Source organism: Coffea eugenioides, chromosome 3 (genome assembly GCF_003713205.1).
Source record: "Coffea eugenioides isolate CCC68of chromosome 3, Ceug_1.0, whole genome shotgun sequence".
Classification (NCBI taxonomy): Eukaryota; Viridiplantae; Streptophyta; class Magnoliopsida; order Gentianales; family Rubiaceae; genus Coffea; species Coffea eugenioides.
The window spans coordinates 4,167,281-4,236,276 of record NC_040037.1 but is presented as its reverse complement, the minus strand read 5'-3'; the positions used below and the strand labels follow the sequence as shown (position 1 = coordinate 4,236,276).

At 35.4% G+C, this 68,996-nt stretch overlaps 7 protein-coding genes and 1 pseudogene across 8 annotated transcripts in view; 1 reads left to right on the top strand and 7 right to left on the bottom strand.

The window, feature by feature from the left end:
• Positions 1-1,462, bottom strand: LOC113765034 (annotated as a pseudogene).
• Positions 1,463-8,872: 7,410 nt separating this feature from the next.
• LOC113765160 (3-ketoacyl-CoA synthase 20-like) lies at positions 8,873-12,072 on the bottom strand. Of its 2 annotated transcripts, XM_027309243.1 has the most exons (3): positions 11,175-12,072; positions 9,925-10,677; positions 8,873-9,028 (listed from the first exon to the last, which is right to left on the bottom strand). In XM_027309243.1, exons 1-3 carry the CDS (start codon positions 11,949-11,951, stop codon positions 9,008-9,010), a joined length of 1,551 nt encoding a protein of 516 aa, XP_027165044.1. In that variant the 5' UTR covers positions 11,952-12,072; the 3' UTR covers positions 8,873-9,007. The 2 variants fall into 2 exon arrangements, with proteins under 2 accessions (XP_027165044.1, XP_027165043.1); XM_027309242.1 differs by lacking the exon at positions 8,873-9,028 and having other exon boundaries at positions 9,628-10,677; positions 11,175-12,071.
• Positions 12,073-17,388: 5,316 nt separating this feature from the next.
• LOC113765033 (3-ketoacyl-CoA synthase 20-like) lies at positions 17,389-24,536 on the bottom strand. Its single transcript, XM_027309084.1, has 4 exons — positions 24,505-24,536; positions 23,762-23,821; positions 18,245-18,932; positions 17,389-18,141 (listed from the first exon to the last, which is right to left on the bottom strand). The coding sequence occupies exons 1-4, from the start codon at positions 24,534-24,536 to the stop codon at positions 17,389-17,391; spliced, it is 1,533 nt and encodes a 510-aa protein (XP_027164885.1).
• Positions 20,181-23,305, bottom strand: LOC113765538 (armadillo repeat-containing protein LFR-like). Its single transcript, XM_027309756.1, has 8 exons — positions 23,065-23,305; positions 22,127-22,296; positions 21,914-22,050; positions 21,557-21,813; positions 21,297-21,402; positions 21,083-21,221; positions 20,872-20,999; positions 20,181-20,763 (listed from the first exon to the last, which is right to left on the bottom strand). The coding sequence occupies exons 1-8, from the start codon at positions 23,255-23,257 to the stop codon at positions 20,508-20,510; spliced, it is 1,386 nt and encodes a 461-aa protein (XP_027165557.1). The 5' UTR covers positions 23,258-23,305; the 3' UTR covers positions 20,181-20,507.
• A 1,650-nt stretch (positions 24,537-26,186) lies between the features above and the next one.
• On the bottom strand, positions 26,187-29,098 carry LOC113765032 (probable disease resistance protein At1g58390). The gene is made up of 2 exons (XM_027309083.1): positions 28,057-29,098; positions 26,187-27,937 (listed from the first exon to the last, which is right to left on the bottom strand). The coding sequence occupies exons 1-2, from the start codon at positions 29,096-29,098 to the stop codon at positions 26,187-26,189; spliced, it is 2,793 nt and encodes a 930-aa protein (XP_027164884.1).
• Positions 29,099-31,667: 2,569 nt separating this feature from the next.
• Positions 31,668-35,437, top strand: LOC113765163 (GDP-mannose 3,5-epimerase-like). Its single transcript, XM_027309245.1, is given in 8 exon segments — positions 31,668-31,875; positions 32,740-33,261; positions 33,769-33,862; positions 33,951-34,080; positions 34,177-34,309; positions 34,891-35,039; positions 35,042-35,097; positions 35,190-35,437. Coding segments are annotated over 7 exon segments (1,128 nt in total). The 5' UTR covers positions 31,668-31,875; positions 32,740-32,851; the 3' UTR covers positions 35,346-35,437.
• Positions 35,438-47,327: 11,890 nt separating this feature from the next.
• On the bottom strand, positions 47,328-50,027 carry LOC113764687. The gene is made up of 3 exons (XM_027308654.1): positions 49,106-50,027; positions 48,806-48,995; positions 47,328-48,308 (listed from the first exon to the last, which is right to left on the bottom strand). The coding sequence occupies exons 1-3, from the start codon at positions 49,550-49,552 to the stop codon at positions 47,596-47,598; spliced, it is 1,350 nt and encodes a 449-aa protein (XP_027164455.1). The 5' UTR covers positions 49,553-50,027; the 3' UTR covers positions 47,328-47,595.
• A 15,446-nt stretch (positions 50,028-65,473) lies between these two features.
• The window catches only part of LOC113765767 (pyruvate kinase isozyme A, chloroplastic), a 7,718-nt gene continuing 4,195 nt past the window's right edge, over positions 65,474-68,996 (bottom strand). The window contains exons 4-6 of the mRNA XM_027310016.1: positions 68,299-68,420; positions 67,452-67,930; positions 65,474-66,179 (exon numbers count right to left, since the gene is read on the bottom strand). Coding sequence (XP_027165817.1) covers positions 65,878-66,179; positions 67,452-67,930; positions 68,299-68,420 — 903 coding nt within the window. The 3' untranslated portion in view covers positions 65,474-65,877. The remainder of the gene's footprint in view (positions 66,180-67,451; positions 67,931-68,298; positions 68,421-68,996) is intronic.

Genomic DNA, 68,996 nt, shown 5'->3' with positions numbered 1-68,996 from the left:
CCTGTAAAGTGTCATTCTTGATGGCTCCATATCCCATTCAGTAAGACTTAGATTCTTCTCGAGTTCATCTAAAACTGCTCTCCCCCCTGCATGAATGCAAAAATGCTCGAATGCAAGTTTAAAATCTGGAATATATGGCTTGATTTTCATGTTGAAAACCTTTCTTGCGACTAAGGTAACAAAAAACAGAATTTGCTCAGACTTAGGAAGAACTAATGGCCCCAGTGTCGTAATATTTGTCTTCAAGGCATCTCCAGCAACAGCCATAAGATCTTTAGACAAGGCTACTCCTACATTCATGTTTTCATCTTCTTCTTGCATCACACAACAATAGCTTTTGTCATCTGCACCCTTGTGGATACGTATAGAGTGAATCAACTGATATTTTGAACGACGGCGATCAGATGAGTTGTTTGACAGCAGAATTGCCACCCCTCCAAGTCGGAAGAGGCAATTGGTAACCAGCATTGGTTTGTGGTTCCCCGTGTAGCCACTGAGACTCAAATTTTCGCACTGCTACACCACCAGGGCATATGAGTTTGGATGCACCTGTTGCATCTTTTGAAAATGAAAAACAAATCATCCTTCTGAAAAACTCCATAAAATTAATTGATACAAGCCGAGATCTTTGGTCCAAGGTTAATTTTTATCTACAAAATTAGGATTTTCAACTTACCTGCAAAAGTTGCTTGGCAAGATCTATTGAGATAACTCCAGCACTGCAGCCCATGCCTCCAACGTTGTAGCTCAGGATGTTGCCTCTAAGCTTGTAATGGTTGACAATCATAGCAGAAAGAGATGGTGTTGGACAAAACAAGCTGCAGTTCACCACAAGAATCCCAATATCTTTAGCCTTGATTCCAGTCTTTGCCAAGAGTTGATCAATAGCACCAAACATCACCATTTCAGCTTCCTTCCTCGCATCGGCCATGCATGGATTTGGTGGAATTTTGAAGAATGATTCTGGTAAATATGTCTTCTGGCCCAACCCTAACCTTTCAAAAATTTTCTTCACAAAGGTCAAAGTTTCTGCACTAAATATACCATATTGCTTTGCATGCTCTATGAAAATCTCTCTAGATACCAAAAGTTCAGGTCCAGGCTTGTAACATGCAAAATCAACCAGGTAAACTTTCCTAGGCCTAGTCATGAAATAAAGAGTACATAGGAAAACCATAAGGGTTGAGCACAAAACTACTGACACTAGATTCAACCTAAGCTGCTCCCATACTAAATCAATGACCGAAACTGTCGAAAGATGAACAGAAAGAACTCCCAATAGAGGGATTAACATTAGGTACAGAGCATTGGAGATCAAATAATGGTAGCCAAGCTTCACATATTTAAGCCTAATGGATGACAGAAAATTGGGAAGCTCATTGTTTTCCTTTTCATCAGCTAAAGGCTCGACCGAAACATTTCCTGTTTCGGATTTCAAGACCCTCTTTTGATCCTCCCCCATTTTTGCAGAAAATCTAGAAGGAAACTGTACTGAATTGCCTAGGATGTGGGATACTAGAAGAACTGCAAAAGTGGTTGAAATCTATGTAGAGGGATGTCCTGAAAGGTGGAGGGAACGCGAGTATTTAAAGGGACGAGAGGCAAGAAGGTGTACCCAAATTCTTGAAAAAGGTTCCACACAAAGAATTGGAAATAAGTCTTTGAACAAATTGTGCAAATACTCATTGTCACGCACAAAACGTAAAAACAGGAGGACAATATTGTTGCGTATAACTTGCAGCATAGACATTGTTGTATAAGTAAAACATATTGTAAACTTTGTCAACTCCATCATACTTTTGTCTAACTGAAACAGATACCAAATCAGCTAGCTGCCAACTAAAAATTAATCCAACCTTTATCGATCAACATAGGATAGGAGATTCAAATGCATGACAGCTAGTTGGATGCAGTGATGATAAAAGTTAATTGGAAAGAATTGCATGGGTAATTAATGGGATGATATATGTTTACTTCCTATTTTTAGCTTTTTGTAATGCTAACATATAATTTGCACAATTGGAAACAACGAAGGGTTGAATTTTGAAAGATAAGTAAGCACTAAGCAAGTGGTCTAATAAGCTTTTCAACTGAAGAAATGGTAGAACTTGCATGAATTACATCAAGCGCTAATTACTAGTTATTAAGACACCAATTTTGGCCATGATATATATGCATGATAATCGGTTATGAGTAAGTAATATACAAGTAAAAACGGAGAAAACGTTTAGTGGTATTAATATATGTAATTATCTCTATCAATTAGGGATTTCTAGAGATTGATTAGAGACTAACGAACCAAATAGGGATTCATTGGCTTTGGTTTCCACTAATTTGTAGTTTTGTACACCTTCCTTGCTTGTTTTTCAAACTTATGAGTAAGGGCTTTGTAATATAGTAAGAAGGGTTCGTCCATTAATATTTGGTCTCATAAGGGTACACAATAAAAATCGCGATAGCTAAATTAGCCACAAAAACTTTTGCTATAATTTAAACGTGTGGGGTGATAATTTTAAACTGTAATAGAGCCTACCTTTATTTTTTTTGGTGTACAAAAACCTTGCAAGTATATAAATAAATTCTTAATTTTTCATTTCCGAGTTTCTCTAACATGGTACAGGATCAACTTTTTCTGTTCTAGCTTCTCTTTTCACTAATTGATAGATACAATTATTAACTAATATAGGTAAAAACACATATCGACAGGTAGTCTACTTAGCCTAACAGTAATGTAAGCTGGTTGGCAAATATTCGTCTAAAGCAATAAATGAGAAAAATGCTAAGGCAGCAGAGATTAATTGTTGAACTTCTAAGTAAGTTGTGGCACAAAAAAAAAAGGGCGCAGATTTCATTCTATTTTCGAACGATAATCAAATATTAAAGAACAAAAACCACTGACGTTTGCAACATAGAATGTTTGTAATAATTGGCGGACGCAAAATGTGGGATGTATTGAAATGATTTCCTTAACAATTGGTAATTATTGCAATGCAAAGGAAATCCATAGCTAAGATATCTATGCTTGTTTTCGTGCAGGGATGCAAACGAGACGAGTTTAATTGAGTAACTTGTGAGTTTGTTCGGTTAAAACCCAACATCAAACTCTCATCGACGGAATTCAAACTACTTAACGAGTCGAGTTTAAACTTAATATGTGAAACTCGAAAGTTCGTCGAACTTAATCAAACTCAATCGAACTTCACATATATATGTTTTTTTAAAATTTTTTTTATTTATTAGTATGAAATATCTATTTTGTCCCTTGTTTAAAGTTATATAAAATATAGATTTATATTTCTTAATCTTGATTAGGCTCGATAAGCATAAGTTGAAATTCAAACTCGAGTAATGCAAAATAAAATCAAATTTGAGCTTGAACTTTACTTTGAAGAGTTCGAACTCGAGTTCGAATCCAAATTTTTTAATTCAAATCGAACTCAAATAGAGTCGACTTGATTACACACTCGATTACACCCCTAGTTTTATGGAATTGTCAAATTTAAGAAAACAAAATAAGACTTATCAGAAATATATATTACATTCTGAACATGTAGTAGCAGGATTAAAATTCGTTCATAGTCCTAAGAATGGCATTGTAACAAAAGAAATTGATGATTTGGGAAACATCCTGCATGTTGTTGCCTGTGGATAGATAATGGCGGGACAGTGCTGTATATTTTATTGAGGCAGAAAAAACAGTGTGCTTGATCCCTGATTACACTTCTTTCGAGAAACGAAATTTGACTAACTAAACCTAATCCCAGAAGTCAACCCAAAAGCCGGCAACTTTTGGATTGCTCCCAGGGACTTAACTACCCAAATCCCAACCCCCCCAAAGCCGATGTGGGATAGAAACCCCGACAGGGGCCAAACCCACTAGACCCGCTGCTACTAAGCGGTTAAGACCCCCCACAAGCCCAGAGAATGACGACCCAAGCAGAGTTTCTTTCGAACTGACGCAGGCAGATTACTGCCATTGTTTACGCAGGCAGATCCCTGATTACACGGTAGATTAGACTTTTACCGAATCTGTAGATCTAAAATTCTCTTTAGGATTGTACTAGTGTTTAGTCGACCTGACTATCTACCTATCGGAAGACATGCTGATGGAAGATATCCTTGTTGGTTTAATATTATGATCACAATTTATGATTTTTTGAAGCCATTGTGTCATTTGTTTTTGATATCTATATGGATCCATGTCATTTTTTTTTTAAGAAAATGGAGCAAAATGGTTATTTACATGTCATGTTTGATGTACTTGTTGCCATTAATGCAAATATTGAAATGAAATTATCCTTTTTTATTTTATGTATATGTGTGTATGTCTATATATATATATATATTAGACTGATGAAACCATGAAATTAATTAAGTACAATTTTTTTCTCTTTTCATACCAATGACAATAATTCTAACTTAACCTTTTCGGAAAATACTGGATTTTGTAGATTTGACAAGTAGGATACCGATTTGTAATCCCAACTTGCTAGAGGGTTTCAAATGCTCTCCCATTCCAGTTGGTTGGATTTAAAAGTGAGATTAGGATTTGAAAATAAATTAAATAAATATTTCTTTTCCTTTCCAGGATGGGTCCAATTTTTTATTTTTCTTAATTTTGGAAAATACTTGATTTTTCACAAGTTTATACAGAATACTTTACAATCATTATTAGAATCAAGAAAAACCAGTAAGGTCTTGGCTCCGACCAGATCACCCCAATGGGTTCAGCAAGTTCTCTACCTTATTATAATAAGAGTAAATTGCGTGAAATGTCACTAAACTATTGCAATGTGTCACTTTTGGTCACTAAACTTTTTTATTAGTCAAAAATGTCACTGAACTAGTAAATCTATACCTTTAGATCACCCCGTGTACTTATGCCGTTATGAGAGACGGAAATTAATTTTTTCATGGGCAATTTCGTCTGCTTGCTTGCCAATTCAATATTGGACAACTAAATGCATATTCAAGTTCCAGACATTTGCCAATGAATCATCCACAAGAACACCACTAGATGGATGAATGATAAACATGCAAAAAAAATAAATAAATAAATAAAGAAGATATCACTTGCTGGTCAACATTAATGAGCCAGGCATCTACTTGCTTTAATAGTTCTTCCTGTACTTTCTTCTTTTTCAATGCTAGTAAGGCCCCATCTTTCTTCTTTTCACGAAGCAGGTCCCTTGCAGCTTGCTTCTCAGCCTCAATCACATTCTCCAGCTGAAACACTAATGATGATGGAATATCACAAATTATTATGTGCATTTTCAATCACACACTAAATTTGCATTGTTTGATCCTAAATAGTCAGGTTCTTTAACAAACCATCATCTATAGACTCTAAATAATAGAACATGCAGAAGCTTTAAAATATTGAATCTTGAATCTTTACAACACTACAAGCAATCCCTCAAGAAAGAAGGACGATCCATTTACGTTAACAACCCTAAATTTCAGAAATCAAATTGCTAAACATAATTACTTCTTGACCAAGCTTACCTGTTGCTGGTATTGAGCAAGCTTACGCCTTTGGGTCTTGAGGGAGAGGATTGCCCGATCCACCTCTGTTATTTTTGGTTTCTTCACATATACATTTCCCATTATTCAATCCCCTCTATCCTAAGACCCCCCAAGAAAAGCTAGAAAAATTGATGATTGAAAAGCTGTTTTTCCAATCCAATGAACAGTTATACCAATTAAAAATCCAAACTTTGTGCTTAATAGAAATTCTTGTACAACCAAACAGAATAGAAAATCTAATTATGACAAAAACTCAAAAAATCCCTGAATTTTTGGAAGACCCTAGGAAGAAAAGAAAAGAAAGAAAGAAGGAAAACGCTAAAGCCCAGATGCAAAAAAGTTTAACAAAGTGGGTTAGCTGCCGACTCCTGGGTTCTGGTGCTCGGCCGAGACATTTAAGGGACCAATGAGCTCATCTCTTTGCCTTTTCACCCACTTCGCTGCCATTGATCACCTATGCTTCACTACTAATCTTCATCTTCGGCCGGTGCTTTGATTTCCTCACTGATTGCTTTGATTTTGCTAGATTAATATGTCAACTTTTTTCATCAATTGTTTGCTTTGTCAAAAATATTGCCAACATTTTAAACCCTACTCACCCCACTGTTGGCCTTTCATCGCCACAAAAAACTGTGCAAACGAAATTACCCCTCAAAAAATTGCTTTCCGTGTCTTCTAACACATAAATAGACGGAGTGACCTAAACAGCATAAATTTATTAATTCGGTGACATTTTTTGCTAATAAAAAAGTTTAGTGATAAAAGGCGGCACCTTGCAATAGTTTAGTTACATTTCACGTAATTTGCTCTTATAATAACTCCGCAGAGGAGTTTTGGATCTGTTCTGGCGAGTATAGGCCTATTATTGAAGGCCTACAGACTATGATACCAAAACCTTTGAATCCAGTAAGTCATTCTGAATCAGCTAAAACCATGCTTAATAAATTAACCAAAAAAAAAAAGGTCACTCGAAAGTAATTTTGGCCCACAAGATTTAAGACACTAGTGTCATAAGTTTCAAGAACTCAGCTTAAATATTAAAAGTAAATTTTATATACACTGTCAGTGTATACATGATTACGATTGGATGGATGATACATGAGCAAACTTTTAATTTTAAATTCAAATTTTACACATGTGTTATACATCTAATAGTGATAGTGTTTACACGGACAAGTGTACACAAGATTAATCCAAATATTAAAACTAAGAGAAAATGACATGTTTCATCCCTCACATTTTGTAAAAATATTCTTTTCGTCCCTCACATTTAAAAAAAAAAAGCAAATTGGTCCTTCACATTTAAAAACTCAAGCTTTTATATCCTAGAAATAAACTCTCAGTTGTGAATCAAACTATCTAACAACCCAATTACAAATTTTGGGGATAGAATTGATAGGTCATTTGCAAAAACATATTTCCAACAAATAAATTAAAACAATTAAAAAATCTTAATTAAAACCCATTTGCTTCTTCAAAAGAACGAAATAGTGCTAAAGCTCTCAAGTACTAAACCCTTAGACATATTCCTCGATCTCGATTATTCTACTTGTTTTTAGTTGTGACACTTATAATATTTTCTTATACAAGTGAAAATGCTTTCCCAAAGTAAAACATATCATGTGATTGTGCGATATTATATAATATGAAGTTTTCAAATTTATCTACTAAATTACATAGAATATAGATTAAGTACAAAAGAAGCATAATCTGTAAGAAGGGATTAAAAGAAGGAGGTCATGAATTCAAAATCTTCCACTTACAAAAAATATATTTATAATGAAATAAGGTCAGAATAAAATGAAGATTAGTTTATATATTTGTTACTATAGAAAGCTTATTTTGAAATCTAGAACAAAACTTGAAATTAATTGCACTATAAAATCAACCCAAAAATTTCTAATGTTAAGAGAATTCTGCCATTTTGCTTCTCAATAAATACCATATATATGAGAATAAAGTACTATAAAAAAACAAGTGGGCCTTGAACACTTTTGTTCTTTTAAGTCGAGTTAATTCAGACCTTCGCGTTGAATTTGACTGATAGTAACCAATAACAACAACACTTTGCCATCATCAAAGAAGAAGATAGTTGGCAAAAAGCAATCACCAATAAAGATAGTGATATATAATTGACACAAATATCTTGCAGTCAACATATATATATATACATATATATATATTTACTTAGTAATAAAAGTTTAGACCTCAAAAATTAACAATATTGGGTTTAAATTCCGTTTCTTCCCTTTCCATTGCTTAAGTTAAATCTCACCCTACTAAAAAAATTTTAAAAAATAAATAATTTTCTCAAAAGAATGTTATTATATATATATATATATATATATATATATATACACACACACACGCACAATCGCACATATATATTTTGCTGACTTGAACGAAGTTCACACACGTAAACATGTGGGTAGAAGTTAATGAAAAGGTAGGTGTGGTGTTTTATATTCAAACAAGTCGGGCTATGTCTACAGGTCCAATCATCTTCACATTTAAAGCTTTCGTAACTAATTGCTTTACGCCATTTTCCTGTTCGAACTAAGTCAACCGTAAACTCCTCCTTTGGCAAACTTTGTCGAGCTTCCAAACAATTAATTATGAATTTTCCTCGTAGATTTACCGGCGATGTTATGACCCCATATTGATTATATTCATACATCATTTTGACCTTTTGTTTTCTTGGATGGAAGAAATAAGAGTTAATTTTCATAGAAAATTCACAAGTCTTCTTATTGAATTGATTTATATCCATTGTTGGCTTCCTTTTCGCTTTCTGTTTCTGCTTAACGTACACTTCATGTATGGCTGTAATAATTATGTGGTCACACTATATTTATCCTGAAAACGAAACTATATATGTTTTTTTTTTTTGTAATTTGCATTTTTTTTATTTTCAATGTGTTATAGTAGCATCACAAACACGGTAATTTACGGAGCCGTCGATTTTAGAAAGACATGCTGAAAAAAAAATAGGGATAGGAAAAAAAAATTAAATGACTAGTTTAGTTGTATTAAAATATAACTCATGATTAAGAGTGGTATGTAATATTCAAAATCATAGCATCCGTAATTTGCAACTTTGCTTTTAATATATCTCGGGCAAGCTAATTTATACGGGATGAAGAAAGAAGAATTAATGTTATCCTTCATATCCCTTACTAATGAACTCTTTTCCCTTTATAATTTCTTGATAGGATTTCAAGGAACTCGTAATAGTGGGAGTAATACAATTTATCAAAGTAACTCATAAATGATGGAAATTACACCACAATAATATTACAGACTAAATCACAAATAACGAGAGAAATAGCTCAAATATGTATTGTGAGACTTGAACTCAAAACTTTGACGGCTAAAGCAAAGCCTCATCTGTGCATTCCCCATTTATGAGTTCATATAAATTAGTTGAGATGGAAACAGACAGATTTAATTGCAGAATGGTTCGTCTATATATTCGGTGGGCTTATGTGAACACGAAAGTCTTCTGCAAATCAAAAGGTTACAGTTGGTCGAGGGTAGGATGTGCAACAGTGACAGATTTGAATGCGCAACCGAAATTACAGCAATTCTGATATATGTTCAGGAATGTTCTCTAAATTTCAGTTGATTTTTTCATTTATGAATTTGGTGAGCAAACTCTACGCTTATTAATAATAATTAACAAAAAGCAATTTGATGTCATAAGTTATATATAACGTACATGTACTGATGCTAATATTCTACATTCTATGGGTGGATATATATTTACTTATATATAGTAGTATAAACCTTCCAAATATTTCCATCAAAAAATTATTTCTTTTATGAATCTTTTTGACAATTAATTTCTCATTAACAAACAAATAAAGAGAGCATAATTTTCTTTGAAATTAAAAAAAAAAAAGAATTAGGGGGAACACTGTGTATACACCCTATTCTCCTGCTATGGTGTAAAAGGTACCAATTAGCAATGCATCCAAAGGTTTTGGTCCTTTTGGTCCATGCATTTACGTGTACGGTCTCTCCCTAATGAAGGGTTTCTTTATTTATCTATTTTGGTATTGATATCAGCTTGGTCAAGTGCCATAAACTGACAATTAATAGTGGACACAAAACGACACAAAATAACTTTATCAATACTTTGGTGAAATTAAACTTGGGACAACAGATCTAATGAACCATTTTGTTCACTAGACTACACAAGAATGACGACGACATTTCTAATTAATACAAGTAATCTTGTAAGCACCACTTTCTTTTTCTTTTTTTTTTTTGTGGTGGTGGTGGGGGGGGGGGGGGGGGAGGGGCTTACATTACACAGTAAATTTACTTGTCTCAAAATTACAAGAAAGATGACAAATAATTGTTTCAATCAAGAACCAACGGTTGACATTTAGGTACCTGAACAGGAAATTCATCAATTTCATCCGTCCAACAATTCTTCTCCTTAGATGGATCAATGTCCTTCAATGCCCGCCACACAGCACTATTGCATTTGAATCCTGCACCAAAGGAAATCTGCCATGCTCGGTCACCCTTTTTCACCCTCCCCTTGGCCTCCAAATAAGCCAATTCATACCAAGTAGAGCTAGTGGAAGTATTGCCAAATCTATACAGCGTCATTCTTGAAGGCTCCAATTGCCACTCGCTTAGGTCAAGGGCCTTTTGCACGGCATCTAACACAGCTCTTCCTCCGGCGTGAATGCAAAAATGCTCCAATGCGAGCTTGAAATCGGGAACATACGGCTTGATCTTCTTGTTTAAATACTTCCTCGCGAACAAATTAATTACGTAGAGGAGTTTTTTAGAGGCGGGCAGAATCAGCGGCGCGAGTGCTATAATATTCGATTTTAAAGCCTCTCCAGCTATGATCATAAGATCTTTAGACAAGGCTATTCCAACTTTATTATCCTCATCCTCTTGCTGGACAGCACAATTGTAAAATTTGTCTTGGGCCCCTTTGTGAGTACGTACAATGTGGCTGAGCTGATATTTTGAACGAGGACGATCGGATGGCTTGTTTGATAGCAAAATTGCGGTCCCCCCGACGCGAAAGAGGGCATTGGAGACGAGCATGGAGGGATTGTTTCCCCTGTATGCATTGAGGGTCAGGTTTTCCGTACTCACCACAAGGGCATAGGAGTTTCGAAGCACCTGTTGCATTGATGTAATGAAATTCAGCCTAAAGAAAATGAAGCTACACGCGGCCAGTATTGTGAAACTAAGATATTGGATATATGCACAAGTGATAGTGTATATAAAATTTACTCTAAAATGTATTACAGCTTTTATTCCAGACATTTTGTACTATGAGTTATCCCAACTCTTTTCAAGTTAATTAGCTACCTTTCACAAATTTATGTGCAAGCAGTGATGTGAAAACACATATTTTTCGTTGACTTTTCTTGATGAGCAATTGGAGTGATTTGAGACAGATTAAGGATTGTAAGAGCATCCAAAAATAAATGCTGAACATGCGGAGTGGGAATCTATTAAATGAGAAAATTATATATGACAAGAGACCAGATTAGCGGAATGCTGGATTAATCCAACTGATGATTTTGACAGACTAATTTAAATTTTTGGCATCATCATGAGTATTAATTAACCAATAAATCTTGACATTCACGCGAGAATGTTTTAGGGCTGACCTGTAGATGGTACTTGGCAAGATCAATTGAGATAACTCCAGCACTGCAACCCATACCACCAAGGTTGTAGCTCAGAATATTGGTCCTAAGTTTGTAATGGTTGACAATCATAGAAGACAGAGATGGAGTTGGACAAAAACAACCACAATTCACCACAAGAATCCCAATATCTTTGGCCCTCACTCCAGTTTTTTCCAACAGCTCATCAATGGCACCAAACATAACCATTTCTGCCTCCTTTCTTGCCTCAGCCATGCCGGGATCTGGTGGATAATTGAAAAAAGCTTCTGGGAAATACGTCTTCTCCCCCAATCCTGCCCTCTCCAGGATTCTCTTCATGAAGTCTAGATTTTCTTCATTGAATACCCCTGTTTTTCTAGTTATCTCAGCAGCCCGCTTTCTGGTACACAAAAGTTGAGGTCCAGGTTTGTAACATGCAAAATCAACCATATAAACTTTCCTAGGCCTAGTCATCAAATAGAAAAAACCTAGTAAAACCTTAAGACCAAAACACAAAATTATTGTAAAAAAATTCAATCTCAACTGATCCCATAATAGCACCAAATCTTCCGATTTTAGAGTGGAAAGATGAACTGAAACGACCCCTGAAAGAAGAACTAATAATAGGAGAGTTGCATGGGAGATTAGATAGTGGTAGCCATGCTTCACACCATCAAGTCCACGAGATAAGAGAATGTTAGGGAGATTATTAGTCTTCTCATCCCCCATGGTGTGAATAGAGGAATTAGGGAGATTATTAGCCTTCTCATCCCCCATGATGTGAATAGAGAAAGTAAATGAAATTGAAGAAGATGATGATGGATCTCGAATGAAGAGCTAGAAAATCTAAGAAGGTCACCAAGATATACAAGAGTGACAGAAAATGATATGTCTTGCAAATGTCTAGTGGAAGTCCGAATTTAAAGGGACGGGCTGGTGTGAATGGAAAATTTGAGGCGGTCAAAGGGGACTTAATTTTTATTTTAATATTTGGGATATATAGGTGAGATGGGACTTTTGCTATAAGTTTGTGCATGGACAAGTTCTCCTTTTCTATTCAACCAAACTTCAAATCTCTGTAAGATGAAACTGAAAGATAAAAGACACACACATATGCATAAAGACAAAATTTTCAAACCTGTAGAAGATGCAGAAGTTTAAGCTTTTAATATTGACTTTGTGGACTGAGTACTAAATTAGGTCATGAATCAGGGCTGGCATACTAAATTTTGTCACTCTTTTACTCAACAGTCTAAGTCATGCCACATTTCTTTCACCACTCCATCAAGTAAAAGCACCGCGACTAGTTTAATGATCTGTCCAGAAAACAAACAGATAAGTTCAATATCATAGTCATATTTTAAAAGAAAGAAAAGAATTTGCATTTCGAGTCGCTGTCCAGGTTCTATTACCATTAGGCTTAACACGTAGTTACATGGGAGGTATTTGTCTGCAGGTTGTTTTCGTTTACCTTTGCCCAGTATTTTTTGTGACTGACGGAGAAATATATCTTCAATTCCCCAGTACATCTTTCCTCAGCTGGGGTACTTACTTTTTTCATAGTCTTTCAAAGCAATATTCTGTCACTTTATGAACAGAAAATGTAGGAACGTACAAAGGCATTTTATCCTCTGAGACCCTCTTCTCCTTGATGTGCATGTTTTTGAAGTTCCAACATCGCTCTTAATTGTTGATGGAGATCTGCTGCAAGTTGTACTCATACTGTGCATATATAGTAGAAGAAAAAACAAAGACTGTGAAAAATGTATGATAGAATGAACATTAATCTTTCAGATTGACAAGAATGAAAAACGTCCATTATATCACCGGAGAAAAGAATGTAGTATGCATTATAAAAATCTATCTCCGAGCAGGGGTAAGTGAAAAACAATAGTAGTAATTCTCTGGACAGATGGAGATATTACATTTGCATTAGTTGGATTTGTTGTTCATAGTCACTATGAGTTATAAAAACTACAGTATATAAAAACCAAAATGGAAAATGAAAAATAACGACTACCTGTGTGGTGTGACTCGAATAAATTGTAGGTTATGATCTTATATTAATCTTGTCTGATAATTAGTCAACAATGTTGCAGTTATGAGTCACTACTGTCATAATAACAAAATGTCCAAAAGAGAACCTGCGACGATTTTTTTTTTTTAGTGTAATTAAGAGCAAAAATTTTCTTGCTTGGTGGTGAAGGAGATGCAGAGTGAACTGCCCGGCATAATACAAATTTGTTTACTTTATTTTTCAAAAATTTCATCAAGAACTGTCAGCTCTATATAAGTTTAGAATTAATAGACTTTGTCATCTAAATTATTTTCTGTTTTCAAATCTTATTTGCTGTCTAAGCTCACTATCACAAAATCAAAGTAAGGTTATTTCTGGACTGGCTTACAAGTTGCACTTGAGGAAGATGGTCTGACTTCTTTGGCTAGGACTTGTTTGAACAGTTAAATGTCGAAAAGAAGCTCGTAAATTTCTGTGAGAATTACAACAACGATTAATTGTTGTTGAGCAACTTTTTTTTTTTTTTCTTTTGGGTCTCTGTAAATCGGGCATGATCATTTTCCTTTAGGGGCACATGCTTTTTTTTTTTCACTTACAATGGGGAATATTTTCGAATAGGAATTGAGGCAATTTTTGGGTGAAGGCGAAATGATCTCATGGATGCAGCTCAACGTTGGTTAAAATTCCATTGTAATTTCCGCTTAGCCCATCTTTTGATGAAAAAGAAAAAGAAAAAAAAAAGAATTCTATTACTAATGATTATAAACAAGTGCTATAGTAATTTTGTTGCACTATTCCTCAATATTGTTTAGTCTCCTCACGTATCTTTCACTACTTCACCAAGTAAGAGTGTCATCAATAATTTATGATCAATTTAGGAAGAAAGGAAAAGATAAGCTCAATATATCTCATTGCCATGGTTCCTAATGGGAAAAAAAAAAAAAATTATTTGCGTCACTTTCTAGGTACCAGCTATCACGTATAAAAATGAAACGCGTAATTCGTATTGATCTACGACTCTACATGTTTTTCTCAGAAAAAAACAAAACAAGGGTTCAAAAAATGTCTCACCAATTTAGCCAAAAAAGAGAAAAAAGTGGATGTTATAAAGTGCAAGAAACCGTGTTGAGAGCATTAAACTCATCTCTAATTAGTCGGCGGCAAGGAAATAAGTCCAAAGGCAGATTGACATTTCATTTCCTTCTTTCATTTGTTGGATCTCCTTCTCATGGTAGAAGGTCTTTAAGCTTTTTTTTTTTTTTTCCTTCATTGATTAATGGTTGAGATCGCTACTATCAAGGTCTATTAAATAGCAGAAATGAATATGAGTTTCGAAGTATAATGCAAAATATACAGTCAATAGTAAAAATGAGTGTGGATTTCAAAATATAATTCGAGATGCACATACAAGAGGAGCATATATGCATTTAAATCTCCTCTTCAACTGCACCTATAAGTAGTATAATCAGTAAATAAATTCATGGTTGAAATGTAATTTACTCAACATGATTGCTTAACTTATGCTTCTGAGGACATTGATATTGATGAAAACTGACCATTCCATAAAATGCCTGAAAATGATATCCTCCAGGCTCCAGCTATACATGGTTGTTGCAGGAGATGGAAGTTGGAATATAAATACTCTTCCACATATTGAAAATTTTCACTTTTTACATGATAGTTAAACCAAATTTCAAGCCATTTTAGTAGGAAAATTGTCACTGCGCATCTAACTCTGATTCCTTTTAGGATTTGTTTGTGGGAGGAATTGACTCTGCTTCAACCACTGTGTAGTGGCAATGACAGAGCTATAAGATCACGTAAACTAGAGCCGAGCTCAAGGAAGTCATTGGACAGAAGGAAATTGTCCAAGAATCAGACATTTCTAGGCTCCCTTGCTTGCGAGCTGTGATAAAAGAAACCTTTCGACTTCACCCTCCAGCCCCATTAATTCCTCACGCAGCAATTGACGATGTAGAAATCAATGGTTACGTGGTGCCCAAAGACACAAAAAGTACTCGTCAATATGTGGGCTTGGAACAGAGATCCTGCAAATGGGGTCAGATACTTTTGAGCCTGATCGGTTTTTAGACATTGAGATTGCCGTAAGAGGCCAGCATTTCGAACTCGTTCCCTTTAGTGCAGGGAGGAGAATTTGTCCAGGATTGCCTCTGGCTTATGGGATGGTGCATTTGATGCTAGCTTCTTTCATTCACAACATTGACTGGAAACTTGAATAAGGAATGAATCCAGAAGATTCAGACATGGAAGAAAATTTTGGGCTGACAGTTCAAAAGGCTTGGCCTCTAGAGGCTATTCCAGTTAAGCTTCAACTCCAATCTAATGATTTTTAGGCCATGTATTTGAAATGAACAGAGGTGTGTTTAATTTTTAATAATTGGTTAGGTATGATGTAGAACCACTCGCAAAAGTCCCTTAAATTATTTATATACGCTTGTTTTTTATCTGCCTATGTTGCTCATAAGTAGAACTTAAAGTGCCTCTTAAATAAAAGAACGAATAAGTAGAGGTATCAAAGTATTATCCCATCACTAAAGTCCACAGAAGATAGTTTAGCTAATCATGCTAAATCAGTCAATTTAATTGGATCTCTTTGGGATCGTCTCTAACTTCGTCAAGCAAATCGTGTTGAACGATTCCGATGTATCTCACTAATCATATTGGTTTTATTCTATTAGAAAAAATCCACACGCGATAGTAATATTAATTACTGAATGAGACTAAACATTGCTCATATCGATTACTATATGGTCAACCAACCAAATTATTGATGTGCTGTGAATCTAGTCAGTTTTCAAATGCCTTGAGCATCAGAAGAATTTGAAGAGCAAAACGACTTGATCACCATTCACTAAGAGCAACCTTTCTGGCTGAACAGTTTTTCCCACTCCTTACTGCGTGTTTGCATGCGTCACAGGCGATACGGAGATATAATATTTCAATCTTACCATGTTAGCAGGGAGATTGTCCAGCACGATATTGACTAAAATATGTCAAACTTGCCCATTTTCTTAAGTTTATTTTCCCCTAACTTGTGATCATAAGAGCAAGTGTGTTATTCTCATAAGAGCAAGTGTGTTGACAGCATGGTTCCCTGTCGCGTCGTGGCATCGTGGTCTCGGTTGTTCCATATCAGTCACGGCATATCGGTTGAATATCGGGAGATACGCACATTCTAGTACATGAAAGTTTTCAAAAAATCTGAAAAAAATTACTAAAATACCAAAAAAGGCACAATTTGAAAAAATATCCAAATTGACTCCGAGTCGACTTGGATATATAGACTAATACCAGTATCACAGATTCGAATCGGCTAATATCAGCCGAGTTACCGCAGATATGGCAATATCCGTGATTCGAGAATCAGTATTGTACCGATTCCCTCTGTTCCGGTTACGACTCGGCCGATACCAATAAGTATCGGCCGATATTGCTAACCATGGTTGACAGGGATAGAGAGCTTCAGAGGATGGATATTGAGCATTTCTTCCATAAGAGTTCTGTTTGCAGAAGTGTTTTTGCTGCCAGAGTTTATCACCTCTGGTGCAGTAGAAACATGCAGATCTTTATCCTCCTTATCAGCATATTGATCATTTGATCATAAAAGGATTTTCGGGGCATTGCAGCAGGTGAAAGCTGATTGACGGGAAACAGGAACAAGAGAAATTGTACCTGGGTTCTGAGCTAAGAATTCAGCTTTCACCTGTACAGATCATCTATTCGTTGTAGTCTTGCTGTAATTGGTTAAGGGGTATGCCCCTTCATTTGTGTAAATTCTTGCATAATCAATAAGAAGCCAAGAGCTTACTACCAAAAAATAGAAGAGTAAGGATCATAATAGGCGCATCCCAAAAGGAAGAAGACCCAAAACTAAATTTAATAGACGTTACAGTTAATTTGTCTTATAATACATTATCAACATACATACCAAATGAATGATTTTATACACACGAAGTAGCAAACAAATTAGTTACCTCTCTTCTTCAACCGCGCAAGCTCCATTATTCTCTAGTCTACTTCTTGTACAACATGACAACGATATTTGCCTTAATTAAATTATAGTAATATTCCCAAAGTGATGTAAGTTGAAACAACCCTCTATTTTACAGCGGTAATGAAGTAATTCAAGAATCAATTTTACCTCAACAAGAAGAAAGTTTCAGGAACTGGAGGCACTTACACTGGAAATTCATCAATTTCATCTGTCCAAGGATTCTTCTCTTTAGCTGGATCAATGAACCTCAATGCACGATATACAATACTGTTGCATTTGAAGCCTGAGCCAAACGCTATCTGCAATATCCTATCTCCCTTCCTTATCCTTCCCTTGGCCTCGGAATAAGCCAATTCATACCACAATGAACTGCTAGATGTGTTGCCAAACCTGTGGAGTGTCATTCTTGATGGCTCCAAATGCCATTGAGTCAGTTCAAGGTTCTTCTCCATTGCATTCAGCACTGCTTTTCCGCCAGCATGAATGCAGAAATGCTCAAAAGCAAGCTTGAAATTCGGAATATATGGCTTGATTTCCAAATCAAATACCTTCTTCGCCAGCAAAGAAACAAGAAACATGAATTGTTCTGACGCGGGAAGAACTAATGGCCCAAGTGTTGTTATATTGGCTTTCAATGCCTCTCCAGCTACACCCACTATATCTCTAGACAAGGCAACACCGACCTTTTTCTCCTCATCCTCCTGTTGGAAAATGCAACCGTAACTTTTGTCATCAGCTCCCTTGTGTGTTCGAACTGAGTGAATGAGCTGATATTTTGAACGACCATGATCAGACGTTTTGTTTGATAGTAGAATCGCAGCTCCTCCCATTCGGAAGAGACAGTTCGTCATGAGCATTGACTCATTGTTCCCGGAGTACAGATTCGGAGTCATGGGTTCCATACTCACCACCAGGGCGTACGTGTTTCCCTGGACCTGTTACATTAATATATTTGAATGTTGCCTTCCAAGAATGTTATCCAAATAGTTAAATAGAACGAACAAAGTTAGGTTCAGAAGTTGAGATGAGTTATGCGACCTGTAAAAGTTGCTTGGCAAGATCTATCGAAATCAGTCCAGCACTGCAGCCCATACCGCCAAGGGTGTAGCTCAAAATATTCCCCCTAAGCTTGTAATGGTTTACAACAGTAGCAGAAAGGGACGGTGTTGGACAAAAAAGACTGCAATTCACCACTAGAATCCCTATATCTTTGGTTTTAACACCAGTCTTTGCCAGTAGTTGATCAATGGCGCCAAAAATAACCATCTCAGCCTCCTTCCTAGCCTCAGCCAGGCAGGCATTTGGCTCAGCTGCGTATGTTTTCTGGCCAAGTCCTGATCTCTCCAAAATTTTCTCCATAAATGCTAAATTTTGTTCATTGAACTTCCCAGATCGTCTACATTTCTCCATGTAATCTTCTCTGGAGCACATAAACTCGGGTCCAGGTTTGTAGCATGCAAAATTCACGAGATAAACTTTCCTGGGCCTAGTCACACAGTACAATGTACCCAGGAAAACAAAAAAGGCAGAACAAAAAACTGTTGCCACAAAATTGAACCTGAAAGGACCCCATAATAGGTCGAAATCTTTGATGGTGACAGTCGAAAGATGAAACGAAACAACCCCCACGAGGGGAACTACGATCAGGTACCTAAGGTTGGAAATAAGATAACAGTAACCAAGTTTGACATGCTTGAGCCTAACAGATAGGAGAAAGTTGGGAAGACTAGGCTTCCTCTCTAGAGTTCTAGCTGTAAACGGCATTTCTTCTCTCATATAGTCAGCCCTCCTCTGATCCCCCATTGCAACCCCAAACTCAGATTAAAGTTGCTCGAGGAAAGAAATTACCGGTGGATGTATCAACTGATAGTCTGAGAGTGAGCAAGGCAATGTCTTGGAAGTGGAGGGTAAGTCAGAATTTAAGAGGAGAGCCTGGTGTGAATTATGGTAGCTGCCCGCAGGGGATTTAATAGCACCAAAATTGTAGTTAAGTGATGGTTTTTATGAGTGATGTTTACATAACATGAATGTTAAGAGGTGCTTAACTTTGTTGGCAAGTAAAAACTTCTACGCGCAACAAAGGCTGGAGGTGATTAGCTTCGAATGAATTTCTTGCGTACTTAAATTGTGGGATGTGCCAAAGGAATGACAAATGACGTTCCTGTTCAAAATGCTTTCACGACAGCCTGCTACATTAGCTCAATGAAATGAACATTTCCACAACTTTCATAGGGGAAAACTTGCGTTTTGGGAAGCATTGGCATAAAGTTCCGATCATGCATGATACTTCTTTGAGATCAATTTCTTTAGTTTGCCATGTCACAAGGAGATTATGCATTTTATGCTCTAGTATGAAGTCGGCAAATGCAAATTTTAAATCAGTTTATGGCTACGATCCCAGAATATTATACTCTGCCTGTAGGGGACACTTCAACCCTCCCTGTGAGATAACAGATCATTCACATGGTACAACATAACGACTGATCCACAAGACAACATTCTATTGAGCTTTCCAAACATCTTGGACGTTACATGCTCAAAAGCAACTTTTAGTTATTGTAGGAGGAAGATTTGGAGCAACAAAGATCATTTTTCAGCTAGCTGATTGGCACAAGGAGCTCTCAGATTAATAATAGCAACCTCTAATTTTCAGGGCTATGACCAGTCCTCAGCCATAACATGTGACATTACTAGCAGTACATTCCGTTAAGAACTACACCATTCCTTTCAATGAATGGGGAGGATAACGATGGCAAACACGACATGTGCCTCTACTGCCTGCCAACAAGCATTTCAGCCAAAAGTAACACTCAATCCAATTCTTAAATATCATTCAACAAACATAATTGCAAGAAATACACATTACTCTTTAATTAGGTTTACTTTAAATGAAACAAAGCCACCAGATAAAGAGTACTAATGCACAGAAATTTTCTCCTTGGTGCTCAGACACAAACAGATGGCACCAGCTGTATTGAAGACTCGATATTAAGTAATATAACCTCTTCGTAGAAACAGATACACTGCAAAAAGTATATTTAAAATCTTCAGTGAATGCCAGGATGATTTGCACAAGCAATAACATTAAGCAAGCACATGTAATATATCTGATAGCCCAAAACAGAGTGAAGTGCCAACAACACGGCTAGAAAGGAAACCAATACAGAATCTTCTAACTTGTGCATAAGCAAGCTAGCTTGATTATAGCACATTAATGACCTCCTATCTACAATCAGCCATTTTATATATTTCAAGCCGGATAGCTGAATCCAATCCCTAGAAGCTATAGGCAGGGTCTAAGTTACATTCCCCAAATACCACGAGCTGTTGCCACCTTATTACTTGGTCGTGATGTCAATTCAAACAATATCCTGGCAAATGTATCAGAGTATCTCCCATCAGAGAAAAGCATCTCAGCAAATGCATTTTCATATACTAGCAGCAGAGGCTTGTTTTGTGGCTCTGAGACAAGGTTCTCCAAAATCATTGCAGCCTTTCGGCAAACTTCTGGCACCGGATGTGGTGCCTTGATCACTTTTAGTAGCCGATCAATTGCCCTGATATGATTTCACTGAATGTTAGAACAATATAAAACTTCCTTTTCTCAAAACAACTCTATTTTGTGTTGAAACCCGAAACTTAAAATATTAGACAAAGCATCTAACCATCTCTCACTTCCAAGCTTCAATCGGCAGTCCATATTGACTTCTGCAAGGTTATATAGCGCACCAACAGCAGCCCCTTGGGCATTAGTATCTGGCAGGCTCATGATATCAACTAGTCGCTTATGCACCTGCAGATTCAAAAAAAATGGTTCTTAACAAGTTGAGTAAAAATAACTGTAGACTAAATGGGGGACACAGTAAAAAGGTAAACCTGTGGAGCAAAAGGAAGAAGGAAAGGTTCATTATCAGGATTTATTATCAGACGTCCAAGTAATTCCGCAGCAGCACAATGCCAGGCTTTTACAGCAGATCCCAGCACTCCCATGATGGCCTGGACTGCTCGTTTTTCCCTAGTAGATCATTATACATAATTCGTAACGTGTCAACAGGAAGTGGTATAGACAACACAGAAATCAAAATCTTACGTTATCTTAATGTAGGAAGGCTTTGAAGAGCTAAAAATCCGAAGATCCAGCAGATGAGCCAAATTCACAACCGTCTCCAAGGCATTTGTTACAAGCTCCTCATCCTCTGCCAAAACAACAAACATGAGACCAGGACAAGTATTTGGACATATCTTTCAGAAAACAACTGTGCTTATTTGACGAGAGAAAACATCATCAAGGTGAAGTTCCTGAAATGTAAGAGACAAACATTTAGCAACTCAATTTACTAATTTCTTTACCTGTCACATAATCTTCTATACATTGAAATAGTGTTTCCAAACAGTGACGATGCTGGGCCATTATGACCTCATTATCTGGCATGAATGAGAAGTTGCGTATAATATTTGAAGCACCAACAGCACACAGCTGCTTTTCAGACCTCCCTTCCTCATCCATATTAAACAGGCCATCTTCTTCAAACCACCAATCAGCTGGGCGGGGATTACTAGTATTCTTCTGTACAGAAGCCTCTTTACTGCTGGAACCAGCCGCAGAGCTGTTGCGAAATAAATTGTACAAATCAGGTGTCCAGTCCATGTGATCATTATGAACATAAAACTTTCAATTTCAAGCATAAGATACTCATGCCAAACAACCTATGAGCAGCTTCATTTTTGCTCAAGGCCTCATATTCATTCCCAAATCCAGTAACAGCAGAATTTGCACCTAGCATTCTCACTCTTGGCGTTTTAACTAGCACCCTTGGCAAGGATATATCACGCCAGTCATCTATCTGCCCGAATTTAGATAATTCAGTGCAACAGAAATTACTCATATGCATAAGTTTTGCTGAATGACAAGAGACATACAACTTGTAATAAAGCATCGAGCAAACCAGGAATCTTGGCAAGAGGAGTTGCATCTTTACGAACTTCATCTTTTTCTTTGAAAGACAGCAATGTGAGAGTGTTCAATGCCCATGTCAACTCACTCTTCAATCCACTCTGAAGAGCGAGAACTATCCTTTTGTTATTCTGCTCTGGTGAAAACAATTGAAATAATGTGAATGAAAATCCATCAAATCCATAAGGGCTCAAATCTGAAGCACCCAAAATCCATTTTATTAGGCATAATGCAAGCCTATACAAATTTTCATTTCTATATTCCACATTCAATCATTAAAAGTATCCTCTCTTTTGCACCTGTTATCTGTGAACCTACTAAAGTGACTTGCACAGTTCCCAAACACTATGATAAATTAGCATTTCATCACATCACCTATGACCAAATAAGATATTAAAGAGCCCAATAAGCCTAACACAATAAAATACAAGCTTAGTTTGATATTAATAACGGGCTTAAAATTGTTTTCGAGCTTGGCTAGATTATTGTTCGACCAAGCTCAAACTAGCTTTGAACTCTAGTAACTTGGTTTATTAATTCGTAAATTTTAGCTGATATTCCCATTTTTTGAGATCAAATCAAGCTTAAAGAGCTGATATTCCCATATTCAATCTTCTTCAAACTAACCAATCTCGAAAAAGCTCTTTTCCAGGCAAGCTAGCTGAGTTCATCTTTTTCTCCTAATGACCTTACTAACAGTCCTTCACTGATTGCAAACTTTTGTAGATATTCGTAAACCTAACTTTTTTCAGCGAATTCCAGAAAAGCTAAAACCCTGAAGGTACTTAAACCCCTCTGCGAAAGAATTGACAAATCACAACAATTTAAGGGAATTTTCACCATAATCTCGGACAGAATGAAATAAAGATCAAAACTTTATTAATCTATCCGTGTGTAGACTGACCGGCGAAGGCGGAGTGCACTTGTAGAGAAGGACCGAGGAGAGTAGAGGGAGCTGCAGAATCAGCTGAGCCAGCTGCGCCAGCAGCTGTGGCAGCATTGCCGCTTCCGCTCCCGAAAGGACGGCCTCTCTTCGCCGCCGGCGTGGCGGAGCCTCCTGCTCCTCCACCTGCTTTGCTTTGGTCTCTCTTCTGCATAGCTGCGATTCGGTGACGGTCAGGACTGGGCCTTAAAGTTGAGAAAAAGAAGGGGGAGAAAATACCATTCGATGTCGGCTGACGGACGGATAATGGCGCAAATATGAGCCCAATTAAAAATTTTAGGCCGAAAAAGTGGGCCGCAGAAAAACTGGACTTGGGATGGATTTCCATGTGAATTAATTCACTTCTAAATTATTTTCACTCTGAACAAAGAGTTGATGATTGCCTTGAAAAACCCACCCATTCTACATCTATTAAAATTATTCCTATAAAAATAACAAAATAACATGTTCCCAATGCAGAATATTTTGTTATCCATCATACACTGTATAGTGCAATTATACGTTCATACTCCAATTTCATCCATAAATGAAGGCTGAGTAATGAAATTTGTTTGGACAAATTAGTCTTTGTGGTGGGATTCGAGTTGTGAACTTGAGTTGATCCTAAGACTGTTTAAACTTGGCGTAGAACAAAATTTGTTATGCACTCTTGAACTACCGACGGGTAGAGTCGAGCTCTACTCCAATAAAAATACCGGAACTCAAACTTGTCGATTTTCTCGAAAATAGAGCTCAAGTTTATACTACCTTTCTCAAGTTTGATCAAATTGAGTTCAAACCAGTTTAGTCAAACTTAATTGAATTCAATTGAGTTTTCAAGTTCAATTTTTGGTAAATTCTATAACCATCTTATCTGTTAATGTAACTTCACAATAAACAATTAAAAATTATATTATAAATGTACTATTCGATGAAATTCAACGAGTACTTTAATTTTTCCTACTCATACTTGACTCGAATTTTCATCTGAACTACTCACGAATCCGAATCAATCAAGAAGCTTCGTTAAGTTACACCCCTCCTCTCACTCTTTTCCACTGTGCTTAGCTTAACGACATTTATTAAGTGGCAAACGTATTAAAACCTTATCACATCTTCCGAATAATTACTCATAGATTGAAAACCTGCTTGTATGAAAATTTTATCAGCCGAGGCACAATTTTTGCTGTTGCATTTCTTAAGCAAACGCTTGAAAGAGGGTATCACTACTATTTTTGCTGTGAATGAGACAACGTACGTAACAGATCCGATGTATCTTAAGCAAGAAAATGAGTATCACAATTATACTAGCAAGGAGTCTAAAGGGCAAGGATCCATAATTTGTCCTAAAAAATGTGTGCTGCCTTCGTTGTTCATTTCTTGAGGAAACATTTCTTTAGTAATTCAGTCCCTAGTCTTTACCTCTCATGATATCCATTCTGGTTTTCTGCCATTTCTACCATGGTTTGGTAAGGCCCCAGTTTTCTTAATTGTTTTTCCATTCTGCTATCTCCTTTGAAGGCAATATATTCGCATTTGGCAGCTTGGTTTTATGTCATTTCAACCATCATTGGATCTGTTGAAGATTCCCTGCACCATAACAATGGATTAAGACGTACACCAAAACCTTCTATCATTCTTGTTGCTTACAAGTTTGATAGAGCAAGCATTGATTCTGGTAATTCTAATCTGGGGAGTCAGGTGGCCAGCGTCCCTGGAATTTTCAGCGCTCCTGGAATTTTCAGCGCTATTCTTTTTGTTATTATCATTTGCTATGCTCGCAAAAAAGGCCTTCTTGGATCCTGAAATTCAGAATTCATCCAGTAATGCCATGTTGAAGAGGATGCACTCTACCAGTTGCGAAACAAAATTATTGCCTCTTTTTTCCACAAGAGTAATACAAATTTTTACCACTATATATGTGTATGAACTTACAAATTCTGACACATTAGCTCTGTGGAGCACCCAACAGCATGTCGAAGTATTCAGTTATGTATTATACCATCTCTGATTAACCAGAAGGATCATTTGAGACTCTTTCAAAGCTATAGCTCCTGCCATCTTCCTGTACATTCAATAACCACTTTCTCTCCCAATCTCTCGATATTTTTTTTTTTTTTTTTTTTGGGTTTCTTGGACTCGTGCCATACTTGCTAGTTAGTCCTTTTTGTAAGATTTCAGATGGTAAATATTGGACAAGTAATTAGAATCTGGATAATATTTGGAGTAATCGAGTGATTGTTAAATGGAACCGGACCTCCTTTCAATGAAAAAACAGAGAGAATTTTTTTTAAAAAAAAAATAAAAAGGAAATCCTCATTGGCTCTCATTTCTTAGTGAATGATAACTTTTTCAAGTAATAAGTCGTAAGCTTAGTTATACAAGTAGTGAGTTTTGTTATCATATCATGTAAAAAAAATGTTTTATTATCATAAAAGATGCTTACTTATTACCAAAAACCCAATCTTACAACTTCTAAAATATGCGATTGGTGATAATTCTAATACTTTTATAATGGGCTCTTTTTTCTATTATATTCTATGATCGGCTGGTTCAAAACATGAAAACATTTTAAATAAAATTAGTTAAAAAAGTAATATTAACCTTTTTTTTTTTATGATAGGAAAAAGTTTGAATGTGTTCAACTCCGATATTACAAGCTAGAGACTATAAGTTGCTCGTAAATTGCCCACCAAAACCGTTCTCGGATCGGCAGTAGATTCCATGCGCACGACCTTTTGTGCAAATGTAACACTGAATCCTTGATATATTTTTTTTTTTTTTATATTAAAATGCATACAGGAGAATTCGACAGAACTCTTTCAACCGTTTCGTTTTTGCTAACAAAATTGCTGAAGTCACTCCTCACGTTCTATTATATATATATCATCAAAAAAAAAAAAAAAAGAAAGAATCAGAAGAATAGCTCAATTGTGTACCAATTACATTATTAATGAACTTTAGAAGACTTCACAAATTTATTTTTCTCCAACTTATTCTTCTGATAGAAATGCCTTAAGAGGAGGAGTACAGTCCTACATATCATAATAACAGGTTTGACCTTTTATAGAACATATAAAAGATTCTTCAGTGAAGCAGCGGCTTCAGTGATGGCTAGACTTGCAATCCACAGAACTCGAAGATTCTTCGCTCCAGATGTCATCAGTTGGCTCATTCTTCATGCTTCCATAAGATTGAATTGCAATCACGGGGACGTGACAGATTTTGTCACGATCCGGTCCTCCACGCCCATCGATCCCATGAATTCTTTGGACGATGAATTCTTCAGGCATTTTAATTTCCAACTTTCTGAGTGTTGTAATAAACCTCAGCCCATCAGGAATCATCTCCAGTGCTTCACATCTATCGATTGCAAGATGAGATAGGTTAGGCATGGATCCTTCAGCCACCACCCACTTTTCTAAGTTTGTTATACGAGTGATCGCCAGAGATACGAGTTTTGGAAAAGCATTTGCATCAATAATCATCACATTTCTCTCCACCAACTCCACATACTCCAAAGTCAGACTCCTCAAGTTGGAAAGATTTCCCAAGACACTCATTGGATCTCCTTCAATTGAACACCCCTGCAAACATAAGGCACTGAGGTTCGAGGGGGAAAGGGGTGGTTCAACTTTTTGAAACTTGCACCTTCCGTAGAATATTGCCGATTTGTGGAGACAATGGCAGGACAAAAGATCTAGAAAAGGAAGCACTTCTTCTTTACCATCTGCAACAATCACCAATTGAGCCTCCCGTAGCTTGTGTCGGTTGGAATTCAAGTAATTGAGCATCTGAGGGAGATCGTTCTTTTTATTGATATGCACAATTGCATGGAGGAACCTTAGATTATTCAAATGTTTCAATTCTCCGACACTATCGTCAAAGCCAACTAAAGTCTCCAGCTTACTTAAGCCGTGAAAACTTAGTCGTTCACGTTCTACTTCTTTACGGTTGAGGACTCTAATAAAATACACATGCTTCAGTCCTTTCAATTTGCACAAGACATCAGGCACCACAATGTGGTTATAGACTCGTAGATCAAGTGTCTCCAGGTACTGTAATTGACCTATGGATGATGGAAGTTCACGCAAGTTACTGTCCTTTACACTGAAGAACCTCAAATTGACCAGCTTCTTTATTCCTTTAGGCAAACCTTTGCCCATGAAATCGTAACCCTCGAATTTGAGAACCTTTAGATATTTGAACTTGTTTGAATCACATATTACTTGAGGAAATGAGATGCTTGCCATGTAATACATAAATGGAAATGGAAATGAACGCAGTTGTCCACCACTTAATGTTAAAGAACGCAGTTGTCCACTGGCGTCCAGTGCCATAGTTATCATAGAGTCAACATCACCCAGACCAGTTATCATAGAGTCAACATCACCCAGACCATGCTTTTCCGTGTGAATGGAACATCTAGGAGTACTGTCGTCGCGCTCTGTAGAATAATCCGACAAGGGATCATTTCCTCCTCGAAAATCAAGCAACTTGAGAAATTCAACTTCTTTTCCACGGGCCAGGCAGAAGTCCCTCATCAGATCATGAAGGTAGCATGACCTAACCTTTCTTGCTGGCGAGAACTCATATAACTTCACTTGAAGCATTGACCTACTAGCCATCTCATACAAGTACCTTTCAGCTACATCTGTCAGAGTTTCTCCTTTTCCGCGATGATCTGCTGAGACCATCCCTTCTGCTGTCCACATTCGATACAACATCTCTGCATCTATGTCCTCATCCTCACGAAATTGCCCCAGGTAAAGAAAACATGGCTTCAAGTGGTAGGGTAGCTCGTCATAACTCAGAGCCAACACCTGCAACACAGCTCCATACCAAGTAAAAAAAGCTAACAGAAATGCATACAGGTATGAACGGCATAGAATCTATACGAATAAGTATCAAACTTTTTATTCTGTTTTAACTAATGCAAGTCAGATATATGTACTTCACTAGAGAAAAGCTAACCTGCGCCATTTCTTTTGGCAAAAGCTCTCTTTTGAAGTAACTCCCAGCCTTCATCCTCGTTCAGAAGGTTGAGTCGATAGGGGAATTCAACTTCTGCGAGTTTCCGGTTCCGAGTTGTAATCAAAATTTTGCTATCCGCCTCTGCAAATGGAAATGCTACACTGAGACGCTTCCAATCCTCAATTTCCCACAGGTCATCAAGAACAACAAAGCTTTTTGTCTCTTTCTGCACTCTATAAAGCTCTCCTACCAATTCCCTCTCATCCATCTTCTCAACACTTTCCTTCCTCTGTTCCGGGACAAGCTGCTTCAGAATGTCTCGAAAGACAGTCATCGTATTGCACTGTTGGGTAATGGAAACCCAAGCAAACTGTTTGAAAGCACGTTCTACTTCAATGTGCTTGTAGATCTTCCTGGCAAGAGTGGTCTTACCGAGACCGCCCATCCCATATATTGAAATAACTCGATGTGATCTAAGTCCCTCATCAGTGATGAGGGACACAAGCTGTCTTATATCATCTTCCATCCCAACAAAATATTCCTCAACTTGATGGGGATAGGTTTGTCTCAGCCGCTGTTGATTCTGATCCAATCTCGCATTGGAACTTTGCCCGTCTTCAGTACTGCTCAATGCTATGACACCATAAGTTTCCAGATTTGTGGTGAGGCTGTTGATTCCTGCTTTGATGCTAGCTATCTCTGAACCAACTCTGTGAAGAGATATTCCTTCAGAAATTAGGCACGCAAATCTTCTGAAAGCCTTACGGAAGCCGTGACCTCTTCTCCTGGATTCGATTTCAACGGCAAACTTCTCCAAGACATCTTCAGTTCTGTAAGCAAGACGCCTGATCTCCCTGACATAATTACGGACTGTCGAATCATTCAATTGCTTTTTGTCGGCGTCTTTCAAGAAACATTGCATCCGTATCAATTCTACTTCAACTTCCTTGACTTGATCCGCCACTCCGCTCAAGAATCTGGCTTCTTCAGCTAACAAATCCTTCACCGTTCCCAAAGCAAGGGAGACAGCTTCGCTACCCATTTTGGTGCAACAAACAAAAATCCACTTTTTTTTTTCTAATTCAATTTGCTCTCTTACGAGCTGTATCTTGGATGATGGATACCCAAACCGATGCAATATAAGTATGAGATTCGTTTGTACGGACTAGAATTTGTCTGAAAATAGTTAGTTGAGATGAAATAATTGAGCAAGGCAATCAAAATAACAACAGAAAAGCATTTGTATTTTATGCGTACCGGAGTAAGAACCCAGATAAGTTTTTCATGACCTGTTGCTACCTTTATGGCAGGCCTGCTGATGCCTTGCACACCAACTTTCAAATGGCATATGTTCTTTTGCTGGGTTGCCCGTCACTCTTTATACAACTCAACTCCTTTCTTTCTTTCTTTCTTTGTCATCCAAACACCTCACAACAAGCAACAAAATATGCTCGCTTTCTTTCTTTCTTTGTCATCCAAAGACCTCGCAACAAGCAACAAAATATGCTCGCTTGTACGATGATCATCGTGAAACCACTTTAATTGTTCTTCTAGTCGTGCTAAAATATGTTTTTTTTCTTGTCCTGCGTGATTAATTGAGCCAACCAAATGTGTGTGGGATCGTAAATAGAAAATTTTGAGTTCTAAACCTTTTACTTTTTTTTTTTTTTTCTAAAAACAAAGCCAGCCAAATAAGTTTTTATGCATGAGCATTAAATCTGACCTTTTAGGAAGTTTGATTGTGGAGAAAGGCATTGCAATGGTAGGATGGAACTTTCCTAATTCCTCGTAAGAAACCATTAGATTATTTATTGATATACGTTAAGTAAAAAGGTGATTAAAAAATATAAAATAATTTTAGAAAAAAAATGACAGTACAAACAAGGCAATAGTACTACTTTACATACTAAGGTAGAATGAGAGAATATGCTTCAAAAAACAAAAAATGAAGAACGGGAGAAGGCATAGGTGTAAACCGCAAGGCTTAGAAGGGAAAGCAAGAACAGAGTATCATTTGAAATATCATCTAGAATAATTATTGTAACATTTTTTATGATGTGATGTATGTAAAATAAAAAGATAATGTTATAGTCTGTAACATTACAATTGATGCTTGATGTATTCTTGAAATAACGCAATTGATGCTTGACGTATTGTTGAACAAATTAGATTTACTTATAAAATTTGAGGAGCTATATTCTAAAACCAGACATTGAAATCAACCCCAAAACGAAAAGGGAAAATTTCTAATTAGGACTCTTGGTTTTTGAACTGTGACGATCCCATATTAGAACAGAACCTTCTTGCTGGTCCCAAATTGACGTCAATTATGGACGCTACGAGATGACGTACTTGTGATCTTATACCATGCTTACCACAATTTTGTTGAATTGGATGTTCATTTTGAGTATTTGACCAAAAAAGAAATATTCGTTTCCAATGATTGCAATAATTGAAGGGAAAAAATAGTTATACCAATATAAATAGTTATTAAACCTAACTCTATCCATCCGGCAATTAAATTGCTTGCTGTGATGAACTGGCTCAAAATTCTTAATGTAACTAAATAAGGAATTGATCGAGTCAAACTCATTATATCCCGCTTGATTCAATGGTTCAACCAGAAATTTTGTCGATTTTTTCATAACCTAGTGGATTTTTTTTGTGCCACAAATGTATGCTTTTATCAAGATTTGAACCTTAGATCTCTTAGTTAAAGTTTTCACTCGTTGATAAGATGTCTCTTCAAATATATTTTTATTATACAATTAATTCAACTTTCAAACTAAAATTGTTATTTATTGTGTATAATAAATAAAATAATCTTATTTTATCATTGAATACATGATCTATATTTGTTAAGTATGATATAAGTAAATTGAGTGATTTATTAGTATTTACATATTCGTAATATATCTTTTTTAATACAATCAATGATATTTAAAACACTTTACTTATCAATCATATGTATGTAAAAATAACTAATATATTATATGTATTTATGAATAATCTTTTAGTGACCTACTAGTCTAACCATCGATCCATCAGTTGAACCATCTTTTAATAATATAAGATTATACCTCTTTAAGGTTTCGGCAACCAACTAACATAATTGGTAGTGGTATCATCAGACTGGGGACGGATATTAAAACAAGAAAAATCATAATGAGATCACGTTATCATGATTGAATATTTTCCCCCAAAAAAAAAGAAAGAAAGATATTCAGCTAAATTATGAATCAAAATAGTGTCATTTTGGTTTACAAGTGGAGAACTCTAGAGAAACAACAAAAATAAAGCTTAAAAATATTCCGTTGGCTAGAGGTGCAGAAAATCAAAATGTAATACAGCTGGTGGGTATGCAACTTGTACTAAATAAAATGAGGAAAATAAATTTATTAATTGTCAAAAAATAACAAATAAATACATTTTCCTAACCAATGATGTTTGGACATTGGACAATAATCAATATGTAATTTATATTTAAATGTATAAAAGCACAATTATTGTCACCATGCATGTATAGACTTTCCCAATTTTAACTTCAATCCTTTCTTTCCCACCATATTGGAAAAGAGTTTAGTTCCTCGAAAAAAAGGTAAATATGCATTTAAAAAACATTTAAAAGCTTAGCCGCCGCTTTGTCAGCTGTAGCACTACAAATAGTAGAGCAGGGAGGAGAAGTGAACGGCCATAATCAGGGATCCAGTTTTTGACCGAAACAACGACTTCTATAGCATATAATCTTCGTCTGTCTTATCCCATATATCATTCGCATATTTGTGGACTCCATAAGGCAAGCTTTCTTTGGACATTGAGGTAATAATTCAGTATTTCAGTATCATCTCTTTTTACGCTGACCATAAATGCTAGTCGTTATTGATTTAATCAGTTTCTGCTTTTGAGTTTTATTGAAACTTTTCTGGGTTTCTTGAAGTTGACCATGATCGATAAAGGGTCGATTTTGTTTGGTTCGATTTTGATGGTTTTGGCTGTTAGTTTGCATCCTTTGTTTCTTTACTGGCAAAAGCTCTAATTTTTTATATCCCGTGCGTTTGATGCTCTGCATATGTAGAATGGATGATTTGTTGGATTATTTTCTTATGTAGTTAATCCCAGTCTTTCCACTCTAGTTTGTGAAAGCCGGGAAAACGTTTGTTTTTAGTTATTTCAAGTTTCCCCCTGTTTTTGTAGAATTTTTAGGATGCTCTGCTGTTTCTCCTTCTCTGGGATGCTGGTTTTATATCTTTCTCTTTAAGGGTTTGTTTTGCATGTTCTTTGTCAGATCATAGTAGTGCTAGAATGAGTTTCATTACCTTTTAATAACATTTTGTAAAGTTTTGTTCTTTAGGCTTCTTTTGTTGTGTCATGGTTTTTATAATTTGACTATTCACTAGCTAAGAGGTAATTTTGTTACTGGACCATTTACTTTCCTTGAATGAAAACTGAGTTATTGTTCTATTATTAGCATATCTTGTTATCTGGCAAGTTTCCATCTTTCAGTGTTTTGGCTGTTTCCCTCCACGTTATTATAGCAATGATGATAGTTACATTTGTCTAACTTTCATTCCTAGTTCCTGCTTTCCTTCCATTTTGTTTCATCTACTATCATTAACTGTCTATTGCATGCTTTCGGAGAAAATGGACCAATCATCTCTCACATTTTGCCACTTGACTTCCTAGGAGCGTTTCTTCATCTGATATTGTTCCCTACGTTTGTGTGCTCCATCATAAGAACTGTTCGTGGTTGTCTAATCTAGAAATTTCTTTCTTCCACCCTATTGATACGCGTAGAATGGGAAGTAACTGTGAAACAAAATATGCGGCTTACACCTACGAGAATCTTGAGAGGGAGCCCTACTGGCCTTCGGAGAACCTCCGAATTTCAATTACTGGAGCTGGTGGATTTATTGCATCACATATTGCCAGGCGTTTGAAGAGTGAGGGCCATTACATCATAGCTTCTGACTGGAAGAAAAATGAGCACATGACAGAAGACATGTTCTGTGATGAATTCCACCTCGTTGATCTCAGGGTTATGGACAACTGTCTTAAAGTCACTAAAGGAGTTGATCATGTCTTCAATCTAGCAGCAGATATGGGAGGCATGGGCTTCATACAATCCAACCACTCAGTCATCATGTATAACAACACAATGATCAGTTTTAATATGATTGAAGCCGCAAGGATCAATGGGGTCAGAAGGTCTGCCATCTCTACCTGCTTAATATCCTTCAATGTGTTATTATTCGCAAAGAAGATAAAAAAGACATACCTTCATGTTAGCGTTTCAAATTTTCACAGATTTATCATGAGATAAGATGTCTAAGTTATCTGTCAAATGTATAACTTATTGCCTTTTGGAGAAGTTAATTTAGACATTGTATGGTAAAGTTGATCTTGACGGAAGTTGAATGACTATCAAACCGCTTTAGAGTCTACCTGCTTAATAATTACTCTAGTCCATCTGAGGTCTGATCATATGAAACAGAGGGCTGTTAGTCTTACTTTTTCATGCTAATAAATGTCAAAAGAACTACATGTATTACGAAATTTGAGTTTACATCTGATAAATATTAACATCTTTCTTCGTGTTTATAAATTAAAGTTTTCCCTTTTGGTAGCAACACTTCCACGTCATACGTCACTAGTCCTTTTAGTTGCCAATGTTTTCTTATGCATGATGTTTACTTCTTCATATTTGAGTTGCAGGTTCTTTTATGCATCCAGTGCTTGCATCTATCCTGAATTCAAACAATTGGACACTAATGTCAGCCTGAAAGAGTCTGATGCTTGGCCAGCTGAGGTCCTCCCTTGTTTCTAATAAAAGATGAATATTATTCAATGGGGCAATTTTTAGATTATGATTTAGTTTTGTATGAATTGTGTTTTAGCCCCAAGACGCTTATGGCTTAGAGAAGTTGGCAACTGAAGAAATTTGTAAGCACTACAACAAGGACTTTGGAATTGAGTGCCGGATTGGAAGGTTCCATAACATTTATGGTCCATTTGGGACATGGAAAGGTAAGCTTCGACTTCTGGTAGCATCAGATAATTGGTATCTTGTACTCCTGAGAAGTCTTCCATGATATCTATTAACTTCTTCATTGACACCTGTAGGTGGGAGGGAAAAAGCACCAGCTGCATTTTGTAGGAAGGCCATTACCTCCACTGACAAGTTTGAGATGTGGGGAGATGGGCTACAAACTCGATCTTTTACCTTCATTGATGAATGTGTTGAAGGTGTTTTGAGGTATGCTCATGTCCGTTGTCCAAATACATGATTTGGGGCTTGTGATGAAATGATGGTTTAGCTGATTGAATTGCTTGCTGATGATAGCAGCATGGTAAAATGGTGAACTCTAGATTCCTCTCATGAGTTGTGAATTATCAAAAGGTGCTAATTCTTAAAAGATAGCAAAATCATTCAGGAGGTCTATATGTCAAGCTAAACCTAGAACATGCTCACTGTCAAATTCATAACTTCAAAATGGCAGATCTGGATTAGTCTGATATCTTCTAAAACTGTGATTTCATATGCTGCTTCCTGTTCTTCTACCGTGCACTTCTTTACGGTCATAGAGAAAGTGCTCATAGGCTAATTAGAATGCCTGTTGATGATTGTGGTCTTTATGCAATGCTACCCTAGACATTAATGGAAAAATCATGTAGGAGCCTATATGCTAGTGCATATTCACTGAAGAATAATTGTGCAGTCAATTCACTGCCAATGTTCAAATTTGTGAATTTAGAGTAATCATGATATGAATTCTGATGTGGTTGGCTTCATAAGCTGCTTCTGGAACCCTTATATGAACCCTTCTCTATGTTCAGGTTGACGAAATCAGATTTCCGAGAGCCGGTAAATATTGGAAGTGATGAGATGGTGAGCATGAATGAGATGGCTGCGATGGTACTGAGTTTTGAGGAAAAGAAGCTTCCCATCTATCACATTCCTGGGCCGGAGGGTGTTCGTGGTCGAAACTCGACAACACTCTCATTAAAGAAAAGCTTGGTTGGGCCCCTACTATGAAATTGAAGGTACCGCCAAGTTGGAGCCTTTGGTTATCATGCCTTTCCTTTCACCCCCTGTATGACTCACTGATCCTATCTATACCTTCTAAATTCTATAGGATGGGCTCAGAATTACATATTTCTGGATCAAGGAACAAATTGAGAAAGAAAAAGCTCAGGGCACTGATGTGGCCATTTACGGGTCATCAAAAGTGGTGGGAACACAAGCTCCTGTTGAACTGGGATCTCTTCGCGCTGCTGATGGCAAAGAATGAAATGAATGAGAACCAGCTTGTTTTTCACAGTTTCAGTTTAACGCTGATGCAACTTTTAGACATTGTGCCACCATATTTCCCTCGATTAAATTGTTTAAACACTAGTGTCATTTTCAATCTTCAAGCCCCTACTTGCATTTGAATCTTGTTGGCACTTAATCCTGAGCAAACTGTTGATGCCCGCATTTTATCCATCTTTAAGCCACTTTGTAACCCGGGCTTCTGCAGAGGAAGAAATGAAGTCATAATGAGGCCAGTGCACTAAAACTGAATGACCAGTTTTTCTGTGTCCTTTTTTATGTATAGAGATGGACAGGACTAGTGAGGCTGGGGGTTCATCGCATGTGGGTTGGGGAGTTGATAAATGATAATCTATAGCATAGATCGACCAGAAGGGGATAACGAGAAGAAAGACAGATTCCACAAGTTGGAAATCGAGACAATACACACTATTTTTAAGGTTCCCAACATTGCAGGGCAAATTTGAAGTTGATTACCATCCCAGAAAATGGAAACTGGCCCGCAAAAGCAACATGTCTACAACAATTCATGGGCCTGGTTTTGTTAGGGGACCTGTCCTGCACATGCCTATGGACGGTTTCCACTTTGCAGCAGAGGTCCTGCTTGTCTTCAATGATTGTACAAATGAAATGGTGTATGGGTTTGAGAGGAAAATCATTGTGAAAGTTAAGAGTTCAGCATCTGCTACCTGCCGCATTTAGAGGTCATCGACTCCTGCTTAACTGATGAACAAATCTGACAATGAGGTTTGGTAAGGATGAGAAAAGTTAAACAGTAACAGTCAACTTTAAACCAAAAAGCAAAAGAGAATTAATTTTCTATACACTACTAATAAATAATTTGAATATGAATTTGAAATCCGAATCTTATATGTATCATGCATCTAACTGTGATTGTGTATACATTGTCGGTGTATATAAGACTAACTCAAATAAATAAATAAATAAACCCTTGAAATACTAAAGTGGGACAATGTCTGGGGCAGACTAGCTGAAGTAATATGGTTTAATTTTAGTCAGTATACCAAAAAAAAAAAAAAAAATTTGCACCCCATTGAAATCAATCAACGATTAAGTGATGGAGATGTATAGCTTTACTTGCTAGTAGTTAATCCAAAACCGACACGGGATTATCTCTGAAATGAGCAATTCTTTAACTTTTGTATTCTTAATCCGCTACAAATAATAGTTTGTTTGGATTGTACATTATTTACACCTTATTTACACGTACTGATTTGCTTGCATCATCAACACATTTTTTCAACCACCTTCTTATCTCACATATATCACATAAAAAAAGGTGCTACAGAGTATTTTTCAAAAAATTATCCGAAATAATCTCTTGGCGCTAAAAGCTGCTAGGAGTTTGTCCTATTCAAAGGACAAAAGAGCCTCTGATTACATTACAGGCATTTGCCAATTATTCAAGATCGGGCAACACTTTCAGATGGTTGGAATTGCAGATTCACAAAATATAGCTCCATGTCAATGGGAAAGCAAGTTGATTCTTGAGAATTAAATATCCTTGTCAGAGTCAGACTTTTGCCAGGATACCTTAGTTCAACAAGAAAGCAAGCTAGCCACTGATTAAAGTCCTTGACAGCAGAAAATAAATGATGCAATTGCACCCACCATAATATCTGGACACTGAAAGAATCAATCAGACCTTAAAAATATGAAGATTTTAGGACATGAGATGAGATTGTAAGGTATATAAAACATTCATTACCTATTATAGATCCCCATTTGTCCAATGGTTTACTACCTTCTAACTATTCAAGTCATTACTGGCAAATAAAATCAATGGTGCTGAAGAGGCTTAGTTTAGTGGTTAGAGTTGAAGCTCCAAAAATCAAAATCTTGGGTTCAAATATTCCTTCCTCCTCCTCCTTGTTTTTTAATGCATCTCTCCAATCTCATCAACCAGTCAACTGTCCCTTCATCCCTGAACCTCCGTTACACGCTAAAGGAAAAAAAAAGAAAAGAAAAAGAAAACTGAATTGGGCTTAATATGAAGAATTGAACATCGAGGTCAAATATGTGCTGGTAAGATTAATCTGATATTTCCTGCTGAGATGCAGAGTCTTTTCTTGTAAGAACAAGAGGATTCTTAACCTAGGTCGCACGTGTAGGCTAGCCTATGTCATATTCAGAAGCTTCAGTAAAAAATTTTCTGAGACAGAATTCAGAAAAGTTGTTGACTGCAACATTTATGCATTAATAAAGATATTACTACCATTATTGCTGTTTTACCATTCCTCCAAGAATATCTATTAAATAATAGTGGTTTACTTTTAATTTTTTTTTATGGTAAGAATTCATATAATACACCTATATATATATATATATATATATATATATATATATATCGTTGTTGTAAAGAATTTTACCATGCAGTAAACCCTTATATGTTGTAGCCTACATATAAATCACGTACACTAGGTATAATTTTATATATATATATATATAAACTCACCCATAAAAGTTTGAATCTTGGTACTAAGGATAGCCTGGCCAAAACTTTTCCGTATGAATTGCTATTTGTTTCAAATTTTTGTAAAAAAATATATATATTATAACGATTTGATATATGTGAGATAAAAAAATTAAAGAAGAAAAATGTGTTCACATAAAATGTAAGAATCTTTTGGTAAAAAACTGCAATCCAAACCGACGTTCTCGACCATCCACTGAACTATCATTTCTTTTTTCTTCTAAAAAAAGTAATAAACTAAGCAATTCCTTTTGTAATTATAGTGTAATTCATTATTTTCAATTAACTTATACACATTAAACAAATTGCCGCTGGTTGATACCTACTCAATCATTGTTGCCAACCAAATTTTATCGAACCACAGAACAACAAACAACAAGGGAACAAGATTGGTTTATCAATATACCTATCATCTGTTGCTAAATGTTCTTCAATCATCTTTATATATGTTTTTTTTTATATTGCTATGAACAACAAATAAAATGATCATGTATTCATGAACTTTGGGTTGCCTAGAAGTAGTTGGGAATTTTTTTGACCAAAGAACTCTTTGGTTTTACTTATTTTCTCAACAACTCAACAAAACTAAGCCAAAGTTACTGATAAAAACTTGACCATTTCCAATACAGATATTAACCAAAACTGGCCACCAAGCCTAAACCACTTCAATGTCGCTGTCCTCCTGATGATTATTATTGACAAAATTCTCTTAGGAAAACTACCCATCAAAGATTAAGCAATAATTTAACACAATACCTACCAATTATTCCCTAATCTACGTACCTAAGATGCTTGCTTGACGTTGTATAATCTTGTGATACACTACTATTTCAGTAAACCTAATCAATGGTGTATTAATTTTGCAGTTTGAAGTTCATTATCAGTCACTGCTTTTGATTGACTTGGAGAGTGCGTAGAATTAGGTTTTATTACCCACTTGCCTATTTATTGTGCTTGATTCCTGGGTCGACCTGGTTTGGCTGAATTCCTGCTAAGCATCTAATAAACTAGTTTTGCATATCAATACTACTGTATCTTAATCTGGATTAGCTAAGAGAATTGCACAATTAAGACCATTGCTTTGGTTATGTATGGTGGATGCAATTATAGGCCACCTACTTATATCAAAGCATAAAAGCTTATAAACACAAAAGGAATTATTGCAGTTCAATTGGGATTCGAGGACATGAAGGTTGGGTTCTTGCTGCCTAATTAATATTCTGCAAGTCGTCTTAGCACTCGACAGTATTTAAGACTTGTACTAGATGCATGAAAAATGGAAAGAATACCTAATAGTGCAGACAATAATTACCAACTTTGACGCAGTTTTGATAGGTTCCCCAAATCAAAGGGCAAAAAAAAAATTTTTTTTGTGAACTAATGATGCTCAATTTGTATAATTTTTCTGGCTTTAATCTGCATTATCATTTATACCATCCTTCCATCAATCTCTGGATCGCATGGGGTGCTCAAGTTACTTTTACTTCTTCTTTTTTTAAAAAAAAAAAATTAAAGGTTCGTCAAAACAACTTATCAGTAATCACATTGATGGATTTGTAAACCACAAACCTTTAGAAAAAAAAAAACTTGGATAATGTCAACCACCTTTTTATTGACTTAGCTAAGTGGTAAAACTTAACAAGTAAGGCATTCGTGTGTTGAATCCATCATTTAATTTAGCCCCTTTTAGGGTTGCAGTAGCTTATAAAAAAGAATACTTCTGATACAAGTATCTTTAATAAATATGCTTTTAAATTACCAAAAATTGGGCTAGCAATTAGTTACCAAACACGCTAAAAATATTTTAGTGTTTAAAAGCATTTTTTTTCTATAAACACATCGCAATCCTAAGCAGAGACTTAGATAGTAATTTTTAATGTTAGGACTTAGGATACGGTTGAGCTCATGTAATATATTACTATCTGCATTTAACTCGTTGGACCACGGAAGAAGAGGCAAGTCTCAGCTTTATATAAATCAGAACCTGATCTTTGACCTTTTTCGTTGTTTATGTCACCGAAATCCCCTGATTTTGCGTACATGTAAGAGCCAGCTGATGCCACAATTGCAATTGTTATTATTTGCTTTCTGAGTTCGTGTGAACTCTGAGTTTAGCTTCAGACTTTAAAAAAGTTGAAAATGCTTTTAACTTGGGGCAAAATGTTCCAATGATCCTCAAGCTATTATAAATTTTAACTTTTGCCTTTCAACTATTAAATGAACAGTTTTAATCTTCCAATTAATTAAAATGTGCATTCATAACCCTTCCGCTAATTTGAGTCGTTATGTCCAACAGAAACGGCACCAAAAGTGTCAAGAACCACCACCATTGTTCTGTTGAATTTATTGGCTCAAGTTGAGGGAAGGGTTATGAGTCTACGTTTTAATTAGTAAGAGAGTTAAAAGTGCCCATTTAATAATTGGAGAGTTAAAAGTTGAACTTTATAATAGTTTGAGGGTTATTAGGGCATTTCGCCTCTAACTTAATACATATGGAATCGGTCTTCCTTCCTTGCAGCAGCACTGACAACATATTAATTAGAAAATAAGCAACCAACCAAAGAAGCTAATATTCTAATGAAACATTAGTGTAAGCAAAAGAATATTTTTTTGGCCTTGATCCTAAATATTAGACAAAATGAGGGAATTTTCAACGGCAAGTATGTATCAAATATTCCAAACTCTTAACAGATTTTATGCCGCCACATCTTACAATTCTATTGCAAGTGATCCTATATTTCGTTTTAAAGTCTGTCACCATTTAACATGCAATGAGGCCTCTTGACATTTTATTGGTGGCTTCACAATTGTTGGATGGCCCTTTTAGTGGTTATGAAAATTTTCAAGTGTAAAAGATTCTTGGCAGAGTGTCATATACATCTTTTCCTGATTTACAGAATCCCCATTGAAACGGCAAGAAAACAAGATAGCGGATGCCCTTTGTTTTTTGTAAGTACTATCAATGTCTCTTATGATGATCTTATCTTGCCTGATGCCGCCCACAATAAACACCAGGGTGTAAATTGTTTTAGAAAGCACAGTAGTTAGGATTTGGATCGTCGTATTGTCATGCTTTCAAGATAAATGACTGGTGATTTGGATCAAGAATCTCGACTGATTATATGAAATGTAAACATAACCAAACTGATCAGATCAGGCTAAGTGCATGTGGTTAGACAACCCATCTATTAATCAAACACAAATTTTTCATCTTACGCAAGTACCATCGAATTAATTAAAGAAAATTTAAGAAGGTAATCCCATATGAGCTAGGGTGCCAGCCTTTTAATCGTGCTTTATTTACACGGGGATTGTTGCCTTGTTCTTGGTTGTTTTTTTAAACTTTACAAAATCTGATTATAGAAATTGAATATAGAAAAAAATCAAAATCAGTAAAAACTACTCTTTTGGGATTATATATTTTAGCTAGTCTATAATCAAAATATAAAAGTGATCGAAAAAATTTCAAAAGTTGATTATTTAAAATTAAAATCTATAATCAGTTAAAACAATCAATCAAGAGGAAGTCTTGTATCCTTTTTGGAGAGAATTCTCGAATTTCAATACATATTATGTTCTAGTACTACCTGATTCTCATGGCTCTATATACAAAAAGTATATATATTAACGAGTATGGCCATTATTCTAGTGCAAAACCTGCAACTTTTTTCACTTCCTAATTCCTAGTTTTGTATATGCAAACAACAGGCAACCAATTTTTTTTTTTTTTTGGTGCTTTCCTTTTAGACTAAAAATGGTTTCTAGTGGGACTTTCTAAATAAATTCAGCTGGCAGCATAAACAGCTCCAACCAGGAAGAATTTGAATGATCTGATTGATTGTGAAATAGGGAAAATGATGGAAAAATGGAGAGCTAAAGGGGGCGTGGTGACCTAAAATTGGACCACATTTGTCATCCAACGGCAGAGAACATTTTGTAACGGATAAATACAAAATGCTTTAGTATGCAAACCTGTTCTCTCCCAGAATGGATAAAGTTTTATGAGCACTCAAGTGGGTTTTCATCAACTTTCCCTTCTTTTGGCACAAATTTCTATCAACTTTCCAATGTGCCTTCTAATGTTTGGTACATTCGGTGGATATGTTCTGTTACAATCAATTAAAAGCCAATATCACAAGAATGCCATGGTATACTGGATAGAACCCTAGCTAAGATATGTAAAACGCTCTGGATAAGTGTATGTTCTCCCTTCTTTAAATGTTCTTTAGCAAATACTAAATTTTTTAAAAGTATTTTATGATAAAAGTTTTCTATAAAAATAAAAGAAAAATATATGCAAATAGGCTTTTCAAAATGAAAAAATCCTTTAAAACGTACTTCATATTTTGTCAAATGAGTTTTCACTTTCAAAATGTTAATTTTACGTTCCTTACAAATTCAAGTTAGTAAATATTGGTCCCAACCTAAATATCTAGTCACAAATTCAAGTTAGTAAATATTGGTCCCAACCTAAATATCTAGTCACGTTTCAGCTTGAATCATTATGTGATCCACATGTAATCATTCTTTAAAAGGCAAAAATAAATACAAGTTGGGTCAGATCTCACTTTTTTAGCGAAAATATAAATATGGTCAGATCTAACTATAAGTGAGATCTAACCATTTTGTCCTTTAAAAAATGACCATGCATAGGTCACATGATAGATTGAAAATAAAAAGTGATCGAAAATCTAATAAGAAAGCAAATTTTATCGACTTAATTTTGTATAGGATATAAAGTTATTATTTTAAAAATGAAGAACGAAAAAATTCATATAACGAAATTTGAGAGGCATTTTGAACTATTTTTCCTTTTAAAATTAAGTTTGCTTAGGTCTCAATTTATCTGAAACTGTGTAAATAAAAAGGAAGAACACCTTAAGGGGGAAAATAGCCAATTCCATCCCTGACCTTTTCACTAGTGTTGATTTAGTACTTAACTTTTGTTCCTAACCAATTTGATATGTGAACTTATTTTGTAGTTCCAATTAAGGACTTCTGTGGCGGTTTCACCATCTAAAACTAATCTAGCACTTAATTGACCAACTAAACAAGGGTATATTGGGAACATCACTTATGGGGCTATGATAGATCAAGTAAATTGTGTAAAAAATCACAATATTAAAATTTTAAAAAGTTTTACCTAGTATTTTTTTACACGATTTAAAAGTTTTATTTGGTGATTTTTTATACGTTTTACTTGTTTTATTACAGTTTCGTGATAATACCTTTAATTAATTAATTAATTAGGAGCCAGATCAGTTTTAGGTAGTGGTGCCACCGGGAAGGTCCTTAATTGGAATTGCGAAATAAGTTCATGTATCAAATTAGTCAGAAATAAAAATTTGGGACTAAATCGACACTAACAAAAAATTTAGGAACGAAATTGGCCATTTTTCCCACCTTAAGGTGTTTGTGACTTTGCCATGGATCAAATCTTCCATCCTACAAAGATAGACACAACCCTTGTAACACGTGGCAGCAACCATGCTAGCATATCCTGACTGATATAAGAGTGAACAGTTGAAAGTAATATGTGGTTTCTTTCTTGTGGTCTTGGCAACCCCATCACCTCAAATCCCCCCTCCCCAAAAGATGTTGAAATCAAATTTACACTTCACAAGCAATCTCAGAGTAGGTGGGGTGTTGCTTTCATAAAGGCATTATTATTGTCAAACTTTGGGCAATCGCTTTTATTATTTGCTTTGTACAAAGAAAGTGGCCCTACCGCCACTAATTTTATAGGGGAAAAAAATTAAACAGATAAAGAAAGAGACCCCACAACTGTCTAAATTTAGTTCTGACAGAACTTTGTTACTGACCCTACCCACTTTGTGTAGTGTATGAGATAATAGTATGATATGCACAGCATAATGGATTACATAAGCCCCACCACAATGATTATGAGAGTTTATTTTTTAATATTATATTTACCTCCCTGACTTATAAAATGATCATAATAATCTTAATATATTAATATTTTTCATGTAATTAAACAATTCACTCCTAATCTTATACATATAAATGCATTTCACACAATTAGACTTTTAATAAAAACAAAAACAAGATTCACTTATGGAATAACCAATTATGTTCTAGACATAATTTTAACTTAGGGTTAAAAACAAAAAAACTCCATGTGGTATATCTAATACACTGAAAACCCTCAATGGTTTCAAAACATATAAAACGACACCTTATGTTTTGAACTAAATTATAAATTAACAGAATTCGTTAAATTTAACGGAATCCGATAAATTTAACGAAAATGATGGTTTCAGAAGTTAAGTTTACCGGATTTCGTTAAGTTTTCCGTTAAATTTATCTGATTCCGTTAATAAATTTAACAAATTTTGTTAGTTTATAATTTAGTTCAAAATATAAGGAGTCGTTTTATATGTTTTGAAACCACTGAGGATTTTCTGTATATTAGATATACCACATAGGACTTTTTGTTTGTAACCCTTTAATATATTATAAATTAATTTTAGCTTTACTTAAAGGATCTAGAAATGAATAAAAAAAAGATGTAAGTAAAAGATTTCAAAAGGATGGGACTAGCGTTGATACTTTAACATTTGAGAAATAGAATATTATATTAATGCAGTTGGTGAAATTTTTTTAGTTTAATAGTGCTGATCTATTTTTTTTTATCCTTTTTAACTTTGGTTGAGATTTTAGAAGTTTGGGACTGATGGTGGCCGCTGTGGTCATGGTGATAATGGCACTAATTTAAAATGTGGAAATATGAAAGATCTAAAATAGTAGAGATAAAAGTTGAAAGTGGATTTGAGATTTTGTACATGTTCCAAATTTTTAAAAAAAAAATTTATGAGAAGGTAAAATGAACTTCATAATTTCATGAAAACCTTTTGGATTATTCATTCAAATTTTTGATCATTGAATAGTTTTTGTTACCAAAATGGTAAATTCAAGAGAAGTGTGTGTAATTATTAAAATCTAAAGGAAACTTTGTGAATTTATCAAAAACCTCAAAAGGAGGTTTCTGAAATTATCCATTAAAACAATCCATATAGTCTCTCATCTTGCAGGAAATTCCAGTGTTATTGAAAAGCCGCATTTCTCTTTACAGGTACTAGTATAGCTTATCTGGTAAGGTGTCAAAAATTTCAAGTTTGTAGTTCTCATGTCTTCGGAAATAGGCAAAAGATGCAGTATATTTATCCAAAATAGTGAATTTACCCGAAAACAGAAAATTTACCTAAATCTCTAGACTCATTACCTTGTAATGGGCTGTTTGGCCCTCCTCAGGGCCTTGAGAAAAAAAAAAAAAAAAGAAAGTCATGTTTCGATAAGTGTAAAAGATAAGAATTTTTAACCACAATCCCCTTAATCATTTCCTGCAAATTGCTATCCAATAGTGTTGGAGTGCAAGAGGTAATACTTGGAGCTAAAATATCATTAACCGACTAAGAGGCGAGTGACAGATGCCAATTGCACTTATCCGTATTTGACCGCATCATATATAAGACGTCTCATTGACCAACGTGGTTTAACCTAATTGGTGTCAAAAAGAAGGTTTTTACTAATGAAAAATTAAGCCTTAAAAGCCTTTTTTCTTCAAAAAAAAAAAAAAAAAAAAAAACTTAAAAAGGCAGACATTGCCTCCAAGCTGAGTTCAACCAGGCCAAAAGTGTGATTTTGTTTTTGTAATAATTTGGCAAATTATGGATTAAAATAATTGAGGAATATGCTAATTTGCACCTGAAAAAAGTACATCACATCACATTGTCGAGATATAGAATAATATGTTTGATGCTATTGTGTAAAGAAAAGAACGAAAGATAACTCAATCAATAGTCTTCTTAATCCAAGTTACTGATTAAAGGCATAAAGCACCCACACAAACAAAAAAAAAAAAAGAATTACTCATTAAAAGCAACTTTAGAAAAGGAATCAACTTAAATTGACTAACTGAGCCTAATCAACCGGTTAATTACTTGATTATCTTTGGAAAGGAGTAGATAATAAATCCCCCTAAAGTAAACCAAGGTGGGTAAATGAATCAGTGGCCCTAGTAAATGTAAACGGACTGATAGCAGCAGTTAAATTCTCGAAGATCAAAGCCAACCGTGTCAAGCAGGAAGCAAACGGTCAATAGGAGCAAAACCAAGAAAGTCAGAGTATTCTTTGCTTTGGGCTTTGGAGCTCTTAACCAAGAAAGTCAGAGTATTCTTTGCTTTGGGCTTTGGAGCTCTTAAACACTTCTCTCCCCTAATCACAACCCCAATGCAAATCTACCACGTGTAAATGGTTCATGGAAACTCTTCAAGGACTCTAGGTTTTTTTTTTTTTTTTTTAAAAAAACTCTATCTCAGAAAAGATTGATAAAGACCCCTCTATCCCACTAGATCTGTATTCAAAAGCACACACAGAAAGAAAATAAAAAAGAAATTGAAAGAAAATTTGGAAAAAGTAAAAGTAAAAGGCAGCAAAAGCCAAGTTTGCTAACTCCGGTGAAGAAAACAAAGGTAAAATAACCTAACCTATAGGCTCTTACTCAAGAACCAAGGTTTTAGAACTTCAAAAACATATTAGTATTGTAAATGGAAAATTAGAAAGAAAAAAAAATCAAATTTATGGCAAATTGAACTGATCCCTATGAAGTTTATCATAATTACTAGACCTCCTCTCTAGTCCTTAAAGTTTATAAATGACCTCCCTTGAATGGTAAATTATTTGAGATAATTTTATCATATTTACTGTAGCATTTTTTTTTATGTGATGTATGTGAGTAAAAAGTTGATTGGAAAGTTTATTAATGATGCAAGCAAATTGATATGTGTAAATAAGGTGTAAATAATATGTATTCCAAACACACTTATTGTTGCGTTGGAAAATTTATCGTCTAATCCTAAATCCATAGTAGAGACAATTTCCTTACATGTTAGTACCACCTAAAAGTGAATTGCAATTCCAACCCTTTTATTATGATTTAAATAAAAGAAAAAGTTGATATCAAGTTTAAAAAAAAAAGGATAAAGTTAAAAAGAGGTCAACTCTAATTTCAAAAACTAAAGAGAAGGTAATGTAATTATGGTGACTTTTAAGAAAATCAGTGTAAATAAAGTACTAAAATTTAGAGCACAACTAGGAGAATATTATCACATCACGGTATTCTAGTGTTACATCCACTCCCCTGGCTCCTATACACACCGTCCAAGATAGCACGAGCCTGCCGTCATCTCCATCTCATCCGCCCCTTCCTTCCACGCTCCCCCAAAAAAAAAAAAACTCTTCATTTTCAGCTCCCCATGCTTAGCATTATTTTAGCCTCACACTTTCTCCCAAAAGATATTTACATATTTCGAAAAATGGAAAAATTAAATAAAACCACATATATAATAATTAAAATCTGCTTCTGTTTCCTTGATAGGAACATCTGGATATGGATCTAGCAAGAGGGGGTAGATTTCATTACTAAAAATTGATTTTGATTTTTTTTTTTTACATTTTCCATTATATTTTCTAATTTATTGGTACAATAATGATGATCTAGAACATTCACTTCATCATCACTTGATTGCTTCTTACATATCCCTTCTAAGAAAAAAGGAAGGGAAAAAGTCCAAAATTACAAGGAAATTAAAAAAGAAAAAAAGAAAATATCCGGTTATATCTAGTATATAAAAGCTCCGACCGATACTATACTTTTTTTGTACTTCATAAAACAGTTAGAAAATTCCCAAAAGAAAAGGAAAAAGATCCAAAATTTTCAAGGCTTCTCCTTTAGAAGAGATGCCAAGCCGGTGACCATAACCCGGTTGCCCCTTTCACAACTCTTGGGTTTTATCACCGGCGGTTGCCACGTCCCGATCGCCGGCGTCGGCCCTTTTGAAACTTCGCCGGAAATCCTCGCCGGCGACGACAAAGACGACTCGGGTTTCTCCGACGGCGTCGTTTTCTCCCCAAAAATCAGCTCCAGTTCTCCACACTCACTCCTCGCCGGCGACGACAAACCTGACTTCGGTTCCTCTGACGGAGTCGTTTTCTCCCCAAAAATCAGCTCCAATTCTCCACACTCACTCTCTTCTGAAGCCTCCTCAACAACCACCTCCTTACTCTCATCTTTCTCCTCGGTTTCAACAACAACCTCCTCAGCTTGTTTTCCCTCAACTGCAACGGCATCGTTTTGAGGAGGAACGGTTGTCCTAACGTGCGGGCTGAGCCATTTAGCTTTCATGTACTCAGCTTTACGCCACGGCGCAATATGCATTCCTTTCTTCTTCAAGCTTTGTCTGGCGGCCTCTGATACAATTCCGATGATCTGCTGCAACCTGTCCACGTTCCCGACGAAAATGAACGGCAGAGCATGCAAGATGGCTTTGTAACTTCCGGTTGATCGAGCAATCTCAAACTCTGATCGGAAGTCAATGTCGATCAGCACTCTTTCCCCTTCAGTAATCACATCAATGTAATCATATTCGCCTGCATTTTAATTTGCCAAATACATCATCAGACCAGATACTCAGATATGGAAAGCGGAACCCCCTAAAATAATGGGATCAAAAACCAAAACTGGTAAGGCCCTGATGTGATCTAGGCAAATACCTCACAAAATTTTAAAAAAAAAAAAAAAATTTCCAGGCACCAATAATAGTGCTACTTAATTTATTTATGAAAATTTATATAAAGAGAAAATAGTAGTGCTAATTGTGTCAAAGGAAGGGGATACAAGTCAAAACCCACGACAAATATGCAAGAAATTATCAGGTAAAACTGCAATCCTTTTCAATTTCAAACCCAAAAAAAAAAAGAATCATAATTTATACTCATGTTTGGAGGCGAAATAAAACCCATAAACGAACAAGAAATATCAGCGTAAATATGGAAGGTTAGGAAAATAATGCAAGAAACTATCAAACTCCAGAATACAAATAGATTAGGATAGAGCATAAATTAGGAGAAAGAGAATAGGGGTCTACCGGCTGGAATGGAGGCAGATTTGTCCCATTTAGATTTGCAAATGGAAGCATCGTATCCAAGTGCTAATAGACCATCAGTCACAATTTTCCTCAAATCATCTTTCCTTTTGCAAGTTTTATTCTTTTCCACCATTTTTGAAGTATCAGCCAACAGATTCCTCTCCACAGTTGTAGAACAAGGAATCAAGCTCTACAGACAACAAATAAGCCAAGAATTAATCCCAAAATCAGCAAAAATAATTTCAAGAATTTCTCAAGAAACTTCAAGTTTTAAGGGAAAGGGGGCATTTTGATTATTACCTTGAGAAAATCAACGGAATCGCCAAAAGAATAAGAGTTTGAGTTAGTGACAACATCCCCAAATCCAAAATCAAATTCATCATCAGAACTATCATTGCTATTTCCATTGAAGCAATTGCATCTATTTCTCCCACATTTCTGAGCTGTCTGAGACTGCTTCTCAAAAGCATTCTCCTCAATGAAATTCTGCACCATATTATCTAGACAAACTGAGCTGAGCTCAAACTCCGGCACTCCTGCCGCCGGTGGGGATGGTGCTGCAAAATCTTTAACTTCGCCGGGAAAAGACGCTTGCTTTTCTGTTGTGGCTGATGATATCCTCAAAACACTGTTGAATGGCCGATCAAAAAGCCGTTTGAGCCGCGATTTAAGCACCGGCGGTGGCTTCAATGATTCCAGGTAGACTTGGTCGGAATCAATCGGCTGAACCTTCATCTGAAAAGGCATTTTTTTAAAAATCCCTCTACTCAAAATTCTCAAGTAATTGAAAAATGGGAAAAATCCCTTCTACTTCCCTCAACTGAAGCTCACTTTTTTCACAGCCAAAAAAAAAAAAAAACTAAAAATCTGAGCTACTCATCGATAAGAACCAAGAAAATTAATGCTTTTGCGGCCAAAAGTTAGTGTTCTCCGATCATCTACTGCATATACACAAAAATCTCTTCTTGGGCAGGCAAATTGGAAAAGAAAGAAAGATTTTTTTTCCTTTAATGGGGTGGACAATTTGTATCTGTACTAGGGCTTTTCACGGAAGACGTGACGGTGGTGGACTGAAACACGGGCATTTCGTTGATGGAGAAAGGAACAGTTCGCCGGAATATTCATTTTCCGGCTAGATTTCGACCGCCGGTTGGGTACTTCTGTTTCTCCCTTTTTTTCTTTCTTTGAATTCAAGTTTTTCCCTTTTTTTTTTTCTTTTTCTTCGGAGATGTAAAAACTAGGAAAGAATGGATAGAGTAGAGGCGTTGGGCGTATTTATATAGGAAGAGATCAAGTAGCTGACTAGGATTTTCCCTGACACGTAAAATCCCACGTGGCAGAGAAGATTGGTTTGCTCACGTGACAGCAGTTGATTAGATTTGTCGTTATTCGAGAAATTGTTTTGCGACACGTGTGATCAAGATGAAACGTGGAGACAAAGCAGTGGATGAGACTGGGTGAAATTACTTTTCATGACCTGCTGGATGCCCTCACTGCCCAGTGTAGCGTGGATGACATACTTTGTGAACCCCAAGGTTATCGTGTGAGGTCGAATGGATTAATTTTGAGAATTTTATAGAAAAAAGAATTTGATTAGGTGCGAAGTTTTGGCCCTTTTTTAAGAGTGATTGGGTGAAATGGGTTCATTGTTTGGGGTTAGTGGTCACACCTAATAAGGGATATGGGGATGGTGGGGCTGATTAATTAACCTAATTGCTGCTGATTAGTTTTCTTTATCAACTGTTTTTCTCAAAGCACAGCAAAAGAGCTTTCTCATAGATCAATGGAAGTACATTTGTTTTGGTGATGCAATGTAGCTTGCAGTACAACTATCGAACTCCATTTTGTACATTGCTATTGTAGTACACTACCACAAAAACATGAGGACCTTAACCTTGACAGGTGCAGTGTTCCTGTATGAATGAAACCCCTTGGCAAAGAGTGAAAAGCAAGAAAATGAAATTGTGGTACATCAATACACTCAAAAGCTCTTTTGGATTGCTTTTTTTAAGCGTTTTAGAAGAAAATGTACAATAGCGATTTAATGTATGTGAGATTAAAAAAATAATTGAAAAATATGTTCACGTAAAATGTATGTAAAAGCTTGTCTACGAAAAACTACAATTCAAGCCTAATTTGTCTAACACATCCATAAAACTGCATATGCAACAATATATTGTCAAATGTGGCAATTTGACGGCAATAAAAACGCCTTTCAATTACAGTTAGACGTCACCAAAAATATATATACACAGACATGTGATTCCAATTAATGACTACCAAAATTTTCTTACTTTTTGGTAAGTCCTAATTTATGTGAAAAGTCAAAAGACTCTATCTTTAACGTTTAGTTATCAAGAACAGACTTGCGATGAAATTATAAAAATTAGGGTAAAAATCTCGGCCGCTATTAAACTATTGGTCGGATCATGTTTTGGCTATCAAACTATTTTTCATCAGTAATTGGCCACTAAACAATATGATCAATAAACTCGTGACTATTTGGTTGATAATTACTATTAATCTGTGAAATTAGCAGTTAGTCTGTGAAATAGGATCATGTAGCTGTTGGACAAAAATTGCCCTCACACTTTGTCACGTGTATGGCTAATTTCACAAATTAAGAGCAATTATCGACTAAATGGTCACGGGTTTACTGATTAAGTTGTTTAGTGGTTAATTACTGACGAAAAATAGTTTAATGGCCAAAATATGATCCGACCAATAGTTTAGTAGTCGTTGAGGTTTTTTGCTCTAAAATTTTTTTTTATTTTATTTTACTATTATACATGATGACAAAGTAAATTTACGCGTTGCCTTCCAAGACACGGTTAAATGAGCATTTGAGAGGCGAATAGTAATTAAGACATTTCTTATCATATTAATGTATCATTATAATCTACAAAAGCTTATCTTTAATTGTAATGTGTAATTGTAATTAGCACAGAGATGTTTTTTTCGTTGTTCTATTACCATTTTCATAGTTTGTTGTAGATAAAGTCCTTGTGTCTTCTTCTATGATCAAAGAAACCACAAATTTCAGTTTAAACAATTTCAGAACTTTTAGGGTGCTCTATCTTATCATGCGCGGTTTTTTTTTTCTTTTTCTTTCATGATCGAAAAAAACTAGAGTCCTTAAATTTCATGTTAAAATAATCCAAAGTGTGCCATTTGGAAAGTTAGATTCCGATAGCATCACAGACTGGACATATATAAAACTCTCCGAATCGTGATTTTGTATTGTTTGGATTTATAAAAATTTGTAAAGGGATTTAAAAATCAGGGGTAAAAGTACCTATAAATTGTAGATATAAGGAGATAGAATACCGAGAGATGCAGAACAATTAGTAAGTAACTCAATCTGTAAGTTTCAAAGTCAATGTTTATAACATATTTGTCTTCCATTTGAATTGTTATTTTTAGAAGTTTTTGTAGAAAAATATACTGTACAATTTTGATATATGCGAGATAAAAAAACGATTGAAAAATCTGTTCACGAAAAACGTAAACATTTTTCTGCAAAAAATCATAATCCAAATAAGGAACTCTGCTTTCATTCTTCTATGTCATTAGGAAAATAGAGAAAATATATATATAATCTTTTAAACTGCTTTCATCCTTCTAGATATTAACAATATCTTAAAAATTGAAATATCCCTCACCAATCCAGGGAGCAATAGTGTTAATGAAGTGTTGTTTATTGTTGTGTGTTCGTGTACTACAATCATTGATTGAGTATTTTAGACATATAAGTCACCCTTTGGTTTCCTTATCACCACTTGAATGCGTATTCTACGTTCTGATTACAACATCTACGAGGGTAGTATTAGTCTCTATATATTATACGTCTACACCTGTAACTATATATGCTACAGTTTCTGATTGCAATAACAACATCAGTATCATCCAGCTGATCAGACTCAGAGAGAGTAGCATTAGATGCATTTCTCTTCTATACATTTTTGGATTACGAAGTTTCATGCATGCATGTATGGTGCCAGTGGTCCTCCAACTTCAATATTGCAATCAATTTATGAACAAATTTTTAATGGGGATTCTTGCATCAAGTGATGAATTTCAGCATCAGTACAGCTAAAGCATGATGATAATGGAACCAAGAAATCAATTGGCATGATGTATATGTATAGCGCAGCAGCTGAGTCATGATATGTATGACCTTTGAGTTGCGGATACTTCTCCTTTTACTTAAAATAGAAATTCAGTTTTTCTTCTTCTTTTCTTTATTCAAATAAAATTTGTTTCGAAGCGTTTCAGTTCATTTTTACCTAGGTTTAAAATTATTTTGTGTTAAAGAATTTGAGTTGTACTTCTCTTTTATTCTCCAATATTTTTGAAAAAAATTTACATTTTTCGTAAACACATTCTCAATCATCTTTTTATCTCATATACATCAAACCTCTACAATCTGTTTGTGTATATATATATATATATATTACAAAAACTCTAAAAAAATACCAATTCATATTGATAATTTTCAAAGTATGTGCAAGCTTTGGCTTGAGATTTGATCCTTATTGTGTTAAGCCATGCAATTCAAAGTATGTGCAAACTGTAGCAAAAATGCACTTTAGTCTTGAAGAGTAAGTGTATGCTTGCTCTTCACATTTGCCCTCAGATAAGATCAATCATAAATGATAGAAGAGCACTAGCATAAATGCACCAATATGCATGAACAAGTCAAATTTTGAAGTTTGGAAAAACAAAGAGAATAAAAGAAAACTCCAAAGAGCAAAACTTCACACAATTATTCCATCGTTTAATTTATTAATTATCTGTATGAGTTCTTCTTAATTGGCATCTTATGTACTACAATTATCCCATCATTTGTTTTTTGGTTTTAAGGCTTCTATACAACATGTCTTGCCAAAAAAATATGCTGAAAGGATTCCAACAACCAAACCCACGCTAGCCGTTGGATACTACATTCAAATACAAGGAGGAATGCCCAAACCTTGGGCGGAAAAAAAAAATTCTGCATGCCACTTTTTTCATAATTAGGTCATGGGAAATAAGATGGCCCACAAACACTGCACTTTCTTTCTTGACTGTAAAAATGTTCTCTTTACTTGATGCTACTTCCAAAACCCTAACCATTCCATACCATACCATATCTGCATATCATACCATACATAAAAAGGACAACCACCACCTCTAGAGTCTATAAATATGGAGACAATGGACAAGTGTTGATGAGAAAGGTAATAATGTGATGGCGCCTTCTTGACAAGTATACCACACAGTGACCATTTGAAGTTTTGGAGCTTTCTGCCTTTCTATTTGCCTTTGCTTTACCACAAGTACCCTCCAAACTCCAAAAGTCTCCCACGCCATTGAAATAAGCGATAGTTTTTTAATATTTTTTTATCTCATATACATCAAATCAGTACGGTACATATTTTTACAAAAACTCTAAAAAAAAATAACAATACAAATGGGCTAAAATTTCTCGCCTTCCAGATGTCCAATTTTGAAACAAATACAAGAGACAATATAATTGCGACGTTATCAGCACCCCACTTTTTTTTTTTACTAGATTCTCTTTCTTGATTTCACTTTCAACAGCGGAATTATTTTAGTGAAGATGATTTCTTTCGGTTTGGTGCGGTTGTGCCCGTCGCGTAAATGGCCAATCGCGATTCGAGTTCGCCACAAATGAACGATATAGAAGTCTTGGTAGGGAATTTAAATGGTGCTATCAATTCTTGGAAACGGTCAAGCTAGCTAGGCTATAAAGGTAAATTGCAAGGGGGGATGGGGAGATTGATAAGGACAAGAATTTGGTCAATTTACATGGTGTACATGGACTCGTTAAGATTGAAGAGTCGGTTTGCTATCCTGATCATAAATAAATTGGCTCAATTTGTTTTAAAATAACTTATCTTGATAAAGAATAGTACTCCATACATCTTGAAGCATTTGAATTTGGTGGACGTGTCTTTTGTAATAATTTTTAGTTCAAGTGAACTTTTAGCGAGTTTTTCTTTTCAAGTTTTGGTAAACGATGGTGGAATTTCCTTTTCTCTTTTATAATGGTTCACACAGAGTGCATTATGCTCACACAAATTAAGTGCCTATATTGGATGCTAGGCCAATGTAGATCATTGGTGGGATGAAGACTTGAAAATTGTGCTCAAGGTTTTATTTGTCAAAAAAAGAAGGGGGAAAAGGAAAAAAGACCCTGAATACAAGAAGTTCATACGGCAACCATGTGAGGTTAGTAATGTTTGGTTACTAACTACTGTTGAAAATGGACATTATATTCCCTCAATCCTGAACTAATTAGTTGAAATGCCTATAATTCTTTAATGAATTAATAATTTTCGTCGATATTTTACATTAAGTCATATTAGACTTTAAAGAATTCTGTGTTAAAGTTCACTATGAGAATGAAGCAAGTCAGGAGAATAAGTTTAGGATTTGATTTATTGCACAAGGAGCTTCTTTTCTTTTTCTTTTTGATTAAAAAAGAAATTGGATGGACTTGGCTCCGATTACCACCATAGGTCAGAGATTCTTATAAGTTACCCATCAACACAATTCTTATATCAGCAGCAGAATTCGAATACACGACCTTTTGTAAGAATGTAACCCGTTCTTGCCAATTAAATCAATTTGTGTTAGCGTTGCACGAGTAGCTTCTAACCTAGAGAGCGAGTGGAATATGGAAGTTGAGACTACCAGTTTAAAGTCCAAACACAACAAATTTCGCTTTCAAATTAATTTATCTTTCTTTCAAATCAACAACTTTAGTTTGACCTGACAACATTTTCTGGTTAAACTCTAGAGCACAAAAATAATGTGAAACACTACAGGATTGCCGTGACAATTTGTCACAATAAAACGAGAGTAGGAGGTCCAAGTAATTTATCTCTCACTTTTATTCCTAGCTAGTAGTATTCAAAGTCTATGCCTAAATATCCTCTTCTTCTATGAGTAAACACATCATGTCATCAACATGACTCCATCTCTATATAACAAATGTGTCGGTTTAATTGGACAAAATTACTCACCGCAGGAATGCTATCATATACTTTTCTTCCTTTTTCTTTCTCCTTGATGCATTACATGAGGGCCGAATCAATGAATGGCGTTCGTTCCCCAGCTGGTAACTCTCAAATGATATGAGGTTTCCGGAACCTTTGAGATACGAACTTGAACTTTCACTATCATTCTTGTTATGTTTTTCACCAAAAAAAAAAAAAATCATGAGTAACAGAAAAAGATTAGCCAAATGGTCATATATGTTTATTGTTGAGACACTAGTTGTTTTGTTATTAAACTATAAAATACTACATATTTGCACTATTGTTCGTTTTTTCTTCAATGAAAAAAAGTTTAAAAGAAGAGGAGGTTCACGTCATTTCAAAATCAAGACATATTACAGACACATTAAACGACGGTAAATCAAGACATGAAACGTATTACTATCACAGTAAACAATATAATTCTTACGAATCGTCTACCAATAATTTTTTCTTACAGCCAAAACACACACACACACGCTCACCAAAAAGAGGAAAAAACACACGCTCACCATTTTAGGTTACCACTTACGGTACGCACGCACGGGTGTGTTTGGTTTGAGATGAGCGGACGTACAAAGCGCTATTACGAAGTTGAAAACTGCAGGTATCGGAATTATGGTGGGCCAAACACACGTGTAGCCTAGGTGTTGTATTTTAAAGTTTAAACCCACACGTAATGGTAATGCTAGCTCTGGGTAATGGCACAGGATTTCTGGGCTGTTTTTTTCATGTGAATTTAAAGCTTTAAGACGATTGTTGAAAATGCGTGCAAGAAACAGTAATGTTAGCTTAAGCAGTCGCTTAGACTTGATCCGTACGTACCTTTTCTTAGGTCTTATCCTAAAGCAAGATTGTCAGCCAAAGAAACCAATCTCACCCCAAAAGCCAAGAGGATAAAGATGAAACCAACATTCAATTGCTAAAATCGTTTGGGTAGACCGCAAGGTTCATAGGTAAGATATTTTCTGTAATTGATCTAACTTAGTCCAATGTCTTGTACCATAATAGTGGAATGCATTTGCAGAGTTCATGACAGAAGGGAAAAACAAAAAAGAATAGTTAACTAGTAGTCTGTATTTAGTCATGAAGGCCTTGGTCTAGATTCAATCCGCTCATTCTTCCTTTACAGGTTCTTAAATCTCATCCCTTTTCAACTAAAAAAATAAAATTGAAATAAAAAGAATTCTTGATAAAAGACAAGATGAAAAGCAAGAATATTTAACTAGTAGTCTGTATTTAGTCGATGATAAGGCATTGGTCCAGATTCAAATCGCTTATCCGTTCTTTTCGCTTCATAAATTTTATCCCTTTCCAACTAAAAAGGAAATTAAAATAAAAAAAAAAAGAATAGTAGTCAATACTTTGCTTGGAAATTATTTCCTTCAATGTTTTGTCCAAATTAATAAAAGAAAAATCGAGAGTTAATAAACTATAAAGTGTCTTGTCAGAGTAAAATTTACTCTACCATAGCCCGGATTTGACTCTGAAAGATGTTTTTATCCAAAAAGCAGATAATACCTGCTTGTACCTGAATTTTCTTGATGGCGTTGTCGATTCCAACGGGTGATTCACAGCTTGCTCTAATTATTGTTTGAGAAAAGGAAAGAAACAAAAGCTTATTTGTTTGCAGTAAATTTGTAGAATTCAATGGGTGGGCCTTCAATTATGCTGATTTGACAATTATGCTGATTTGACTTGTAAAAAATTATTTTAAAAAATGTACACATAAAACTTAACGTATCAGTTGAACTGTTGGAGGAAATAAGGATCTACAGTGTCCGAGTTTATTAAAGAAATGTCAAGAAACCGTGAATTCCAAACAGTCAATCAAGGAGACGAGAAATTAATTGGTTTGATGGACATTTTCTAATTGCATGAAGTATTTTTTTTGTTGGGTTTTATTGAACTACATCATTGCATTCACAACGGTAGCAAAAGCCTAATTACTTGAGGCCGTTTGGATTGCTATTTTTTTTTTTTTTGAAATTTTTGTTAAAAAAAAAAATGCATGGTAGCAATTTAAATATATGTGAGGTAATAAAATAACTAACAAATATATTCATGAAAGACGTAAAAAAATTTCCCAAAAAAACTGGAATCCAAAAATTTTTCGGTATTCTTTCTCCCTATTCGTTCTTTCCCCATCTAAAAATTTCCAAAAATATAGAAAGCAAAAGAATTAGAATTGTTGGCATTTCTTTAATTCTATACTTTATGAGATATGCTAAGCCTAGGTAATTAAAATTGCATTTCTTCCCTTTGTATGGTGCCTCCCTCATATGAACACAAAAGAAAACAATTCGTGGGAACACAATGAATATAGATAATAATGATGTTTGAATCCAAAAAAAAAAAAAAACCAATAGTGAGGACATCAAGAATTTTCAACACAGATTCGGTGAAGTATAATGTAATGTACTATAGTCTAATAGAAATGCTACCCTTTTTCTGCAACATAAAATGAAACAAAGGCGTCCTAACTTTTTCCCTCCTTTTGTTTGCTTTCCTACCTCCATTATGAGTTAGTCACTAATCTACTCGGTTTGATCTCTGTGTTGTCACTTTAGCTAGACAAGAGTATTGATGACAATTTCTTTTATGGTGTCCCTTGAAATAATTGAAACACTTTAATCCTCATTACATCTTTCTTTAATGACTCTTAGGAACATGGGCCTGTCATTAGCTTTGGAGACTCCATTGCTGTTGTTTCTTTCACCTTTCCGTGACAGAGAGAAAAGTTTCAAATTTCAAGGAAATTTTGCTTTTGAGGGCCCAAAGTTCATAATTTTCTTAAGATTTGATATTTCCTCGAAACCTTAATCTTGATACTTCTATGCTTAATCATGAATGATCTTTAACTTTAGCCGTATGAGCACGACGCAATTGATTAACGTTGAAGTGAGAACTGAGGACTTTTTTTTAAATAAAAAAATTAGGTTGTGTTTGGATTACAATTTTCTGGAGTTTTTGTAGATAATATAATGTAGCGATTTGATATATGTGAGGCAAAAAAAGTGATTGAAAATTGTGTTCATGGAAAACGTAGAGATGTTTCACGACTGTATTTCTCATTATTCACAAGTGTTATTTTAGCCAATTGAAGCTAGAGATATGAAGTTAATTCCGTTTGGATTGTTATTTTTTGAAATTTTTATAAAAAAAAAAATACTATAACAATTTGATTTATACGAGTAGAAAGGTGATTAAAAATATGGTCATGAAAAAACGTAAGAATTGTTAAATAGAAAACTGCAGTCCAGACACTAGATTTTTATTTAATGCCAGTCAGGGGCCAGGTGGGAAGTCTTTGGTTGTGGCTGTCCTTCGTAGCTAATTACTCAATCTATCAAACGGCACTGCCATGGCTCATATGCCGGGTTGATAGCAACAGAAATGTATCGTCTCATTCCGGTGGCTTCTTTAAGAAAAAAGAAACGAAGATTTCTTTCTTTCTTTTTTATTTTTAATTTAAATGCAAGAAAACCGTGGCACAACTTGGTATATAGATCCATTTAATGACTAATTCTGAACAGGGAAGTTTGATTGTAGTGAAATTCTCATGCAAACTTCAATGATGAGCAATTAATTTGAAGAGATGTAACCGTACCAATGTAATTGTTTCATTTTTTTGGGAGACTGGCAATAAAGCCTAATTAAAGACAAAATTGACTTGTTTCCCAGATGAAGGCGTGAAGGAGGAAGTTGCTAGGAAAAAAAAATATGATGCAAAGAAGCTGAAAATTGAGATATTTTAAAATTTGTGGAGCTCCTCCATTCTTGGTTGATAGTGTAAAATTCAGCAAGTTTTCTTCCTGAAACTGTGATCTGCCTGACCAAAAGGGGGGAGAGGGCAAGGAATGGTGGCAATTGGACCTAAAAATCAGTGTCATTTTCGATCAAGTTAAAGCTGTTGATGGAGGTTTATAAGGGAGTGATGAAGTGGGTCCTCTTTGCTTATATTTTACAGGTAGATGAGGCATCATAGTCCAAGTTGGGAATTATGATGGTACCTCTTGTATTACATTCAACCAAAATGATAAAACATGGGGTCATGAATTATTGTGCATCTTAATTATATCATATCAAATATCAGACCAGGCTTATAGACCAAGTATTATCTCATCAAATGAGATATAGGATCAAATCAAGGGCCTTTTTTTAAATTTTAGGGAAAATGACTTGTTTCATCCTTCATATTTCGTAAAAATATTCTTTTAGTCCCTCACTTTTAAAATGAAGCAAATTCGTCCCTGACATTTAAAAATTAAAGTTATTACATTCCTGGATCTAATTTTCAATATGAATCAAACCATTCAATAACCCAGTAATAAATTTCCGAAATAGAATTGATAGATCATTCGGTCAATTTCATCATATTCACATGACATTTATTAAACCAAAAAAATAAAAATTATAACATAAAAGGCCATTCTTTGTCTTGAAATAGTAGAGTTTTTTTTTTTTGGTAAATCTTTTCACACACCGTTAGTATATCCGCTTGCGAATCTAGATGTGTATCGTAAATATAAAATTTGGTGTTTAAATTTAAATTGAAATGATATGGCGGTACATAAAAGTCACTGTATACAATGATAATGTAGGAAAGATTAATCTTTATTTTTTATGTTATAATTTTTTATTTTTTATTTTTGGGTTTATTAAATTTTACATGAATATCAAGTTGAGTTAACCAAGTGATCTACCAATTACACCTCCAAAATTTCTAATCAGGTTGATTGATGGGTTTGATTCAGATTGAAATTTGGGTTCAGGGATGTAAGAATTTCAGTTTTTAAATGTCAAGGACGAAATTGCTTCGTTTTAAAAATGAGGGACGAAAAGAATATTTTTGTGAAATGCGAAGGATGAAACCGATCATTTTTTCTTAATTTTATTTTTAAATTACATGTTGTTTTGATCTGCAGATTCTGGATTCTAATCCTCGCACCCCTTTTCGTTTCTTAATTCCGCTCCGTCTCTCATGTTAAAAAGAAAAGGTTCAGAGATAAAAGTTTGTAAACATTCTAAGATCAATCCTAGTTCTTGTCAGATCACACGGTAGATGAATTTTGGTTCTTGACAGATTTAATTTACCTTGAAACATCCTAATACCCATTTTAGTGCTGAATCCATATGGATGAAGGGCTCCTACTTTGTACACGTTTACAATTCTCCTTGTCCATCTTTAGCCAATTTTCCAATATTTCTAGATGGCATCTGGTATTCCGTCAAATGATTTCGAATAAGCACTTGAAAAAGGCCATGATCAATTTTCAGCAAGTGGTTATGCTCGAGCATAAACATTTATCATGCCAAATAAAACTTTTTCGGCTTGAACTTTTTAAAGCATATATATGCAAATTTGCATCAATAGTCCATTGATTTACATGAGACCAAAAAATTTGGCATTACTAAAAAAAGTTCTATCAATGAAAATAATGAAAAGAAGGGTTTTGCTGATAAAAATCCGACATTGACGTGTTTAATATGCAGATATCTCTAATATTAGTGCCAGATTCAGCAAACAGAGTACAGGTATTTCCTTTGAAAATTCCCTTTTCACTCTAATAAATCTCTTGTATTCAATTTATAATTTTTTTCCTTCTTTAAAATAATTTTCCACTTCTTGTTTCTGATATATTTAAAAGAATATTTACTTCCCCATTATATTTTTATGACATACCAGCAAATGATGAAACTCTTAACACGGTCATGACCTTCACGGCTTCACACAAGGATAGACTTTGCCACTTCGGTGACCAAACCACGAAGCTACACTAGAGAAAAATTATTATTCTTGGCGTGGTAAGTGACCTATAAAGGATTTAGATACAAATAATGAGAGGGATTAATTTTAATCCCCGAAAAAGAGGAAAAATAGGAGTGGTTATGAAGTGAGACTTTTTTTTTTTTTTTTTTTTACCTCCTACCCTCCTCACAAACTTTTCATCTTCGACTGTCAAATCCAAGATTCGAAGAGTTGCCCAATTTTATATCACTTAATTTTATATCCTTTTCCTTCAACCAAAGCCTCATTTGAAAAGTTGCCCAATTTGTTCCCCATAATCTTTTATACCACTCTCCTGTACTTGTAGTGGGTATACTTCCAGAGGAATTTAAAAATTTTTATGCTCTGATATATATAATCTCCAGCAATAGTCTCCGTCCCACACAAAATAGAGTAAGTTTACTTCCTTAAAATTGGTACTTTGCTTTGCCTTGTGATTATCATTGTTCTTTGGGCACGTAAGAAGATTTTCAAGATAATGTTTTCAATTCGTGTTCCTTACCATATGCTCTAAGACTATTTGCTGCCACTATTTACTAATAAATTTTAGCAACACGAACACTTAATCCAGATGACAGGAGAAAGGTACCATCAATGTTGATAAAATTCATTTTCCTACAAAACAACCTTGGTGCTATTTCTGCATCATCTTGGTTGAAACTACCAAGATTGGGTTTAACTTACTTATTCAACCTTCACTAAGTAATCAAACTAATACACACTATTAGAGAGGAATTGCACTTCTTGATTAGTTTTATACCCAATGTTTGTGACGCCAAGATGGAAACCTGTAGTCTAACGTTTGCTTGATAATTTAGTGATTATCTGTTGCTTACGTTCGTAATTAAGAAAAATTGGCCTGTTTGTTTGCATCGATGGTAACAAAGTAGGCGTCACAGCCTTTGAAAAATTTATGATTTTTTTAATATCAGATAAGGACTGATGAAGACATAAAGGGGTTTGACAAGGAAAGCTACATTAGATGATGTCCTTGTATTTTGCTCATCCCAGAAAAACCCAAACCCCTCCATTAGCCATTGGGTGATCATAAACTGGATTCTTGTTTTTAGATTTTCCAGCGGGAGCCGAATGAAGGCTTATTTTGCTGACATGAAGATTTGCTTTAGTTGTTTGCTTTTCAACTGAGGTTTAGGTCACTCTTCCTAACAAGGCACAAAGGAACTGCCCTTGCTGTTGATAAAATCCAACACTTGGTCCATTAGCTAGCAATACGAGGTTGAACAAGTCTACCGAAATGATTACTCGTTCGAGAGATAAAAAGCATTTGTACCTTTCATGTCATTTATCTTTTTAGCAATTTTATGCTTTCCTGATTAGATCAAAGTCCTAGAAAAAAGTAGGATGAACTAATAGTAGTATATGTGTTTACTCAACTCATGAGATGTGATCAAGATTAATGTGGAGAAGCAGTGAAGCAGGTAGAATAGGATACGCTTTATGAAATCAAATCAGCTCCAAAACTTTTTTTTTTTTTTTTTCGAGACAGGTTTGTAAAAAAGCAAGTTGGGATGTGCAAGGAAAGGGCCCAATGAATAATGAAGGTTGATGTTATAGCCTTTATCGTGGCTATTGCTGCTGCTGCTGTTGTTGTTGTGACCTGTGAGAAGGAAGCATGTGGTTATGAATCAATGGCCCCTTCAAGCCTAATGCATTGCCCCAGTCAAGATGTACTGCAATTTTTTCAGGAATATACTTCCAAGTGGCGAAGTTCTGAAAAGCACTTTTTCATTTGTACCTGCACCAAAAAATGATCTACTGCAAATTTACTGAAAGTTAGATGAATCCTCAACTAAGTTTACCAGTTGATTCATCATAGGAGTACTTCGTTCTTTTAGTTCTTTTCTTTTGGCTTGAAAGAGCCGTTCGTGAGCAGCTCGAGAATGCAGATTATATCGCTTCTGCTCCCTACCTTGTTCTTTTGTTTATATATCATTACTGATATATTATCACGATGATTTTTAGCTCAATTTTTATCTTAGAGCTGATAAGGACCTAAAGCTTGGCCCCTTTCTTTCTTTCTTTTTTTTTTTTTTGCAATGGGGTTTTCTTTCTTGGGAGATGCCAATCGAAGTAATTGGCAACCACAATCAAAGGTGATGATGTTTGAGTTTCATGGTCCCTTTTGCACACCGTTCTACATCCCTCTCAATCGGTCCACCCCATCTACTCTAATCATACAAAGAGTAAATCCCTTGTTTTAGACAGGTAACTACAAAATCCACACCAGCATTACCCAGGAAACTTAAAAATAGATAACAAAATTATATATTTTTGGTCCAATAGGATTTTGACATTATTCGAGCACTCAAACAATTTTTACTGATTCAAACTCCACATCAATGCTGACATTTTGCTTCGGGGCCATCCAACTAAGTTCAGAGCATGTTCCAACAAAATTGAGAAAAATCTGTGGTCCCTCTGACAACATAAACTTTGTATTTAGCTTCTATATTGTCTAAGTTCCCATCCATATTTAACAGTTTACAATCTCATGTACGTAATTACATCAATAAATAAGCTTAGTGGGCAGAACGGATGGTTACATTAGGATAAGTTAATGATTTTCCTTCACAACAATCAATCTATCACAGGTTTCTAACATACATAATGCAGCTATTACATTTTAATTCATCTTTTAACCAACCAAAGAGCGGCTAATAATTAATCTCTCAGAAAGCTACACTTCTTTTTTGTTTGAAACTCACCGTTCAGTAATTAGCTGCGGAAGGAATTTCTCCAGATGAGCCTACTCTCTGATGCCAATGATACTAGTATTTATTTGAAGGTTCGGTGGAGGTAACCCGTGCTAGCTTTGTACTGCTAGATTGCAGTAAATGTTTCACGAAGGAACCTTACACTCCCCAGAATTCGGATTTTACTGAGGAAAAATTTTCAAGAAACGTAACTTTTTTGTCATCCTTTATAGGGAAGGAAGGTAAGATGTCAAATACCCAGCGTAGACATAAAGTAAAATGTTTATATTTGCAAACTTGTATTTTGAAACAATCCCAGGATCTGAACGGGTACAATGGCCTCTATGTTTCCTGCTCAATTATAAGAAAAATTATCCCAGTTGAAATCTCTTTATATTTGATTCTTTTATTTATCAAGTACATAAATCGGAAAAAAGATGCCTGGTATTGGATCCCTTTTTAGATACCAAATTAGATTTTTTTTTTTTACATTTCAAATTATGGATGGTTAACTTCATTTGTAAATGGCTTAATTGTTTCTCATGTCTAAATCCTTTAATTTATCAATTACATTACGTCTGATTTCTTTTATTTGTCACGCATATAAAAAATTTAAAAAGATGCACCTAATATTAACTCTATTTTTAAATGGCAACTTAATTAACCTTTTGCAATCCAAATTATGGTTAATACATTTTGGCAAACATTTAACTCTCTCCTTCACATATGAAACATTGAGTTGAGTCCCAAATGATTGAGAGGAGAGATAAGTGAAATTTTTAAAACCTTAGAAGAGGACAGTGAAATCGTCAGAAACCCCTCTCAAAAGAGGTTTTTGTAATTATCCCTAGTTCATTGGTAGATTGGCCCGCAGAATTTTGGTGCCCAGCTTGAACACTGTACCCGAACTGGAGTGCATCGGACAACGTCCACACCCTACACCTACGGCAAAGAGTGATGGTATCGGTAGGTACAACTGAAATACCTCCCGAGGCTGTGAAATTATTCTGCCTTTTCCAAGGCTGTCTTGATCTTCCACAGAGAAAATTAATGCATTATTAGATGCCAATTACTTCCAAGAAATTGTTGGTTTTATCTGACGAGCTACAAGAATGCTGCCGGAAATAAATGTAGCTGAGGTCCCCAAGAGACTTCTTCTAGCGGATGCGAAAATTGGGGAATAATTTCAACAGACAAGAAAGGACTGACGAGTAAGATTGAAGGTTACTCGTGAAGGTTCTATTATTGTCCTTTGTGCCCATAATTCTACAACAGAACGACTCAACTGAAGCAAGCCTCTCTATGACAATAAACCAAAGTACATCTCGAAACTTCTGGGTACACTTCGCTACAGGTTTCAATTCAATACACTAGATAATGCTTGCGGACCAGATAGTACGATGGGGTAAAGAGCGGAGTGAAACTACCATCCCTCCTTTTTTGCTTCACTAGCTTAAAACAAACCTTTGCACCCGATGAGACAGTAAATATGATGATGCTCTTGCAGAAAGTGGTGCTAGATTCTCAAGGAACATTCATGACTTGTATGGATTGTAACATATCAGAAACAGCAATTACCAGATCACCTGATTTGATCATTCCCCGAGCCTTGAGCAAGGAGAAGGTTTTGTTGAGGTTACTTTCCATATCATCAGCGAAGCTCAAGCGAAAAGGTATTAGACCCCACTGTAGATTTAACCGTCTGCGGACGGATGTTGTGGTTGTAAATGCAAAAATTGGGCAGTCGGGTCGGCAACGCGACAGGAGAGATGCCATGTGTCCATCCTTTGTGTAAACAAAAAGTGCATCCACCTCTAAGTTGTTAGCTGAAATTTAATTGTAGAAAAGTTTTTAAAAAAATAATAATCAGAACTAGAAGGGCACTGAATTAGGCAAAAGAAAACATTAAAATAAATTTTCATGTATGTTTTAGACCATACGAGTCAGCCAGAGGGCAGACTCTGGAGCATGAGCAATGATACAACAAAAGGAAAAGGAAAAGACAAAAGAAAGAGGAGGAAAACATATAAGCAAAAAGAAATACTAAGAGATACAGCTCGGTTCCTAACAGAACACCAGAAAGAGAAATGTCCACTGGTCCCTGTAAGAGGATTCCTTAATATAGAAGAACCACAGAAATGTACAGCCATGTTAAATTCAAAGAACATCTGTGTCTAACAATGACTTAAATGGACAATGTTAAAGAGAAATCACTTGAGAAAAAATGAGGAAGAAAAGTAAGCCGGGAATATGACAACAAAATGCAATGAATTTCCTAACAAACCTAAAGGTCATTCAGAAAAGAGATTAAAAGAACTAAGATGGGCAGTAACCGCAATTGCTACTAGTAGTATTGAGAATGGAAAGGAATACCATACCAATAATGTCTCAAGAAAATGGTACACATGCTATGACACCAGCAAATTCCAATAAGATTTTAAGATGGAAAATAAAACTTTAATATTTAACAGCAACATCTTTCCAGTAGAATCTTAAGCATGAATAAGTTCAAGATAAAGAGTAAGTCATATTAGGCTTATTCAGTCCTCTGTCTTTTCTTTCTTATCTTTTTTTTCCCACCTTGTTCCTCTATTCATACAAGAAAGGTCCGAGTAAAATAAAAAGCTGGGAGCAATTTTTTTTTTTTTCATCTCTTGTTTTTCTGAGTACTTTATTATATCCTTCTTGCTTCAGCCATTTTAAGTGGCCTCACCTCAGTAACTCAGAGTCATCTTTGTCTGGTAATAGATTTAACAAAAAACAGGGACATCACTATTCATAAACAGTTGCCACTCCTACCAAGAGGAAAAAAAGCTCCTATGGCCGCAAATACTCTTTACATTTCTCTTTTAAATATTCTGGCCTCTGGTCACTTTGCCTTCAACAATATAAATAGGAATTCACAGTAGATTCAATCTCAAACTGTGCGCCAAAATGACGATAGAGCTAAAACAATCCAGTTTACCATGCACTTGTCTAACCAACCATTCACTCATTTGACTAACAGATTTAAGAAAGGTCTGTTTTAATAACCTTTGGAGAGATGGACTTGGTTGCCATACTAATCAAGACACATAACGTAAATGCAAACATCATACCCATCTTAGCTGCAGAGTTGCAGATCTCTTCCGATATGCTGTCGGCAAATGAAGAAGCTATGTCAGGGAGTTCCATAACTTCATGATGTTTCTCTTCTCTCCACCACCTCTCTATTCTCAGACTAACATTTCTGAGAACGGTCAGTGCTTTATCAGGGTACTGACCCATAGCTGACTCACCTGAGAGCATCAAAGCATCTGCTCGTTGCCTTACTGCTTCAGAAACATCAGCCACTTCAGCTCTTGTGGGTGTAGGGTACTCAATCATAGACTCAAGCAACTGAGAAGCTACAATAACAGGCTTATTCAACTGTCTACAAAGCTGAACAATCTTTTGCTGCTCTGAAGGGACCTGTTCCAAGGGGATCTGTGCACCCAGATCTCCTCTTGCAACCATAGCCCCATCGGACGCTAGAATGATCTCCTCTAAGTTCCTCAAAGAGTCAACACTTTCTATCTTTGCAATGACGGAAATATCACTGCACCATCAGACAAATATGCACATAAAAATAAACACAATTAACAAAGGCAAGAAAAAGTAATCAAAGACCACTTTTTACAAACGGGGATTCCTGCATCCCACCCACAAGAATAAAGGAAAAATTAATAGAAGGGAAGACAGACAAAAGAAAAGAAAATTTAAGCAAATAGCATGGGTAACTGGAAAGGTTTTGCAAGTAGGAAAAGACAGACTTAATGCGTAAAAGAATAGTTCCAGTCTCTCACAAAAATATTGAGTATTTATCCTCGATAAGGGAAGGCTTAAGCTTTTTCCATCCCCCAAAAAGGCATATGAACATCTATGTGCCTCGTATAAACAAAAAAAGAAAATGTCAATAAATTATACCTATCACGAGCCCTTGCTTTTATATAGCTTCTAAGGTGAGTAATGACTTCAGCAGACTTGACAAAGGATATCGCAATGAAATCAACACCTTCAGCAATCCCAAAATCAATGTCTAACCAATCCTGAGGAAATGAGATGCTGACATTAAGATTTATAATCAAACATTCACATTTATAAAAATAACAAGAAGCCTAGCAACATCATAAAGGCATGATTTATGCATCTTCGTATACATAAAAGGCAAAATGTGTCACAGGCAAAAATACATTTGCACAAGTTATTTTAAGTTAGTTCACATCTGGATTAAGAAACTTCAAAGATGCAGCACACAGCTCCTGCTACCCCTATGCACATGTAACCAACATTTTGTTTAATTCCCTCAAGGCAAAATAACTGTTCCATAGAACTGACTTCAGCATTTACAACTGATCCAAATCACAGTTCATACTTCCGTAGAGTTTGAAATGTTTCAAGGAATCAAGTAATTAACAGACTAAAATTAGTACATAAATAGTCAAGAGAAACAAGATCTGAAATTTTACCAAGGACTAAACCTGAAAGAGCATTTAATTCTCATTAAGACACATTTGAAGAGTTCAGTTAAGTTGTCAATAAAAACTTGTGTCCTTTGTTTCAACGCATGCATAAGTTTCATGCGTAAGAGGACAAACATGGCAGTTCATAGTCTAATAAAATCT

What these genes read in the sequence shown, in the direction of transcription:
- LOC113765033 (XM_027309084.1), bottom strand. Translation starts at nt 24,536, where the DNA reads ATGGCAGAAAACCAGAATGGATATCATGAGAG. An exon ending in CAGAATGGATATCATGAGAG is followed by an intron (nt 23,822 to 24,504) that starts GTAAAGACTAGG and finishes TCTATTTTCGAG; the next exon opens with AAAATCGACAAGTTTGAGTT. An exon ending in GAGCTCGACTCTACCCGTCG is followed by an intron (nt 18,933 to 23,761) that starts GTAGTTCAAGAG and finishes GAGGAAGCCTAG; the next exon opens with TCTTCCCAACTTTCTCCTAT.
- LOC113765160 (XM_027309242.1), bottom strand. Translation starts at nt 11,951, where the DNA reads ATGGGGGATGAGAAGGCTAATAATCTCCCTAATTCCTCTATTCACACC. An exon ending in TTGCCAAGTACCATCTACAG is followed by an intron (nt 10,678 to 11,174) that starts GTCAGCCCTAAA and finishes TCAATGCAACAG; the next exon opens with GTGCTTCGAAACTCCTATGC.
- LOC113765032 (XM_027309083.1), bottom strand. Translation starts at nt 29,098, where the DNA reads ATGGGTAGCGAAGCTGTCTCCCTTGCTTTGGGAACGGTGAAGGATTTG. An exon ending in TGCCAAAAGAAATGGCGCAG is followed by an intron (nt 27,938 to 28,056) that starts GTTAGCTTTTCT and finishes CATTTCTGTTAG; the next exon opens with CTTTTTTTACTTGGTATGGA.
- LOC113764687 (XM_027308654.1), bottom strand. Translation starts at nt 49,552, where the DNA reads ATGCCTTTTCAGATGAAGGTTCAGCCGATTGATTCCGACCAAGTCTAC. An exon ending in ATTCCGTTGATTTTCTCAAG is followed by an intron (nt 48,996 to 49,105) that starts GTAATAATCAAA and finishes TGTTGTCTGTAG; the next exon opens with AGCTTGATTCCTTGTTCTAC. An exon ending in ATCTGCCTCCATTCCAGCCG is followed by an intron (nt 48,309 to 48,805) that starts GTAGACCCCTAT and finishes ATTAAAATGCAG; the next exon opens with GCGAATATGATTACATTGAT.
- LOC113765538 (XM_027309756.1), bottom strand. Translation starts at nt 23,257, where the DNA reads ATGCAGAAGAGAGACCAAAGCAAAGCAGGTGGAGGAGCAGGAGGCTCC. An exon ending in CCTTCCTACATTAAGATAAC is followed by an intron (nt 21,222 to 21,296) that starts GTAAGATTTTGA and finishes ATGATCTACTAG; the next exon opens with GGAAAAACGAGCAGTCCAGG. An exon ending in AAGCTTGGAAGTGAGAGATG is followed by an intron (nt 20,764 to 20,871) that starts GTTAGATGCTTT and finishes AAATCATATCAG; the next exon opens with GGCAATTGATCGGCTACTAA.